Source organism: Drosophila rhopaloa, unplaced genomic scaffold (genome assembly GCF_018152115.1).
Source record: "Drosophila rhopaloa isolate 14029-0021.01 unplaced genomic scaffold, ASM1815211v1 contig_190, whole genome shotgun sequence".
Classification (NCBI taxonomy): Eukaryota; Metazoa; Arthropoda; class Insecta; order Diptera; family Drosophilidae; genus Drosophila; species Drosophila rhopaloa.
The window spans coordinates 1,440,493-1,512,581 of record NW_025335073.1 but is presented as its reverse complement, the minus strand read 5'-3'; the positions used below and the strand labels follow the sequence as shown (position 1 = coordinate 1,512,581).

General features: G+C 39.6%; 1 protein-coding gene across 1 annotated transcript; it reads right to left on the bottom strand.

Annotated features, from left to right (window-relative positions):
• Positions 1-17,013: 17,013 nt before the first annotated feature.
• Positions 17,014-55,837, bottom strand: LOC108043618 (eukaryotic translation initiation factor 4B). The gene is made up of 5 exons (XM_044459283.1): positions 55,727-55,837; positions 54,095-55,243; positions 31,833-31,893; positions 27,255-27,378; positions 17,014-17,124 (listed from the first exon to the last, which is right to left on the bottom strand). The coding sequence occupies exons 1-5, from the start codon at positions 55,737-55,739 to the stop codon at positions 17,071-17,073; spliced, it is 1,401 nt and encodes a 466-aa protein (XP_044315218.1). The 5' UTR covers positions 55,740-55,837; the 3' UTR covers positions 17,014-17,070.
• Between the last annotated feature and the right edge of the window lie 16,252 nt (positions 55,838-72,089).

The following is a 72,089-nucleotide window of genomic DNA, read 5'->3' as shown; positions in this document are numbered from 1 at the left end:
ATCCATATAGGTTTTAGTACCGAGTTATACAGCAGGACTTTATATTCAAGACTAAGGGGAGACCGAGCGTTGATAAGCCAATGAAGGCTACTGGCTTTTAGCTTTAGGTGTGTTCTTTTGGCTTCAATGTGCCGGCGCCATGTGAGTCTTCTGTCGAGGTGTACTCCTAGATATGTCACTTCGTTTGCTTGCGGGAGTAGAGTATGGTTTAACATGAGCGGCGGGCAGTTTTGCCTGTTCAGGGTGAACGTAACGTGCTTGCATTTTTGTTCGTTCACTTTAATTCGCCAATCTGATAGCCACTTTTCTACATCGACCAGATGAAGAGCGAGCTGCGCAGTTGCTTGCATCGGGCATTTTGAGCGGCTGAGAATGGCTGTATCATCAGCAAACGTAGATGTTGTTAGTCGTGTGCTTGTTGGGATGTCTGCTGTGTAGAGGACATATAATGTTGGCCCAAGCACGCTTCCTTGAGGAACTCCAGCTCCAATAGTGAAATCGTCAGTTATAGCAGTGTTGCATCGAACAGCAAATTTTCTGTCGTAGAGGTAAGACTCTAGAAGCTTATGGGTGTTGTAGGGGAGCATTGTCTTGATCTTGAACATTAGACCTTCTAGCCAAACTCTATCAAATGCTTGAGAGACGTCTAAAAATATGGCAGTACAGTACTCTCGTTTTTCGAACGCGTTCCGAATTTCTGATGTTATCCGGTTGACCTGCTCAATTGTTCCGTGCTTTTCACGAAACCCAAATTGATGTGACGGAATTCCTTCCTGGATTCTTAGGTATGTGTTTATCCGAATCAATACGCACTTTTCAAAGAGTTTAGATAAGCATGAGAGTAGGCTTATAGGTCTATACTACGTGGGAATTGTGTGGTCTTTTCCTGGCTTTGCTATCATTATTATAATCGACTTTTTCCATCTCACTGGAAAGTGGCCAAGTTTTGCGATGGCATTAAAAAGCTGGGTGATAGTGCAAACGGCGCAATATGGGAGCTCAATGATCATTTTGGGAGTTATGAGGTCGCAGCCCGGGGATTTTTTCGGATTCAGCTGATTTTTGATGATGTTAACGATTTCGTTTGGGCGAAACTCAATTGGTTCATGTTGAAGCTGAGGCTCATGTGGTAAAGTCGGCAAGGTGAACGCACTAGTGGCAGGATTTGGTTGGAAGACATTTTTAAGGTGGTTGGCAAACGTGGTGGATCTGTCTGCATCGCTGCGCGCCCAGCCGCCTGTGGGGTTTCTAATAGGCATCACGGTTATTTTCGGTGAGCTTAGAGTAGGGTGAGCTCTCCATAGTGAGTGTTTTGTGCTAGATGTTGACAATTGCTCTATGTAGCGTCGGTGGACATGTGCTTCTTCTTGCTGTAAAGCTTTTGTGAGTTGACGTGAGGCATATTTGAAGCTTTGCCTAGCAGATGGTGATCTGTGGAGTTGCCACTCTCGACGTAAGCGTCGCTTTTCGAGGACGAGCTGTTCTATTTGTAGATTTGTCTTCTTTTGGTTGCTTTGTGTACTTGTAGTTTGGGGTGTTGAAACTCGAGCTGCAGAGACGAGTACAGACTCCAGTGTATTAACAAATCTGTCTACGTTGGATTCATCGTTGAGATGAGGACTTAGCTCAATGTGTGAGCTAATGTATTTCTTGTACTTAACCCAATTGGTTTTCTGAGATGTCAATTTAAACGATTGCTCCAATGAGCCTGGATGTCGGAGAAGAATAAACAGGACGAGGCGAGTGATCCGATGAAAGATCCGAGAGGCATTCGGCGCTTATCAGATTTTTAGAAATGTTTTTGGTAATTGCAAAGTCAATTAAATCGGGTAGTTTCCTTGGGTCTGCCGGCCAGTATGTTGGTCTGCCAGGTGAAACATAGTCCAGCTTGTTCTTGGCTTTTATAACTGCATTATAGAGCTGTTTTCCTTTTGGAGTCACGAGACGTGATCCCCAGTGTGTGTGCTTGGCGTTGTAGTCCCCTGCTGCTATGAAGTGGTCTCCTAGTGAGTTAAAAAACTGCATAAACTCATCTTCAGCTATGGTGAAGCGAGGGGGGCAGTATACGGCGGCTAGTGTAAGTTGGTTGCCAGTATTTGTTTGTATATTTATAGATGTGGCCTGTAGATAATTTTTAGCAAATTTGTTATGATAGTGGTGCTTAATACGGCTTCTGATTAGAATTCCAGTCCCACCATGTGCTTTACCATCTGGATGATTTGTTCCGTAAAATGAGTAACCTCGTAGTTGAAAATTGTATTTATTTGTAAGGTGTGTTTCTGAAAGCAGCATTACGTCGATATGGTTGTCGAGTAGGAATTGAGCTAACTCAAGTTTATGCTGTGAGACGCCGTTAGCGTTCCACGTAGATATCCTTAGGGAAGTCATTATTTGGATTGTTGTGAAACCAGCATTTGAATGAATAGATTTTGGTTTCGCATTAAATCTTGCATAGTTGTGCGCATAAACGACATAAACTCCGTAAGGCTTTGCTGCAGGCTGTATATCATATCTTCGAAGTTGCTTTTTGACTGCTCCGGGAATTGTTGCTGCTGAGCCGTGTTCGGTTCTTGGTATGCTGATTGCAGAAATGAACTTTTTGAGACAGGGTTAGCCAGTCCTGATTTTAAAGCGCTTGCGTAAGTCTCATTTTTATCAGAGTTTAAGGGTCCTAGTGAGGATCTGGCTGCAGTCGAGAAGAAGACTTCAGGGTTTGTTCTGGAAGCTGTCATCTGTTTATTTTGGGCGCGGGCGGCAGTTCCTCTCTGGTAGATGCGACTTTTCAGCTCCTTGTAAACAGGCAGCCTCTGTAGTTAGCAGTGTGATTGCCACCGCAGTTGCCGCACTTTTTCGAGTTGCAGTCATCTTTGCTCGTTGGGCAGTGTGCGGAGTCATGAAGATCTCCACAAGCTACACACACCGGGCGCAGTTTACAGTATGACCTTGTATGGCCATATTCTTGGCAGTTCGCACATTGTACCGGGCCAATGCGTTTGTGCGGTTCCTCAACTGTAATTCTGCGGTGCAGCAGGAACTGAAGATTGTAAATGGGGTGCACTTCGTATTTCTTTAGGGGCTTACTTTCTGGTTCGAGCTCAACCTTAAAGAGTGGCTGCGGCTTTCTATCCCTGTTAAGGATGTTGAAGACTGTCTTAGCGTTAAATCCCTTCTCTTGAAGCGCCTTTGTTATCTCTGCAGGCGTTACGTCGGACTCTATGCCCTTGAGTACGACTTGCAGGCCCTTGCTACTTTTTAGCTGATACGTGTAAAAGTTCTTTTTATTTTCGGAAAGATATTTCGATAATACTCTGTAATTATCTTCAGACTTCATTTGAACCTTTGTTTCCTGGATGTTGCCCTTTACTAGAGGTATTATGTGGAAGTTATCCTTTCCAATAAGCTCGATAATTTTGTTGACAAGAACATTGGAACTTTTTTCTCGAATATAAATAGGCGGAGGTTTTGGCTTCCTTTTCTCGACTTCAGTGGATTCGGCCGCCTCAACGTCATAGGCGTCTTCCAAGATTTTAAATCGGTTTGAGTTCGTGGGCGTTTCTATTCCAGCTAGGCTAGCATTGTTACGGGTTATTTTGCGTTGAGAATTTAGAGGGCTCAGCTTCCTTTTGATTTGGATGTAGCGATCCATGCCAGTCTGCACAGCCGGCTTAGCACATTCATTGGTTTTGTTCTGTTTTTCGGGCAGCGCAGCGGCAGACGTATTAATATTTGCGCTGCTAGCTGATGATGTCATTAAACGCGCAGTCGATACGGTTGCAGTTGTTGTTGTAGTTACAGTTGACGTTGTTAAAGAAATTGCGGTGCTAGTTACTGCTGATGAGCTTAGGTTATTGCATACCTGCATTGGAGCACTTTCAGCGCTCTTTGGCCGCAGAGACGTCGATGGTAGCGAGGGGAAGCAAGAACGCGCTCTCTCGCTCGCTACGTTTAAGAACTCGGTCAAGTTGGGGGTAATTGCCCGCGCTTGATCAGAGCTTGCATTATTTTCGGTTGCTTTAAAAGAGAAGTACGCGTTATTTCTTTGCACTGAGAGCCGTCTATCGTCTTGCTCACGTTGACGTTGTGTGCGAACGTCGTTCAGACTCATTGTATTTGTGGTAAAGTTAATTAGAGTTTTAAGTGTTAAGTTTTATATTAATTAAATGACAAATCAATATAAACATTCGCGATTTCATCGCTGAAAGCGTCTTTTCGCGTTATAGTAGATTTATTAAAACGGTCACTGCACTTTTGTGATTTTATTGAATATTTTTTCCCGGAGCACAATAAATACACGTCTGCATGCGACGACGGTTTAACAAAAAAACAAAAAAAAAAAAAAACGACTTTTTAGTTGGTAAGTGTAGTAATTTATAAGCTCATTGTCGAGATATCTTGTTACAGAACGGAAGTTGTCTTCGTTGTTAACCTGGAGTTTTGCTTCTAATATGTTTCCTCTTCTTAGGGTGTTGATATAGAAGTGATTAGGCCCGATTACTTGTTTAAGCTTATTGATCAGATCGACACTGTTGTGTTTCCTAATATATATTGGCGGTGGCTTTACAGCTTTCATGACTTGAGGCGCTTGACCCTTGTCTTCTTCGGTCTCGCCAAGTATGGCAAATCTGTTTTCGGATGTTCGTGTGTTGCCTAAAGTTTTCGGTACTCTTGGCAAATTTGAGTTTACGTTTTTTTGTGGACTAAGCTTTCTTTTTATTTGAACATACCGATCGATCCCCGTCTGTACGAGAGTATTATTCGTAAGAGGGTCAGTAGAGCTGAGTTTTGCTTGTTGTGTTGAGATAGGCCACTGGGTAGCCGTAGACGTTAAAGTTGTTGTTGTCGTTGACGTTGCTGTAGTAAGAGAGGGTACAGTGCTGGTGGGCGCACAAGCCGATGTAGTCGGTGCATCGATGAGAGAGAGAGGTGACGGGCATTGTGAACTCCACGACTGAGTAACGGCTCCGTGGCTTTACCGGTTGCACTTGTTGATATTTTATTTGCGTTCGACATTTTTAATTGTTTTTGATTAACTAGATCTGTTTTAAATTTAGTTTTAATCACAAGGAGGTGTTGACCTTGGGATATGGCATTGCTGCCAGCGTCTTTTCGCTATTTTTCTTATTTTTGGTGGTCACTTTGTAGATTTTTGAAAGTCTTTCGGCAGGGCGAGCAAAAAGACCCGTCTACGCGGTTCGGTGTATTTCGGAGAATTTCATTTAATTTTTTTTTTAACGATCACTTTGGGTTTGTGTCGTTTGTGGATGTTTTGTTTTGTGGATGTTGTGTTTCGTTGTTGATGCGTATTTAATTTTTTTTTTTAAACTTGTTTTCATTAAAAAATTTTAAGAACTTTTGCTGACGCGGCCAGCATTGGGGTCAATTAAATTTATTAGTTCGTTGATTTAAAAATTTTGATGTTCATCTTTTATTTCTTAATACACTTTCACAAGTTACTTATGTTTTATCTTAGATTATCGCGACGGATCGTGTCGTCTGCAAAAGAGAACTGCCCTCCGTTTGATAAGTTTGCAGCGCTTGCTAAGATTTCTTACTGTCTGGCAAAACAGCTTTGTCAGTACAATTGTGTCAAAGGAAGGTCACTTCGCGTCTGAAAAATGTGCACTTTTCAGTTTAAGGTTGTGTTTCCTACATAAATCAAAAACGTTTGTAAGATTTTTAATCATATGCTTTTCTGAACAACCGATGAGAAGAATATAAAAGAATGCCTGGGAAGGTTCGATACCTGAATCGTCTATTCTTGGTAATTTATCTGATAAAATGTTAATTTGGCGGTAATCAATTACTAAACGCCATTTTTTAATATCGCAATCTGGTTATGATTTTTTCGGGAAGATTATGTGACGACCCAGCGTCACAAACAATAAAAGAACATTCCAAAAACAACACACAATGATCTTTTATTCTCCCTACGCTACACCACATTCAAAACACGCGCCAAAATCGCGCACTTTCAAAACGCGCGCCCAAAAACAATAAACTGCTCACACTAATATATCGATAGTCGACTACCATCGCTATATTCGTGACCCGATAACGAGTTATGGAGATCGGGATTCTCGTCATCGAGCACTCTGGGCACACTCAACGGGGCCTATATAAGCAGAGGCAAGACCCCAGATGAGTCACTTGCGTTCCGACGATCTTCGAGGAAACATCAGCAACAAGGTAAGTGTGCTGGTAGATAGTCTTGGTAGTAGTAGTGGATCCGTAAGAACTCGGTTTTTAAATCGGTTCTACGACCTGGTGAGGATCACTGGCGTCCCGGTGTGGTTTCCTAGAAATCAGCCCAGACCCAGTCGTGATCACTGAGGCGGCCCGGTTTTCGTAATACAGGCCCACCTCAGTGAGTTCCCCCAGACGTCACGTTTCTGGCTCCCGACCCGGAAACGAAACGGATGTAGAAACGGCAGTTCGGACCTAACGATGCCCGGCAGACCGAAACTAACGATGCCCTACATTCCGGAATCCCACTAGAAATCCAAGTAAATCTCTCCCAACGACCCAGAACAATACGAACCCGACGTACGCTCGACGAAGCGACTTCTCGGCCCATCCGCAGCGCCGAAGCTCGCAGCAAGCAGTTCATCACTCGGCCCTAGCACCCTAGCACCACTCACGCAACCTGAAGATCCATATCACCCAACAATCGAACTTTCAGTTGATACGGGTAGAGTTATAGAAGAAAAATCAGAAAAATCCAAACGAATGCATTGTTTTCGCAAGGCAGACTTTCTGAGGCTAAATAATTTTATTTCTGGCTTTACTTGGTCTGATCTTTACTTATGCATTAATATGTCCGATGCAGTTAATGTTTTTTACACTGCAATAAACTAATTTTTTAATTCCTGTGATCCGTGGTACTATCCGTCAACTTCCAATAAATCACCTTGGTTTAGCAAAGAGTTGACACACTTAAGAAATGTAAAGTCCAGACTTTTTAGGAAATATAAAAATACCAGTTCTCAATCTGTTTTTACTAGATATTTAAGTGCTCGGTCAAGATTTACCGTGCTTAATGCTCAGTGTTATAATAGTTACATAAACCGTTGTAAGGTCCAGTTCTCTCAGGACCCGAAACAGTTTTATAATTTTGTTAACACCAAGCGTAAATGTAATTCTTTTCCTTCCTCGCTGTCGTTTATTTGCCCAATTTTTTCAAAGGACTTACTCTACTTTAGATTAATCATCACAGCCTTATTCTTACACCTTGTCCAAGTCAAACCTCATATTCTGTCCCACTTTAACAGAAGGCTCTCTTCTTTTGGATCTTCTTCGTATTAAGCCTATTTATTCGGCTGGGCCCGATGGTATTCCTGGGTGCGTGCTTAGGTATTGCCCTGTGGCCCTGTGCAAACCTCTTCACAAGTTGTTTACCTTATCTCTAGAAACCTCCCAATTCCCAAATATTTGGAAGGAATAATTTGTTATTCCTCTTTTCAAAAAAGGTAACAAGTTAGAAGCCAGTAACTACAGAGGTATTTCTAAGTTGTCAGCTATTCCTAAGCTTTTTGAAGCACCTTTGCAGATCAATCATTTCTCCGTGTCAACACGGATTTATAAAACGTAGATCCACAATCACAAACCTTCTAGAGCTCACTTCATTTGTGATAAAAGGCTTCAATAGTACTTTTCAAACAGACGTCATTTACACTGACTTTAGTAAAGTATTTGACTCTGTAAATCACTTACTTCTCATTCAAAAACTTGACCTTTTAGGTTTTCCAGTTGATCTGCTTAAATGGATTTCAAGTTATCTAAATGGCAGGTCACATAGGGTCCTTTTTAAAAATTCAATTTCTGAAATTCTCCGTTTTACCTCCGTTGTCCCACAAGGGAGCCATCTGGGTCAGTTACTTTTTACATTATTTATTAACGATCTTCCATCAATTATAAGTCATTCTCGCGTACTTATGTACGCAGATGATGTTAAGTTGTGCCTGCAGTATAAGGACATTTCCTGCCATTTAAACTTGCAATCCGATCTAGATAATTTTCAAAACTGGTGCCGATATAATTTACTAAATTTAAACGGTTCCAAGTGCAAGCTGATGACTTTTTATCGGGCCAATCCGATATACGCGACTTACACGTTAAGTGGCAGCTCTTTGGATAGAATAACTCTTGAAAACGATCTTGGCGTTTTCTTGGACCCTAAACTAAAATTTTCTAATCACATTTCGTCCATGGTTAATAAAGCCAGAGGAGTGCTTGGATTTATTAAAAGGTGGTCAAAAGAATTCGATGATCCTTATTTGACTAAAACTTTATTTATTTCGCTAGTCCGTCCGATTCTGGAGTATGGGTCTCCCGTCTGGAGTCCACAATACGGAATACATATTGGTCGTATTGAAACTTCCGTCTTTTTGCTTTACGGCGCCTAAACTGGGATGCAAATCTTATATTACCTTCTTATTCTAGTAGACTTCTTTTGATTGATTTACCATCCCTATACATGGTGATATTGACTGCCCCGACTTGTTAAGTCGGCTAAACTTTTCTGTGCCAATTAGAAATTATTTTCCCCTAATTTTAAATCATTGTAGATCTAACTATGCCTTGCATGACCCTTTCAGAGTATTATGTTCTGACTATAATAGACTTTTTCCTGTAATATCAAAACTTGACTCTCTGCCGCTCCTAAACCGATTGATACTTGCTTCATTGGCACAAGATTGATCTATAGAGGAATAAATCTACGGACCTCAATCCCATCCAGAATCTTTGGGGTGAACTCACTGAGACGTCGAAAACACTTTTTGTCAAAAAACAAATCAACTTTGGGATAATATCCAAAAAGCACATTCCAATTAGAACATGTCGTAAGTTAATGTCCTCCATGCCAAGACGAATAGAAAAAGTCTTGCAAAATAACGACGAATATACCGGTTATTAGCTGCCAGATACTTAGTTTAAAAAAAGACCAAACATATTAATTTTATTTAAACATTTATCTTTGTACACCTATTATTGTGTCCAGCCAAAAATGGCGGATTTAAGAAAATATTTAATTTAGTGTTATATTAAAGGATTTGTGAATATGTTTTTGCTTTTTTTTAAAGACAATTAATAGAAGTATGGAAAAAAATTTATTTTTTGAGCTTAGAGAAGATATGAATTAGAAACAGAAAGTTAAAAAAGAAAAAAAAAACACACCTAATATTTTGTCCATGAGTGTACATTTGTATTTGTTTGAAAACTTTGAATTTTTAACGAAAACGTTGCGTTTTTTCTTTTGTTTTAGAGAGATAAAAGTGTATATTTAAAATAAAAAAAATGTATTGTAAAAAATTAATTAAGCCCATTTAGTATACTTTTAGCGCACATTTATCATTTTGGACGTTGATGCACTATGATCAGCGCAAACAAGTGGCCCTTACAACTCCAAGCAGTGCTTGTTACGTCGGAGCCTAAAAGGCGTAAAATCGAGATCGCGAGAAGTTAAAAAGCACAATGTAGAAGCGGCCAGACTAAGATTAGAAATACGTACGAGACTAATACTAATACTAATTTTGTGCTAAGTAAGATAAAATTAATGCTTTTAGGCTTGGCAAAGAGTCGGTAGTAGAAATAATATGATATAGTCTATTATAGTCGTTACACAGTACTCTAAACGGTTCATGCATATCAAAGTTAGATCTACAAATATAATATTTAAAGTAATTCCTGGTAATTCTATTAAAAACGGAGAAGCTTATGCGACCCAGTAACTCGGGACTCTCCACATCCCCGTGAATAAGTTTATAGATATAAGTTGTGCCAAGCATCGTTCTACGGATTACTAAGGATGGTAGATTAATTAGGAGAAGTCTACTAGAGTAGGATGGTAAAATAAAACTTGCATTCCAGTTAAGGCCCGGTAGAGCAAACAATAAAAGGTTCTTTTGCACAGACTCTATCCGGTCTATATGTACATCATACTGAGGACTCCAAACTGCTGAACAGAACTCCAGGATTGGACGGACTAGTGAAATTAACAGAGTCTTTGTAACATAAGGATCATCGAATTCCTTTGACCACCTTTTAATAAATACAAGTACTCCCCTGGCTTTATTCACCATAGAAGTAATATGTTCACAAAACTTAAGTTTTGGGTCAAGAAGGACGCCAAGGTCATCAACATGCGTAATTCTAGACAACGCGCAAACACCCAGCGTATAAGTTGCATATTGTGGGTTCACCCGAAAAAATGTCATTACTTTGCACTTAGCGCTATTTAAATCCAAAAGATTTTCACAACACCATTTTTGAAAACCATTTAGGTCAGATTGTAAGTAAGAACTGCTAAAAATTTCGTTATATTGCAGGCATAACTTAACATCATCTGCGTACATAAGGACACGCGACTTTGTCAAGACTAGAGGGAGATCATTTATAAATAAAGTAAAAAGAAGTGGGCCAAGGTGGCTTCCTTGTGGGACGCCTGAAGTACTCGGAGCAAATCAGAGATCGAGTTTTTAAAGAGGACTCGTTGAGTCCTACCACTCAGATAACTTGAGATCCATGTTAGAAGATCACATGGAAACCCTCATAAGTCTAGCTTTAATACAAGAAGCGAGTGATTTACTGAATCAAACGCTTTACTTTAATCAGTGTGAACTACGTCAGTCTGCATGTTCTTTCTAAAGCCCTTTATTACAAAAGACGTTAGCTCCAAGAGGTTTGTCGTCGTAGATCTTCGCCTTATAAATCCATGTTGACATGGAGATACATTCGATCTACAAAGATGTTGCAAATGGGGTGTAATAGTGTTTTCGAAAAGCTTTGGGATGGCGGATAATTTGGATATGCCTCTGTAATTCTTGTATTGCATTTATTTCCTTTCTTATGAAGGGGAATGACAAATAACTCCTTCCAAATAAGTGGGAAATGAGATGTTTTTTGAAGACAAGTCGTCTTTGACTTTCAAAGTGAGCGGTCGTGTTTTTTTCTGCGCTTCGAATTTTGCATTTTGTTTTCGTTTATTCCCATCGGTGGGTTTTATCAAAACAATTCTAATTCGCTTCCGGTTTATTTAAACATAAATTTAAACTCTGTTCGCTTCGCGAGTGCACTTTGTATTTAATACTAATAAATTTTAGTTTTTCGTAATTCTTATCCGTGTTTTCTTTTCTTATATCCCCTCCGTTTCTCTTTTGTGCATGCACTTTAACTTATTTACGCTCCCGCTCTCTTGCTCTCTTTGCTTTTGAAAGTTCTAAGCGTGCAGTTTCTGCGCTCTTGCGGTACTTATAACTGCTCGCTTATAAATTTCAATTTCGCTTTCTTGGTACAGTGGTAAATAAATAAAATGAATAATAAAAATTTAGTCTGCTTCTGCAAAAAATGCAGCCTCGTAATCAGGGCTGACCAGTCTAATATGACTTGCTGGCTGTGTGAAAATATGGTGCACACCAAGTGCGCCGGTTTTACTGGCCGGACAAGTGGTGACCTTTCTAAGGGGCCCAATTTGCAGTTTTGTTGTGACGCTTGTGTCGAGGTTGCGAACGAGATGAAATCGTTCATGCGCCAAACTAAAGGCGGCCTGATGGGACTGATTAGCTGTTTCGGAGTGGCTAGAGATAGTTTTCGCCGAGCTGATGATCTCCTATCTGCGCTGGAATCGCAGTTTAATAGTCGTAAGCTATTAGAAGAGTCCCCTAAGCACAAAAAGGCCGCTGGTGGTAAGGAGCAAAAGGGGAACACCCCGCAACCGAAATCAAAAGAACAACAGAGCATTCCGGCGGATCAGCAGCTGATTTCAGCAAACCCTCAAATGTTGCTAAGATCAGCAGCTAAAAAAGATTCGGTATCCGAACAATCCGTTACAGAATGCATGCAACCAGGGACTTCTAAGAATTCCGATTTGTCCGTAGTGGATTCACAATTAGTGGATCCACCTATCTCTCAGAATGTAGCATCACCACCACAAGGGACTACTGAGTCCGGACAACCGGCTCAAGTTGGTTTTGCAGAAACAATGTCTGCTCCACAAAAATCCCTTACAGTGGTTCCACTAAAGAAACTAATTTTCGTTTCTCGGCTTTCCCCTGATCAAACATCTTCTGATGTGTTGTCTTATATACAAGACAAAACTAAAGCCGATTGTAATAGTGTAAAGGTGGAAAAGTTTAAGTTTTTTTATGCTAGAGACATTTCATCTTTCAAGATAACTGTCCCTAACGAGCTTTTTGAAGCCATATGCTCGGGCGACTTTTGGCCGGATAATATGGTTGTAAAAGAGTTCGAGGCAAGCTCACTAAATTGTATTCCGATAGCCTTTCCTTTGCATTTCATATTATTGTGTTTACAGAAACCTGGTTAAAGCCGGAGATCTTTAGCTCCGAGTTGATTCAAACCTCCCGTCTGAGGAGTTATTTTTTGATGAATTCAATACCATTGAATTTATTTGTGTAAAGTTATCGCTTCCTGATAACTTTACATACATAACTTGCTCATATATTCCGCCGTTGTCTGAACTTCCTGATTATTTAAATCACCTTTCCGTTATTAAGTCTGTTGCAAATAAGCTTTCCACTAAGGATGGATCGAATGTCTTACTACCTATAGGACAGCATGATTTTATTGACGGCCTGCTTGACATATCTCTATCTCAAGTAAACCATGTTCGAAATTCATTAGGTCGCCTACTTGATTTGTGTTTTGTATCAAATCCTGAAGGTGTGTTTGCGTCCAGTGTAGCACCACTCACGCAACCTGAAGATCCTTATCACCCTACAATCGAACATTCATTTGATACGGGTAGAGTTATAGAAGAAAAATCAGAAAAATCCAAACGAATACATTGTTTTCGCAAGGCAGACTTTCTGAGGCTAAATAATTTTATTTCTGGCCTTAATTGGTCTGATCTTTACTTATGCAATAATATGTCCGATGCAGTTAATGTTTTTTACACTGCAATAAATTCATTTTTTAATTCCTGTGTTCCGTGGTACTATCCGTCAACTTCCAATAAATCACCTTGGTTTAGCAAAGAGTTGACACAGTTAAGAAATTTAAAGTCCAGACTTTTTAGGAAATATAAAAATACCGGTTCTCAATCTGTTTTTACTAGATATTTAAGTGCTCGGTCACGATTTACCGTGCTTAATGCTCAGTGTTATAATAGTTACTTAAGCCGTTGTAAGGTCCAGTTCTCTCAGGACCCGAAACAGTTTTATAATTTTGTTAACACCAAGCGTAAATCTAATTCTTTTCCTTCCTCGCTGTCGTTCGAAAACATGACGGGAACCACAGATCAGGCAATAGCCGATATATTTGCCCAATTTTTTCAAACGACTTACTCTACTTTAGATTATTCATCACAGCCTTATTCTTACACCATGTCCAAGTCAAACCTCATATTCTGTCCCACTTTAACAGAAAGCTCTCTTCTTTTGGATCTTCTTCGTATTAAGCCTGTTTATTCGCCAGGGCCCGATGGTATTCCTGGGTGCGTGCTTATGTATTGCGCTAAGGCCCTGTGCAAACCTCTTCACAAGTTGTTTACCTTATCTCTAGAAACCTCCCAATTCCCAAATATTTGGAAGGAATCATTTGTTATTCCTCTTCTCAAAAAAGGTAACAAGTTAGAAGCCAGTAACTACAGAGGTATTTCTAAGTTGTCAGCTATTCCTAAGCTTTTTGAAAAAATTATTACTCCTCATTTGCAGCACCTTTGCAGATCAATCATTTCTCCGTGTCAACACGGATTTATAAAACGTAGATCCACAATCACAAACCTTCTAGAGCTCACTTCATTTGTGATAAAAGGCTTCAATAGTAGTTTTCTAACAGACGTCATTTACACTGACTTTAGTAAAGCATTTGACTCTGTAAATCACTTACTTCTCATTCAAAAACTTGACCTTTTAGGTTTTCCAGTTGATCTGCTTAAATGGATTTCAAGTTATCTAAATGGCAGGTCACAAAGGGTCCTTTTTAAAAATTCAATTTCTGAAATTCTCCGTGTTACCTCCGGTGTCCCACAAGGGAGCCATCTGGGTCCGTTACTTTTTACATTATTAACGATCTTCCATCAATTATAAGTCATACTCGCGTACTTATGTACGCAGATGATGTTAAGTTGTGCCTGCAGTATAAGGACATTTCCTGCCATTTAGACTTGCAATCCGATCTAGATAATTTTCAAAACTGGTGCCGAGTTAATTTACTAAATTTAAACGGTTCCAAGTGCAAGCTGATGACTTTTTATCGGGCCAATCCGATATACGCGACTTACACGTTAAGTGGCAGCTCTTTGGATAGAATAACTCTTGAAAACGATCTTGGCGTCCTCTTGGACCCTCTTGGACCCTAATCACATTTCGTCCATGGTTAATAAAGCCAGAGGAGTGCTTGGATTTATTAAAAGGTGGTCAAAGAATTCGATGATCCTTATTTGACTAAAACTTTATTTATTTCGCTAGTCCGTCCGATTCTGGAGTATGGGTCTCCGGTCTGGAGTCCACAATACGGAATACATATTGGTCGTATTGAATCTGTACAAAAAAACTTCCTTCTTTTTGCTTTACGGCGCCTAAACTGGGATGCAAACCTTATCTTACCTTCTTATTCTAGTAGACTTCTTTTGATTAATTTACCATCCCTAGCCAACCGTAGAACGATGCTTGGTACTATCTTTATTTATAACCTTATACATGGTGATATTGACTGCCCCGACTTGTTAAGTCGGCTAAACTTTTCTGTTCCAAGTAGATTAACTAGAAATTATTTTCCCTTAATTGTAAATCATTGTAGATCTAACTATGCCTTGCATGAGCCTTTCAGAGTATTATGTTCTGACTATAATAGACTTTTTCCTGTAATATCAAATCTTGACTCTCTGCCGCTCCTAAAACGATTGATACTTGCTTCATTGGCACAAGATTGATCTAACTATTACTTTTTTCCCCGGACCTTTACCTTTATTTTCCTATCTCGCGTCTATCTTATCGCGAATCGTGCCGTACGATACACGGCTGCGCCCCTCGGTCGGTTGGGCGGGTAAGTGGGCCGGGGGACTCCGCGCGAGGTCTACACAGATTTTTAGCAGAGTATTTAAGCACGCATCCTGGAACTCCGTCCGGACCCGGTGAATAGACTGGCTTAACTTTATGGAGATCCAAAAGAAGGGAGCTTTCGCTTAACCTCGGACAAAAAATCAAGTTCGACTTGGATATGGCATTTGAATATGACGGATTTGGATGGGATGAAACAGAATATGTTGTCTGGAAAAACTGGGCAAATAGATCAGCAATTGCATGATCAGAATTTGCCGTAGTTTTCGAATGATAGCGATGCAGGGTAACAGGCTGATTTACGCTTAGTGCTAACAAAATTATAAAACTGTTTTGGATTTTGTGAAAATAGCTTTTATAACACCGGGCGTTAAGCACGATAAAATTTGACCGAGCCCTTAGGTACCGAGAAAAGGCAGATTGTGAACCGACAATTTTAAATTTATTGAAAAGTCTGGATTTAATATTTTTTAGGTGTGACAACTCTTTATTAAACCACGGAGGTTTATTTGAAATTGACGGATAGTATAACGGAACACACAGATAAAAGAAGTGCATGAATAAAATTCGGACCAGTCATAGCCGGATATAGAAGTATTTAAAAGATGAATGTTTGCCTTACGAAAGCAGCGGATTCGTTTAACCGACTTTTCGGATTTTTTATTCAGCTCTGTTCTTGCGTCTACAATCAGCTCTAGAGTTGGATGATAAGGATCTTCCGGTTGTGTAAGTGATGTTCTTGATAGGCAAACGCCTTCTGAATTTGAAACAAAACACAAGTCCAGTAAACGTCCTAAGGAGTTTTTAACATGGTTCACTTGGGATAGCGCAATGTCAAGCAAGCCGTCAATAAAGTCATGCTGCGCTAAAGGAATATTAAAATTACCCAATAGTATTAACTGATCTCGATCTGACAGTTTTTTGAAAATGGACTGAATAACGGAAAGTCCGATTAACCGAAGGAGTCACAGTATATGTTGTATGGTTAGTGATGATACCAAGGTGGTCCCGCGCAGCAATCACAGGTCAGTTGCTTGATATATAGATGGCTGCGTATCGCCTATTTATGAATTAGAAAGAATACGATGGAAGGGAAACTGACCTTCTTAATATGCTGGCCTAAAGATTCAGTCAAAAAGAAATAAAAAATCGGTAAACGGCGATGGCCGGAGTTGTTTTCCAAATGAGCTTGTGCTCTTGGCTTTGGGTATTCAAAATTAACTGAATTAACAAATAAAACTTAAAGCTAACAGCGGCCACGCAAATATTCAGTGTTTGCGTGCACAAGCGTCCGGTCAAAACGCTACATCAGCAGTTTTGGCCGGAGTTAAGAAAAAGTCGCAAGTCAACGGCTAGTCCATTTTCTTTTGTTTACTTATGTGAACTTATACATTTGAGAGCTAGCATTAACAGAACTCTGTATGTAATGCATAATGTATGAAATTGCAGACCTCGAGAAAACAGATTTGCTTTTACGACAAGATCATCTGCTTTTCTAAGAATTTATAAATAGGAAGAGTAATAATATAGTTAACATATGAATAATTTTAAGTAAACATTTTTTGGTATTAAGTCGTAGTAAACTATTAGAATATTAAATCTGCCCTTGGACCTTAAGCCTACACGCTATTTTATTACTATTTTATTTTAATCAGCCGAAGGATTTATTAAACGACCCCAGCGTGGAAGAATTCAACGTGTACCGCAGCGCAAGAAAGCTCTTGATTTCGGAAACCAGAGTCGGACCAGCAGTTTCTCCATTGGTCTCTTCGCTCTCCCGTTCAACTCTCCCCGATCATTCTAATTAACAATTAAGTAGTTTTTATTACCGATTTATAAGCCGCCAAGTTAGGTAACCTGACTTAAATGGCATTAAGCCTCATCATGATAAGTGCTAGAGCTGGATCAGAATAAAGGGGTTACCCACGTTGTGGCTGGAACTAATAAATTTATTTTTTTCCAAAGCAAAAAAAATTCCATAAAATGTGTGTGTGAATTATGCTATTATATGTTTTGTTTATTTTTATTTATTTATAAGAAACATACAAATATTTTATTCCGATCCTTCATCGTCAAGTCCAGAATATTTATTAGAAGATTGCAAGACCTATAATAAAGATACAATAATGAGTTATTAAAAAGGTTAATATTACAAATTTATATTTTATTTAAAGGAAACGAGTTTCAAGTCATTTCTCAAGTTAGAATTGCTTTTGATTAACGATATTTCGTAGAAGAAAAATTTAAATTTGATAGAAAATGATAAAAACAAAAAAATTGAGCCAAACTTAGAATCAGTCAAGATATATTTTTTATAGTCAGCTTCCAATTCCACCCGCTTAACATTGACTGAAATTATAATACCCTCTGCAAGGGTATAATTAGGTTTAAAGTTAAGTCTGAATAACACAACAAAGTTATCGCGTTTCTGATCGTTCATGTATATAGCAGCTATATGTTATAGCCAGTCCTATCTTTCACCAAAGCTATGGCATTTCTGATCAATTAGTTATATGCCAGCTATAAACAAATTTTTAACATATAGTTAGCTGATCCTTATGAAATTTGTTAGGTCGGAATGATTGGCCAAAAATAAAACCCATAGAAAATCTTAACTTTCTAACTTTACAAACATCAAAGTTCTGGCATTTCCGATCAATCAGTTATATGGCGGCTATATGATATAGTCGGCCGATCCCGGCCGTTCCGACATATATAGTGCGTGCAAAGGAACGAAGGGTGTGTGCAAAGTTTCAATTCGATATCTTTAAAACTGAGAGATTTGATCGCGTAGAAACAGTCAGACGGTCACACGGACATGCTTATATCAACTCAGGACGCGATCCTGATCTAGAATATATTGGGTTGTCAAATAAGTCCCTTCCGTTTTTTTGTTCTTTATTCAATGCTTTATAAAAATTGATACAGTGAACGGATTTAGCTAAAATATGCGCCGTTTTGTTCGATAATGTTTTCCCACTTAGACGGCATAATACCCCCCTCGTAGAAACTTCCCTCCTTATTTGCGAAAAACTCTGACAGCCACTTTTCACAACCCTCTTTTGAGCCCAACTTTACACCAGTAAGGGCATTCGCAATGGACAGGAACAGGTGGTGGATGCGATAAAATCTCCCATTCGAGCTTCCGTAGCTTCTGACGAGTCATCAAATAAGTGTGTGGTCTGGCGTTCTCCTGGTGAAACACTACACCCTTCCTGTTGGCCAATTCTGGTCACTTCTGGTCGATCGCCAGTTTCAAGCGGTCCAGTTGTTCGCAGGTAGAATTAAGCGTCTGGCCATATGGAAGCAGCTCATGATTCTCTTCCAGTCCCACCGGCTTGGCCACTGTTTTGGACGATTCACCGGCCTTCAACCACGACCGTTTTCGCTTGATATTGTCGTATGTGATCCATTTTTCGTCGCCAGTTACCATCCGCTTAAAAAGTGGGTCGAGTTCATTCCGTTTCAGCAGCAAATCGCAGGCGTTGATTCTGTCCAACAGGTTTTTTGCTTCAAATCGTGCGGCACCCAAACATCCAGCTTTTTTTTTGTATCCAGCCTTCTCCAGATGGTTAAAAACGGCTTGGTGACTAACTCCTATCTCCTCGGCGATGTCACGAGATGTCACATGCCGGTTTTAGCTCGATGTTTTCCATGATTTGATTGGTATTCGTCGGTGTCGTTTTCACCGGCTCTGAATCGTCGAAACCATTCCTCACGGAATGTTTCTCTAGCGGATTTACCTTTTACGAAGGAAAACTTTGTCAAGACCTTTCAATCGATATTTAGCATTGCCCGATAACGATATGTAGCGCTTTGCACAAAGCCGCCAAATTCAAAAACCAAAAAAAGCGGAACGAAGATACTTTACAACCTGATATTTGTATGATGCATTCACGTAGGCGTCCCATTTATAAGCAGAAACCACAATATATGAGTAACCTACTGAGAGGTTAAGATACGATGTTGTGATAAAATTGAAAGTTGAAATCCCGAAAATGAGCAAAATTTTGCTTTCTAACCTATTTGTTCTTAACATTCCAGTAATAATGCACTTTATTTACATATACCAAATTTATAAGCAAACCTTAATTTAAAAACAAAATTTCAACAGCAAGATCCCATCATCCCTCCTGCCGTGGTTCTAACCACGACTTGGAGCAATAGCTGAAGGCAATCTGGGGATTTATTCTGTATATGGCAGAGTTAAAGAAAAATATCGGGTCGAAATATGCAAATACCTCGACAGCCGATGAAACGCTGAAGAAGCAATAAAAAATGCGGAGTGGATAGTCGAGCTTTGGTGGCTTGACAAGTTAAAACCAAGATTGGACTCGAGAAAATTAAATGACAAAGCTTTCGATGTAGCCTCTCATGGGCCAGCAAAAATGTTTTTTAGAAGTGCAGAAAGTGCCGAAGTCAAGGGGGGGCTCTGGTTAATTTCATCAAATTCGGTGTAAACACTAAAAAATTAATTCTTAAAAGTATTTCATTAAAGTTCTTATGGACTATATTAAGAATGGTATATTTATTGTCAAAATACAAAATAAATTCATATACAACATTTTTGCAGTCCAAACGCACCACTGCACTATGGTTTTTTTCGCGTTATTTTTGGTATATTTTTAGAACGAGCTTAACAAGTGTAGTTGTGTTTCGTGGATCAGTACTTTTGCAGTTGTAAAAGTTGTAAACGACAAACTATTAACCAAAGTGTGCAGATTAATGGGAAACTAACCCTTTTTGTCCCAATCCACACGTTTTCGAAAAAAATCCAAATTTTCTAGTACAATATGTGTTCAGTCGTGCTGAGCTGGTTGACATTTCGAGCAACAACAATCGCTCAGGAGACGCCGTACAACAGCACATATTGAGAGTGATTGCACAAAAACATTTAGATAACGAAACCATAAAGTCGATTAAGGAAAAAGTGAAAGGCTTTGTCAGTTATTTAAATAAACACTTGCCTAAATGTAATTCAACTCTAGAAAGATTTAAGGGAAAGCACGCAAAATGGCTTGGGAAAAGCTTGTTCATAGAAATGACTGGTCATTATGCATTGGCAAATAAATAACTGAAGAGCAATTCTTGGATTTCTACAATTCACTTGGAGGAGGAGACTACAACGCTAAGCGCACGCACTGGGGATCAAGACCCGTGACGCCCAAAGGAAGACAACTATATAAAGCAATCATAAATTTGAGCAACAAACTCGACTATGTCTCACCTGGCAGCCCCAGATATTGGCCAGCTGACCCCAGAAAACTCCCGGACTTAATTGACTTCGCTGTGACCAAGAACATCCCAAGAAATTTAGTAAGCGCCAAATCGCTATCGGACTTATCATCGGACCACTCGCCTGTTTTAATAACTCTCCTTCAAAGCCCGAAAGTAATCGAGCACCCCTTCAGGCTGACCTCGACTAGAACTAACTGGCTAAAGTACAAAAAGTACGTAAGTTCCCACATTGAACTAACACCACAGTTAAATATAGAGAACGGCATCGACTCCTGTGCTGATGCCCTGGAGTCAGTACTCGTGGCAGCAGCCAAAATCTCAACTCAAGACAATCGTGCGTAGCAACCAATACAAAACTAATCTGCAAATCGAAGAACTGGTTCGGGAAAAAACGACGTCTACGACGCGCTTGGCAATCCTGCAGATCGCCCCATTCGAAGCAACTCTATAATGATGCCACCCGCAGACTCACCAAAATAATCTCGCAAGAACCTAAGACGGGTTCTGAACAGAACTCGTCTGCATCGTAACGATCTACCAGCCCAGCAATAAATATTAGGGCCCGTTAGTCTAAATTCAGTCTACATGACTGTAAGTTATGTTATATTCTTAAGATTTCATATATTTATACCCTTGCAGAGGGTATTATAATTTTGGTTAAAAGTGTGCAACGCAGTGAAGGAGGCATCTCCGACCCTATAAAGTATATATATTCTTGATCAGGATCACCTCCTGAGTTGATATAGCCATGTCCGTCTGTCCGTCTGTCTGTCCGTCTGTCTGTCCGTCTGTCTGTTTCTACGCAAACTAGTCTCTCAGTTTTAAAGCTATCGAATTGAAACTTTGCACACACCCTTCTTTCCTTTGCACGCAGTATATAAGTCGGAACGGCCGGGATCGGCCGACTATATCCTATAGCTGAAATATAACTGATTGATCGGAAATGCCATAACTTTCGTTTTTGTAAAGTTAGGAAGTTGGGATTTTCTATGGGTTTTATATTTGGCCAATTAATCCGACCTACCAAATTTCATAAGGATCGGCCGACTATATCCTATAGCTGCCATATAACTGATTGATCGGAAATGCCATAACTTTGGTGTTTGTAAAGTTAGAAAGTTGGGATTTTCTATGGGTTTTATATTTGGCCAATTAATCCGACCTACCAAATTTCATAAGGATCGGCCGACTATATCCTATAGCTGCCATATAACTGATTGATCGGAAATGCCATAACTTTGGTGTTTTTAAAGATAGGAAGTTTGGATTTTTTATGAGTATTAAGAATGCATCATAGGAATAATTTTGGAGAATATAATTATAGAGTATTCTGCAAGGGTATATCAACTTCGGCTCCGTCCGAAGTTAGCTTTCCTTTCTTGTTATTGTTAGTCTCATATAGAGAAGATTCAATCAATAAAGCATACACTACTGGCCAAAATAATAAGTACATAGGTAAATGTATCATTTCTTGAGACATAGCTCGAAAGCTATCGAATGCAGGGCTGCTAGTTGATTATATTTTGAAAGGTTATTGTGTTGTAAAACATTTAAATCAAAAATGAAAATGGGGAACCCCATTTATCCAGTGCTAAGCCTAAATTTGTTCTGGATGGTCGTTTTTGGTCTGGTCAAAATAATAAGTACACTTCCATTATTCACAAATTTGAAAGGATTAAATTTAGAATTGGACTACGGTATGTTGATTTTTAATGATTTCTTGCATTTTAAGTATATTTGGGTTACAAAAAATTTTAGATGGGCCGAAAAAAGCATTGTACCCTGGAAGAAAAGAAGATTGCCTTGAATCTTCAACAAGAAGGAAAAAGTCTACGAGAAATTGCGACAAGCCCTGGACGCTCGGTGTGTTTTATTCAGAATGCCTTAAAATCGAAAGATCCTACCGAAAAACGAGGAAGGAAGAAGAAATCTTCCCAAACTACGGACACCCGCATCGTCAGTCTGGCAAAAAAGGATCCCATTATGTCTTCCAAGTCCACTTCCGCTGAAATCGGCAATGAAATATCATCTCCAACGGTTCGGTGCAGACTTAAAAGTGCCGGCCTAACAGGACATTTACCCAGAAAAGTTCCTTTACTTCGGAAAAAAAATTTACAGATGAGGCGCTAGTTTGCACAAAATCATTTGGCATGGTCTGGACCAGAAGGTTCTAAAAAATGGAACGTACGTATGTACGACGCCCAAAAGGTAAAGAATTCGACCCCCGGTACACAAAGAAGACCGTTAAGCACGGAGGCGGATGCATAATGGTTTGGGGCTGTTTTTATTGGCATGGCGTTGGTCCGATACATCGCATAACTGATATTATGACCCGATTTGGGTATAAAAGTATACTCGCTAACGTTATGCTACCATATTCTGAGGAAAACATGCCTTTGAGATGGGTCTTTCAACAAGACAACGACCCAAAACACACCTCAAAGCTGGTAAGGGCTTGGTTTACCGAAAACGAAGTAAATCTTATGAGTTGGCCAAGCCAGTCTCCGGACTTAAATCCGATTGAGAACCTACGGGAACACTTAAAACGTCGTATCGGCACAAATACTTTTCGAAATGCCGCAGAATTCTGGACATTTGTCCAAAAAACCTGGTATAACATTCCAATATATACTAGTAGCAAGCTTATTGCTAGTATGCCAAAACGAATCGCCAAAGTTGTACAAAATATGGGTGGCTATACTGGATATAAGTTACAGATTAAGGAAATCAAGGAAATGTTGAAAAATTGTTGTTAAGTTTTGAGTTTTTGAATTTGTAGAATTGGTGTACTTATTATTTTGACCAACCCATTTTTATGTTTTTTAGATATAATCAACCACAAACTTTATAAATGAATTGAAAAATGCCTATGTTAACTATTTTTATAATCTAATATATATCAAAAAGCTATAAGTAAATTTGAGCTTTTCTTTATATCATTAAAGAAGTTTTACGAGAAGTTAAAGAAACCGTACACGGGTGTACTTATTATTTTGGCCAGTAGTGTATATTTAAAAACAAAAAAAAAATCGATCGGAACGAAATCGTCTGTTGTTACATAATGGGTAAGCAGAAACACAAACATTAAAACGCTCCCCTAAACAGTGGTGCAATAAATTCTCTGGTAACGCTGTCGTCTTTTTTAATACCATTGCAGAGGGTATTTTTATATCTAACCATACATACTATTTACGCAAACTAGTCGTTTAGATTGAAACTTTTTAAACATCTTCTTTCTTGCATAAATATAGTTTATAAGTTCCCAATGGAATAATTTTTTTTAAAACAAACCATCGATAATTTAACTTAATTTCTATTTTTTAACACGTACGCACGCAATAAAATTTTAATTTATTTATATTACTGAATCACGTAAACTTTAGCTTTTATATGTGATTTTACAAGTTCACTTAAAATACCAGTCCCTTGTCGCCACAAAGTGGCGTAATTTGGTTTTGATTTATAAAAAAAAAAAAGTCTTTTATTAATTCTTTCAACAAGTTTTCAAAGGTTTTAAGTCGGCAAATTGTTTAAGCCACTTTAAAACGCCTTTTTTTGGCATACATTTTCTTATAATCGAACTTAATTTCGTAGCTCCATGTCCATCCGTCCGTCCGTCTGTCCGTCCGTTTCTGCGCCTAGTCCCTCAGTTTTAAAGCTATCTGCTTAAAACTTTCCAAAGCCAGATTGGGAGACTATATCATAGAGGAATAATTTTTTTTAGGATCTTTGGGATTTTATACGGAATTACGGTTTTAATAAACTGAATATCTGAACAAGAAAGGAAAGCTAACTTCGGGCGGAGCCGCTATGGCAGCTATAGGATATAGTCCGACTTATATACTGCGTGCAAAGGAAAGAAGGGTGTGTGCAAAGTTTCAATTCGATATCTTTAAAACTGAGAGACTTGTTTTCGTAGAAACAGACAGACGGACAGACGGACATGGCTATATCAAGTCAGGAGGTGATCCTGATCAAGAATATATATACTTTATAGGGTCGAAGATGTCTCCTTCACTGCGTTGCACACTTTTGACCAAAATTACCCTCTGCAAGGGTATAACAAGAATAAAGGAAAACTTCGTCAAGCTGAAGTGTTGAATTCCCTTTCCGCTATTACATAAAATTTGACATTTAGTACATCAAGTGGGAAAAAATTGACTTATAGACCGTCCCAACAAGCAGACCGCCAATATTTTTATACCCTTGCAGAGGGTATTATAATTTCAGTCAAAAGTTTGCAACGCAGTGAGGGAAACATTTCCGACCCTATAAAGTATATATATTCTTGATCAGCATCACCAGGAGAATCGATCTAGCCATGTCCGTCCGTTTCTACGCAAACTAGTCCCTCAGTTTTAAAGCTATCTGCTTGAAACTTTCCCAAAAGTTGTCTTTCTATTGCAGGTAGTATATAAGTCGCAACGAGCCTGATCGGACGACTATATCATATAGCTCCCATATAACTGAACGATCGGAAATGCCATAACTTTGGTGTTTTTTAAATTAGGATGTTGGGATTTTCGATGGGTTGTATTTTTGGCCAATCAATCCGACCTACCAATTTTCATAAGGATCAGCCCACTTAATCCTATAGCCACCATATAACTGAATGATCGGAAATGCCATAACTTTGGTGTTTGTAAAGTTAGAAAGTTGGGATTTTCTATTGCAGGTAGTATATAAGTCGGAACGAGACGGATCGAGCGACTATATCATATAGTATATATATATATATAATCGGTCGGAAATGCCATAACTTTGGTGTTTTTAAAATTAGGATGTTGGGATTTTCTATGGATTTTGTTTTTGGCCAATCAATCCGACCTACCAAATTTGATCAGGATCGGCCGACAATATCCTATAGCTGCCATATAACTGAACGATTGAAAATGCCATAACTTTGGTGTTTTTAAAGTTAGGTAGTTGAGATTTTTTATTGGTTTTATTTTCGGCCAACCAATATAATTCACAGAATATTCTGCAAGGGTATATTAACTTCGGTTCCGCCCGAAGTTAGCTTTCCTTTCTTGTTTTTTATTATAAAACAACTGAAAAAAAAAAAACGCAGGGAAACAGATTTTTTTTGCAGCCCTACCACATGACACAAATTAAACATTCGTCTCTTCAAAAAAATTAATAATATTTTGGTAAAGGTGCCAAAAGCTACATTTTTTATATACATTTTCTAAAATTTTAGCATTCAATGTTTGAATTACTTAAAAACAAGAAAGGAAAGCTAACTTCGGGCGGAGCCGAAGTTTAAATACCCTTGCAGAATATTCTGCAAATTATATTCTCCAAAATTATTCATATGATGCATTCTTAATACTCATAAAAAATCCCAACTTCCTAACTTTAAAAACACCAAAGTTATGGATCCTTATGAAATTTGGTACGTCGGGTTGATTGGCCAAATATAATACCCATAGAGAGTCCCAACTTCCTAACTTAACAAACAGCAGAGTTATGGCATTTCCGATCAATCAGTTATATGGCAGCTATAGGATATAGTCGGCTGATCCCGGCCGTTCCGACTTATATACTGCGTGCAAAGGAAAGAAGGGTGTGTGCAAAGTTTCAATTCGATATCTTTAAAACTGAGAGACTAGTTCGCGTAGAAACAGACAGACGGACAGACGGACAGACGGACATGGCTATATCAACTCAGGAGGTGATCCTGATCAAGAATATATACTTTATAGGGTCGGAGATGTCTCCTTCACTGCGTTGCACACTTTTGACCAAAATTATAATACCCTCTGCAAGGGTATAAAAATTAATTGAGAAGTGTAATTAAGATTTGAGCATTATTACTTGGCGATTTGAAATGACAATGTCCGTTTGTTTCTATACGAGCTTAGTTTAAATGCAAGACTTCAAATGTGTGCATATGTCCTAGCTGGCATCTTAAAAAGATTAATTTGTATGGATAAAAAAAATTAACTTATTCCCGTTATTTTAGTTTAATGTTTATACCCGTTACTCGTAGAGTGAAAGGGTATATTGTATTCGTGCAAAAGTATGTAACAGGTAGAAGGAAGCGTTTCCGACCCTATAAAGTATATATATTCTTGATCAGGGTCACTAGCCGAGTCGATATAGCCATGTCCGTCTGTCCGTCCGTATGAACGCTGAGATCTCGGAAACTATAAAAGCTAGAAGATCCTACGCAGCGCAAGTTTGTTTCAAAAAGGTGCCACGCCCCCTTTAACGCCCACAATCGCTTATATACGATTTTAAAAATTTAAATATTTCGGAAAAGTAAAAATGCAGTTTTATTGTGTTTGTCAATACCTATCGAAATGTAGAAGAAATTTTTCAAATCGGACCATTCGTTAAAAAGTTATGCGTGATCAAAGTTTCTATCTCCATCTCCCTCGCACTCCCTTTACCTGAGTAACGGGTATCTGATAGTCGGGGCACCCGACTATAGCGTTCTCTCTTGTTTTATTTTATTTTTCGTCAGCTTGTGCTGTTGGAACTGCCGTTCGACAGATGGCTCTACCAAAAATTGTCGAAATGCGCCATCTGCTGCGAGGATACTTATTTTTCAATTGGTTAGCGAAGTATCGGGTATTTTATAGTCGAGGCAATGAGTTTCTCAGTTTTTTCATGTATTTTGTTGTTTTAAAAAGTACAATTCTTAATTGTGGTTACATATTTTAATAGAGAATGGCTCAATAATTAGTGTCAGACTAGTTCAAGTGGAAAGATTTTTCTTATTATATTTTTAATATTTATTGAATGGTGATCTTAAATCCATTAATATTCAAAAAATCATTCAATTATATTGTTTAATTTACATTTGTTTTTTTTTTGTAGCTTAACAAACTTATTTTCTTAAAACAAGTTTTGAGAACTCGCTATTTTTTTAGAACATAATAAAGTTTAAAAAAAGTACCGAACAAAAATTTGGAAATATTTGCACAGCCTGTACATAAGCCTTTGCGAATATTCAAATAAATAAAAAGAATATAAATAAAATATTTTACTTACTGGTTCATTTGATGGAATATTCTTGGGCAGTGAACGGTCATTACGAGAATCTCGTTTATGTTTGTAATCCTCTTGAACTTTGCTCTCCCCGTTTGTATTAACTTTTTCTTTCAAATGTTCAAGCCTAAAAACAAATATAACGACGATTATGTTATGATTTTAAAAATATTAATAACTGATATTAGTTATGACACTACATTGACGTTTCTACATTGAATTTTTCTCAGACCATAGTGTTTACCGTTAGTGCAATTGGAGATGCAAACAAAATTAACTCAAAGCCAAAAAAAAAAATCTATTAATTGTGGAGTTTTTAAATTTTTCCCGACTTTTACGGATGAAAGGTTTTATATGAGGAAACTTTTTGGAGTCGACGTCACTTCCTTTTAGTGTAGCAGAAAAAACGTGCGAATTAGGCGCAGCTTAAACTGCTGCGGACGTAATCGTGCTCGTAAGAAAGAGATATATTTTCATATTGTTCTGAAGTTAGGCGTTGGCATACACGCATAATAATTCTTCCATTCTCTCTGCTTTTCGATCCTTTATGATCTGCAAGAGCCAAACGCAGTTGTAGCGAAAAGTGTTTGGTATTTAATCATGTTTATAAAATTACTCGTTTCCTAAAATTCTGAAAATCATCAAATTTGGACCGATTTCACCTTATTGTTCCTATGGGAGCTATAGGATATAGGCGTCCGATCGTCACGCGCTTTTACCCTAATGAAGTATGCATACAAAAATACGATTTGGAAAGATTCATGTCAATTGCTTATATACTGTAAGAAATATCCTAAAAATCATTAAATTTTAACCGACTTCACCCTATTGTTCCTATGGGAGCTATAGGATATAGACGTCCGATCGCCAAGCGTTTTACCCTGATCAAGGTATGCATAAAATAATTCGATTTGGAAAAATTTATGTTAATAGCTTTTACACTGCGCGAAATATCTTCCATTCTTGCAAGTTATATCCGATTATTCCTATGGGAGCTATAGGATATAGACATCCGATCGGGGTTTTTAAACTTGGTCTGCGTACACATGTTTTATGACGACTGTGAAAGTTTCAGATCACTAGCTTTTAAACTGAGCTCGCAAACGGTATTGAAACAGACGGACAGACGGACGGACGGACATGGCTATGTCGAATCCTCTATTGATCCTGATCAAGAATATATATACTTTAGGGGTCGGAAACGTCTCCTTCACTACGTTACAAGCTTCTGACCAAAATTAGAAAACCCTCTGCAAGGGTATAAAAAAATTAAAAACAATTTTTATTAATTTTATTTTAATTTTATTTTTTAAATATTCCCTTGAGATATAGTAATTATTTACTATATCAGAAGACCGAAGTAGTCGTTTTGTTATAACTGCAAGGGCATATATACTTCGGCTTGCCGAAGTTTGTTTCCTTTCTTGTTTTAAATCCAAATAGCTTTAAACTAAGGGACTAGTTTGCGTCAAAACAGACAGACAGACGGACGGGCAGAAGGACGAACAGACGCACGAATAGACGGACGGATAGACGGCCGGAAATATGCCTTTCATTGCGTTTAAATTGTTGACTGAAATTGTATCACAATTGTATTATAATTTCAGTCAAAAGTTTGCAACGCAGTGACGGAGACATTTCCGACCCTATAAACTTTATATATTTTTGATCAGCATCACCAGGAGAGTCGATATAGCCATGAATATATTTTCCGATTGTTCCTATGGGAGCTATATGATATAGTCGCCCGATATGGCTCGTTCCGACTTATATAAGCAGATCCTTATATCAACTCAGGAGGTGATCCTGATCACGAATATATACACATGCCAGAAAAAGTATGCGTACAAACATGTCCCGCAAATTTAGAGTTAAAAAAACGTGTTGAAAAAATCTTACAAATTAAGTTTTTATTTTTACAGGTAGTACACTTATTCACCTTTCGTTAAATGTAACTTAACCCTTCTAACACTTATACTTTTTCTAATATTAACAAAAATGTACAAAATGTCCTGATTTCGCATCAGAAAAAGTATGCGTACAAAGACAAAAATCAAAAGGAAACTCTATATTTTTGGCAAAAGGTCTTGAATTTTAGACGGAGTGAGGTACCCCTTTCGTTTTTGGAATTCACCCAACCGATTTCGATTTGACTGGACCAATTTCGTTGTGTCCTCCACCGATATTTTATCCCTTTTTTTAGCATGTCCTTTGATGTAATAGTGTGCTGACGGATCCCGCGCTCCTGGAGCTCCCACAAATGCTCAATGGGATTGAGATCTGGAAACTGCGGGGGCGAATTTAACTGGTTTTTCACATTACAGAGCACTCAAGGCTTCGTATTCATGGCACAATGTTTTGGGTCTTTGTCCTCTTGGAACCAAAAGTCATCGTTTAGACCCAGTTTCTTGACGCTTTGATGTCAATTTTCTTTTATACATCTTGTGATCCATTGTGGATTCAATGAAAACAAGATTTTCAACTCCACTAGCCGCCATACATCCCCAAACCATAACGCCACCACCACCGTGCTCAACGGTTGGGGCACGGTTTTGGATGTCGAGGGCTGTACCATTCTTTCGCCACACAAGCTTACGGCCCTTAGTCCCGAATATGCAAAAATTGCATTCGTCGCAAAAAATCACTTTTTTGCAGAACTCCTGGGGCTTATTATTGAATTTTCTGGAGAACTCCATTCGTTTGATTTTGTTGACTTGTGGTATGAGTGGTTTCTTCCGGGCAGTACGGCTGTTATAGTCTTCATTCTTCAAAATTTGGGCAAGAGTGTCATAATGATGATCCTTATTATACTTTTTCTTAATATCCTTTGCCATTTGGGAAGCTGTTGTACTTTGATTTATTTTATTGTCTTCAAATTTTTAAGGACTCTTTGTACAGAGCAGTGTGCTCTGCCAACTATTCCACCGATTTCCCGAATAGTTTTCCCTTCATCACTTAGTTTTACTATGACTTTCCTCAAATCATGGTCAATTTCTTTTATATTTTTCCCCATCATAAAAATAACGTCTGGTTACAAAATAAATATGTCAGATTTGATCACAAACAAGTAAACAAACTTTGACTTTTAGTTATCAATGCCGAAACTGCAGTTTAAAAGCTTTTAATACCGTCCTTTTTGATTTATTTTTTTTTGTACGCATACTTTTTCTAATGGGAAATCGGGCCATTTTGTAAATTTTTCTTAATATCAGGAAAAGTATAAGTGTTAGAAATTTAAGAGTTACAACAAACGAGAGGTGAATAAATGTGCTAAAATAAAAATGAAATGTTTAAGATTTTTTTCAACATGTTTTTTAAACTCCAAAGTTGCGGGACATGTTTGTACGCATACTTTTTCTTGCATGTGTATACTTTATGGGGTCGGAGATGTCTCCTTCAGTGCGTTGCACACTTTTAACCAAAATTATAATACCCTCTGCAAGGGTATAAAAACGTTAACTTCAATAGGTTTGTCGTCGTTGACCTTCGCCTTATAAATCCAACTTGACATGGTGTGTAATAACGTTTTCGGAAAGCTTTGGGATGGCTTACAACTTGGTTATACCTCTGTAATTGCTTGTATTCTATTTATTTCCTTTTTTCCTGGAATTCCGTCGGGACTTCTTAAAGATCCAAGAGGAAGGATCTTTTGCTTATACTCGGACAAAAATTAAGTTTGACTTAGACGTGTCATAGGAATTAATTTGGACGGGAGCTAAGAATAACCGGCTTTAAGCAGGTTTCTGTACACATAATAACAATGAAAAAGAAAACTATCCGAGCACAATTTATTTTGCTTTATTATTAAGCCTCTTGAATCAATTCGACACTATATTAAAGATTGAAACTATATAATTTAAATACCAGTCTTTTCCAGTTGGAAACGCATTACTCCATAATATAAACAACTAAACAACTTAATATAAATATGCCTTCTTGTGTTTTTTTTTGTTTCAAAAAAAAGTTAAAAAGTTAAAGGAAATGTAGGCGCTAGCCAGGCTTAAGCGTTTAATGGGTTTTTGGGCGTTAGAGTGGGCGTGGCAACTTTTATTAGGCCAATCGATATTTATTGACGAAACAAATACATATCAATAAAAATTTTCATAATATCATCAAAACTGTGGCCACAGCTTGTGGGCGTCAGAGGGGGCGTGGCACCATTTGGAAACAAACTTGCGCTGCGTAGGAACTCCTAAAATCTACATGCAAAATGCCAATCTTCTAGCTTTTATAGTTTCCGAGATCTCAGCGTTCATACGGACAGACAGACGGACATGGCTAGATCGACTCGGCTAGTGATCCTGAACAAGAATATATGTACTTTATAGGGTCGGAAACGATTCCTTCAACCTGTTGAATACTTTTGCACGAATACAATATACAATTACTCTACGAGTAACGGGTATAATTATGGATGCTACAGTCAAAACATCAAATCTTATGTAAATTAAAAATACGTTTGGTCATACGCCGCAAAGGAAACACATGGGTTAGTAATGTAACAAGCCGAATGAGAATATTAAAAAAAAAATGTGTCATAAATTTTATTAACATTTTTCCAAATTTAAAATTAATATGTACCTGTCGAATCGCTCACGGGGCTGATTTAATTTATAATTCCCTTCTTCATGGTGCTTTTCATCTGAAATAAAAATATATTTATACTGTTATTATATGTATGTAATTGCAATTTACTAGCAATTAAACCGTAGATCTGTGATGTGATTATTTAAGAAAAAGTTTCGAAATTACGCATAAACAAGAAAGGAAGCCAACTTTGGCAAGTCGAAGTTTATATACCCATGCATTTATTGCAAAACGATTACATTTCGATTTCTATGCCTATATTACTAAAAGTAATGAAGCTAGGTCGATTTCGCGCTGCATTTTGCCATCGTTTTCATGGCAGCTATATGATATTGTTGTCCTGAGATCCTTCAAACTTATCTTCGTATATCATAACAAACATATAAAAAACAAAGAAGTTTTAAATTTTGTTTTCGTTTATTTTCCTGATGATTTTAATGTGAGCTTATGATATAGTCGAAAGATCCAAAAAGAAGGCTTTTAACAAACATATAAAAAACAAAGAAGTTTTAAATTTTGTTTTCGTTTATTTTCCTGAAAGTTTTTAATGTGAGCTTATGATATAGTCGAAAGATCCGAAAAGAAGGCTTTTAAAAAATGAAATGTCTCCTTCACAGCGTTCTTCTAACATATTCTTCTAAAATATACTTCTAACATGTACTATAATACCGCCTGCAATGGAATAATTAAGATTAAGAATCGTGATAACCAAATAATTTGTGTATCGAATTCAAATTTTATACTTTAAGCATAAGTAAGAAACTTAAATTAAGTGAAATTAAAGCATTACATCAAAAATATTAAGATCCCGTTTTTCGTATCGCTGAAGCGATGGAAGCGACCACTTTCCCTTATTTGTTTGTTTTGGAATACATCCCCATCCTTTACTTTATAGCGACAAAATCTTAAATTATAACTCAGATACTCGACCTTTTAACAATGTAAACAAAAAAGATAATTAAAAAAGTTTTATTTCAAAGTGTCAATCTCTATACCCCAAAACTCAATCCTTACCCTCAAACGTACTGCTCCCTGGAGAATCCAAACTCCCATCACTGATCTGCCAGTGATCTGCCATCACCAATCTGCCCCTCCAGGAACGGATTGTATCTTAAGGTTTCTTCACCTACCCCTTTTACACACAAAATTCTAAAACACTTCAATAATATCCTCAACTCCCACACTTTAATCTTACAAACTTTAATCTTACAAACTTTAATCTTACAAACTCACAAACTCTCCCCATTATGAAACATCAAAAATCTCAAATCGAACCCATGCCTAGTAACAGTTCTAGACAGTTCAGTCATTGGTAAAAAGGTTTTGGTGGTTTGTTTTAACTATTGACTTTCCGCATACGCGGAAGAAACTCAAGATTATGAAAACGCGGCCGCAGCCGCAATAAACGCAGTTGATGATGACAGTGACTCATTTGACTGTAACGACCTCGTCAATTTTTTAGAGGAAGGTCCCGCTTGCCCTTTATTGAGCGAGGGCTGGCGGGGAGAACTATAAAAATTCTCTTAGACACTGGAGCGGCAAAGACTTATGTAAAGCCCCTAAAGGAGCTGAGGAACATAATGCTTGTCGACTCCCCATTCATGGCTCCAGTAATATAAAAGAAAAGTGCTTTATGCACATATTCACATAAAGGCTCAATTTTTTTTACTTGATACTATCAACACTTTTGATGCCATATTAGGTTTCGACTTGCTAACGCAGGCCGGAGCGGCATTAGATTTACGTAACAGCGTTATCAGGTATGGAAACATATCTGAACATCTCAAATACCACGAATGCGATAACGTGAACTTCACTAATATCGATGACTTAATAGTCCCAGATTCAGTGAAAGCTGCATTTAAAAAAATGATCCTTAAGAGAAAACAAGTGTTTTCGCACTCTAACGAGGCGCTACCTTTTAACACCTCGATCATTGCCACAATTCGTACGGAGACTAACGAACCCGTATATTCTAAGCTATATCCTTACCTTACGGGAGCAGCAGATTTTGTTAACACAGAAATCAAACAGCTGTTAAAGGATGGCATTATTCGGCCCTCTAGGTCACCATTTAACAGCCCAACATGGGTTGTTGACAAAAAGGGAATTGATGCAGATGGCAACAAGAAAAAACGGCTGGTGATCGATTTCAGGAAACTGAATGAACGAACCATCGCCGACCGTTACCCTATGCCAAGTATTCCTATGATTCTAGCGAACTTAGGAAAGGCAACATTTTTTACTACCCTAGACTTAAAATCGGGGTACCTGAGAAAGACCGTGAAAAAACTGCTTTCTCCATAAACGGAGGAAAGTATGAGTTTTGCCGTCTACCCTTTGGACTGAAAAATGCGGGAAGCATCTTTCAAAGGGCGATTGACGACGTACTACGTGAACAGATCGGGAAAATTTGTTACGTCTATGTAGACGAATTTTTAGGTTTCATTGTTACATCAAACGGAGCCAAAACAGACCCCGAAAAGGTAAAAACCATTCAGGAGTACACCGAACCAAAAAATTTGTTCAGTCTCAGGTCTTTTCTAGGATTGGCCAGCTACTACAGAAGTTTTGTAAAGGTCTTCGCTACCATAACTAGACCACTTACCTCCATACTTAAGGGAGAGAATGGCACTGTTAACAAACACATGTCAAAAAAGGTTGCTATCGAATTTGATGAGACCCAACGCAGAGCGTTCGAGCGCCTGCGAGACATTTTGTCATTAGATGATGTGATACTAACATATCCAGACTTCAAACTTCCTTTCGATTTGACAACCGATGCCTCAGCAAGCGGTATCGGTGCGCTACTATCCCAAAAAGGCACGTTGAAAGACTGCGAGCTCAATTACGCAACGAACGAAAGAGAATTATTGGCAATTGTTTGGGCCATAGAAAAATTACCAAATTACCTATACGGCACAAAAGAGATCCGGATTTTTACGGACCATCAACCTCTTACCTTCGCTGTATCCGAGCGAAGTACAAATGCCAAAATTAAACGATGGAAATCATTCATCGAAGAACATAACGCCAAGGTATTCTACAAACCCGGAAAGGAAAATTTTGTGGCCGACGCTTTGTCACGACAAAACATAAACGCTATACTAAACGAACCCCCAAGGACTCGCTGTTCGAATTAGTCAAAGAGGTAGTAAACGTAGATGTTGTTAACGCCATTTACTGCGACCTCCCCGCACTAGCTTGCATCCAACATGCCTTGGTGACCGAAATCCCAGCAACCAAGTTCTGGCATTGTAAAAAATTCGTGAATGACATCACGGATGCAAATGAACAGAAAGAAATAATTATCTGCGAGCACAACCGCGCTCACAGGGCAGCCCAGGAAAATGTTAAACAAGTCCTTCAGGATTACTACTTTCCAAATATGTCCAAACTTGCTAACGAAGTGGTTGTAAACTGCAAGACATGCACCAAGGATAAGTACAACAGACACGCCAAGAAGCAGGAGTTGGGTATCACACCAACCCCCTCATATGCTGGCGAAATACTGCATATAGACATATACTCTACGGATAAGAGGTTTTTTTTAACCTGCGTAGATAAATTTTCCAAATTCGCTGTATTACAGCCATTACTTTTTAGGGCCATAGTCGAAGTGCGCAGCCCCATATTACAACTAATAAATTTCTTCCCAAACATTAAAACAATATATTGTGATAATGAGGCATGTGGGAGCCAGTGAAAATTTAAAACTCATTTTGGTACTTTAAGGGGGTCTTCTAGTCTAGAAATTTGAGAAAATCGAAAAAATTTTTTTTTCTTAATTCGATAGTTTGGATGATCAAAAATATCTCCCTAAAAGGATTTTTCAAAACTCAAATTATTTTGAAAGCTATAGCCGTTTTAGTGACGTGGCAACTAGACCAGTTGAGGGAACGACTGGAACTTTAAACGCGTTTTTCTCGAAACTACTTTTTTTGATGCGGTCGCCACTCTAACTCAAGTTCTAATCAGTCGATTTACTTGAAATTTGGCATGAATATTCTTTTAATATATCGCTATCGCATGAACCAACAAAAAATAAAAATTTTAAATTTATAATATTTTTAAAAATTTGACAAGGTGGAAAAATTAGTGAAAAAATCGACTTTTTTCTTTGACTAGCCGCCATTTCATGAAAAAAAAAAGATATTTTCTTTTTGGTGGTTCATGCCATAGCGACATTCGTACTCATTAAGAATCTATCATTGTTTTATTTTTCAGATAACTACAAGCATAGATATCATGGCGACGCGGACACGGCTTCTTTTTTTTCCCCTCTTCTTTAAGAAGGAATAACTCAATGAAAACTAATTTTTTTTTTTTGCAAATTTATTTTATGTACTCCTTTAAGTTTAATAAACAAATGATAAAAAAACGGATACTAAAAATATCTATTGCTTTTTTTTATTAATTGTTAAAAAAAGGTCGATATTCGAGCCTCTAGACTAGAAGACCCCCTTAAGCAAATATCACCAGTCTGGCAACGTGAAGATCAGATCTTGACAAAAATACCAGATTAACAACAGAAATACCAGAACGAAAATCCCGCCTATGGATTTTGGACGTACTAAGTCCACATCGAATTTCTTGGAACCGCGTGTCGCACACGCATTCCTTGGAACCGCGTGTCGCATTTCCTATTGCCACGTTGCGGATCGCTTCGTCTAATATTTTGCTGCACATCGCTTCGCCAATTGCCTTGCTGCGGATCGCTTCGCCTCTTTGCCTCGCTGCTGGCACAGACAGGAGTTTACCTGAGATCAGAAGAAAACAGTCGCCGTCCACTGCAGAACGTGAATTGTCTACCTTCGGAAATCTTTTGGAAACTTTCTCGTGGTACATTCTTCCCCGGATTTATCAAGAAGCTGCAGGCCACATTTCATCCCTACCAAGAGTAGTGGTGGTGTGCCCAAGCGTGCTTGAGCGTTGCGACACGTTCAATCCTGTCCAGCTGCGCACCTCAATTGGATTTCTGCGAATCAACTCGCTAAGGAGAGCATTACAACAAGCTCGTTTGCGAGAATAGTTCTGAGTATCGTAGATTTAGTTGCCTTTTCTTTTGTATTTATTTAAGAATATTTTACTGATTAACTTTACGACTCCTATTATAGTGTAAAACTTTGTGTGCAGTTTTGACATAACATTTATCCACATTTATAAAGTCTACAGCAACGCTTCAACAGTCATCAGGCCTGAGGACAACGTTGGACTCTGCGTAAGTACGGCATAGCCGTCAACATTCCTAGTCTCTTGTGAGTCTGCACACTTCTTTTTATACTTTATTTTATACAAATAAATTTAACTCGTAAATTTAACGTAATCACAACCTAAGAGCTGTTGCTTTTTGAACAAGAAAATCTTATTGAATAGAGAAACCATATAAATATCTACGTAATTTAAATATATTCATATTAGCAAGAAATAAGGACCTGATGTAGTCCCATAAAACATACATTGACGTAAAACTAAATTTACTTCTTAATTCCTTTATAACCTTAGTAAAATATAATTACACACATATAGACACAAACAAAACGAATACCGATTTCTAGATTTTAGGACATAGTGTTAGGAACTTTAGTATATAAGAAACATGAACCTAAATTTGATTTTGTTGAAGTAAATAATGTTTACGATGGTAATGTAATTGGTTACTTTTTGGAGGGCACTTATGGGTATGTAGAGCAATAGTTATTCATGTGTGGAATCTAATTAGATTTCACATGGTAGGATGGGTATAGAACGAGGCCAATAACATCTGGTCCTCAATCTTCGATAGGTGCACTGTCTTTGTCCGAGTTTAGCTATAGAGCTGGTTATCTTTTGCTATCGTATCTCTGTCTACTACTGTTAGTTCTGTAACACATCTTGTTCTCTCTTAACACAAACCCACCCCACTCTCCCTGAGCAAGCTGGTCGAAAATGTAGACAGAGCGTGTTAGGAGGGACAACGCTCGATGAGTGTGTTCGTTACAGAATTAAATGGCGCCCAACAATGAAGGCAATCCCAATGCCTGATCAGACATTTGTCGTTTGACATCCGAGCTTCCCGAAAAATATATATTCCATCCATTTTATTTTGTAGATTCAGTCGGTATTTCATTTTTGACTCGGATTTGATGGTACTCTGAATAGGTTCGGAGCCATACCAGTAGAAATGTTATACTTTGAAAACATGTTTTTGTTATCAGTTCGGTCATAGTCGAACATTATAGTCAAAAACATTCCAATTCAAATTTTTGATGCGATGGAATTATAGTCCTGATATTAGGTCGGTTCTATACCAAGCTTTCAGTTTTTGAACAAATCCTTCTTTCCATTTCGGAATGAGACTTGCTCTAGATGGACAGGTCCGTTTAGTTCCTCATTCATTTGGAAAGACCTCAAAACCACAATTTTATAATTAGATCCGTATTCATTATCAGTTTTATTGCACCTATCGAACAAAATAAACTATTGCTGCTTTACTGCCCAGGATAAGCCCCTCATATTGTTATAATTATATCGATTTCTCTTTTTATATCGCTTTCTCTTATATCGCATTATCTTATATCGCATTCCCTTATATCGCATTCTCTTATATCGCATTCTCTTATATCGCATTCCCGTATATCGCATTCTCGTATTCTCTAGTGTAAGATATCAAAAGCTTAAAATGTCGGTTAGGCACAGTAACGAAAACCTAGTTTCATTAGGGACTGAGGATTCGGTGATATGCACCATCTGCAACGCAGTAGTATTCGATTTGGAACTAATCGAAACTGCTTGTCAGCACAGTTTTCACAAGGCCTGTCTACAAGGTTGGCTACAGGAGCACAACACTTGTCCAACATGTTCTAAACCATGTTCTCAAACCCTGATGAGACCCAACATAACTGGAGAAAATCGAGTTATAACCAGATCAATGCATCGAAACGCAGCTAATCAGAACGATAACTTTTCCGTTCAGAATGCAGAGCAGGATTCCCAACAGGAAAATCATAATGGAGGTAACCCTGTTGGAAACGAAGTTCCTAATCAGCATTTTCTGATTAATCAAATGCGAGCTCTCCAATCAAGAATGGAAGAAAACCAAATCACACAGATGCAAGCATTCCAAGCTAGAATGACAGAAACAGTGACAAACCAAATGACACAGATGTTCAGTCAGTTGAATAGGTCAACATTTCCTGGAAATAACTTAGCTCAGTCGCAACGGGAAAATCGAAATAATTTGGGACGAGCAGATTTTCACAACAGCACAGTTCGAAACAGTAAACGGACTAGAAATTCTCCAGATGCTAACACAGAGCGCAGCGATCTTTCTATGGATCGACCCGATAGGATTTCAAATGTGATTTCAAACTGGCGAATCAAGTTCAGTGGTTCGGCTAACGATATTGCAGTCGAGGATTTTATATACCGTGTAAATTGTCTCACTTCACAATGCATAAACTTTGACATGCTTTCCCAGTACGCCAATTTGTTATTCGAGGGACCGGCTTTGGCTTTTTATTGGCGCGTTCATAGGTCAGTGGACAACTTAAATTGGAACGAATTATGTAGACGGTTGAAGGAAAGATACCAGGACCAGAAATCAGACCGCGAGATTAAAAGCGTCATGCGTCGTCGCAAACAAGGTTCTAATGAAAGTTTTGATGAGTTCTTGGACGCAATGCTTTCAATTGCTGATTCCCTTCGAGAACCTATGCATGATTGTGATATAGCGACCGAAGTGCGTCATAATCTCAAGCCAGATCTTAAACTCGAACTACTGCATGTCGACACACCAAATTTAGCAACTTTGCGTAAGGAGTGTCATCGTCACGAAGAATTTTATCGTAGCACTCGGCCTAGACCAGTTCAACGCCCTAATGCAAACAAGCGTTTCGTTAACACAATTCTTCACGAGGACGGTTCTGAAGATCAACCGGAAGAAGAACCAACTGTGGATGACGAAGTCTATGCTATTAAGTCGGTAGAAAAACTAACTTGCTGGAATTGTAACGAAATTGGTCACAAATACCATGATTGCCTTAAGTCTCGTCGTATTTTTTGTTATGGTTGTGGTGCGACAGATGTGTATAAGCCCAATTGCGCAAAATGTAATTCGGTTCCGGAAAACTCCAAGCCGGACATTCGCCGATTCCAAAAAGCGAGTGTCCGCCAATAGCTTCGCACAACCCAAACAATTTGGCTGCTCCGGCAGTGGAACATTTACCAAAAATGTCTTGTCAAAACCCTGATTCTTCAAAAACTTCAACTTTCAATCCATATCACCTACGACTTCAAGACTATTTAAAACGAAAGTCCAAAATATATCGTGTTAAGGGGTTATCCGGGTCTTGACACTTCAAAAAATTCTTTTTTTCAAACTTTTTTATATAATAGTACAAAGTTTCAGGAATGTTGTCTGAAAATTTCAAATCGATCGAAGCAAAACTGTAGGAATGGGAGAAATTTAAAGCCCAGCGCGTCGAACGTCACAACGGGCCATTCGGGCTCTGGCGTCGGACAGATGCGGCACTTTAAACGCGTTTTTCTCAAAACCACTTTTTTTAAGTCGGTAGTCACGATTTCTCAAAAACTATTGCACCGATCAACTTCTGCTTTTGCACACTTCTTTTAGACATAATTCTCTTGTCCTTAACGGAGGGATTTTTAATTACAACTCATTTTATAAGCTAAAATATGGCCAAAATTTACGTAAAAAATTACACTTTTTATGAAAAGCGCAACAAAAAATTCAATTTTTAATTTTTTAAAAAAATGGCTCGTAGAGGACAAGCGAGACACATACACTATCAGAATAGTTTTGGTTTTTTGATTGCAGATAAAAATTGACGGAGATATTTTGCCTACCGCAAGGACACAATTTTTTATAAGGTCAAGTTCAAGCCTGCCTCAACGGCTCAATTTTAAAAATATTTGGTTCAAATTTTTACATAATGTTGTTCTAACCATAAACATTAATGTACAATAAATGAAATTTGTAAAATTGTCATAAGATCTTTAAAAAAAATTCACGAAAATAGGCTTTTTTTCGTGCTCCAAGACCCGGATAACCCCTTAATGCTATTGTTGCTTCAAAACGCCGTTCTACCCTGCGCATGCGAAAATTCTGGAAGCGTAAAAGAGCATTTAATCGTTGTATAATTTCTTCTATTACTTACAAAAAGAATGACATTCGGCCTTTCACACTTGTTAAAATATTTGGCCTCGAATATTCAGCTCTTTTAGACAGTGGGGCCAACAAAAGTGTAATTGGTGGACAGCTTGCTCAGCAAATTATAAACGAACGACCATTTAGTAAATTCAAAAGCATAGTTCGTACCGCTGACGGCCAAATACAATCAGTAGCTGGAACAATTTCTATTCCCTTGACATACAACTCCACCGATTCAAATTTCGAATTCTTAATTGTACCTTCCATACAACAAAGCGTGATATGCGGTATGGATTTCTGGGTAACATTTAATATTTCCATCACACAATCCTTTTCGATTAATGAAATCAGTTGCGAATCGGAAGACGACTCTACTCGTTTCTGTTTATCCAACATACAGAAATCCAAACTGCAAAAAGTCGTCGACTTTTTCCCATCATTCGAAAGTGAAGGCTTAGGTTTGACTAAACTGATTGAGCACAACATTGACACATCTACTGCGAAACCCATAAAGCAAAGGTTCTATCCCTTATCGCCAGCAAAGGAAAAGCTGTTGTGTTTGGAAATTGACCGCATGATTCAAATGGATGTTATAGAAGAAGCTCCTTCATCGCCTTGGTCTTCTCCAGTTACCTTAAACATAAAGCCTGGTAAGGTACGATTTTGTCTTGACGCAAGAAAACTTAATGCAGTCACTGTTGAGGACGCTTATCCGATTCCCATAATGGATGGCCTCCTCAGTCGCCTTCCTCCCGTGCACTGCATTTCCAAAATTGACCTCAAGGATGCCTTTTGGCAGATCTGTTTAGATCAAGAATCCCGTGCCAAAACTACTTTTATTTAAGAGGATGCCATTTGGATTGACCAACGCTCCACAAACTATGTGTCGTCTAATGGACTTAGTAATTCCTTATCAGCTGAAGACTCATGTCCTAGTTTATCTGGATGACCTATTGGTGTTGTCAAATAATTTCGAAGACCATCTTTTGCATCTGTCTGAAGTAGCCACCCAATTGCGTAAAGCCGGATTGACAATAAATGTCCAGAAAAGTCAGTTTTGTCTAAAAAGTGTTGACTATCTAGGTTATTTAGTAGGTGAAGGCACACTTCAAGTGAATCCCAACAAGATCAGCGCAGTTAGTGAATTCCCGGTTCCCAAAACTCAAAAACAGTTAAGAAGATTTCTTAAAATGACTGGTTGGTACCAGCGATTCATTTCGAATTATTCTTCCGTAATTTTCCACCTAACAGAGTTATTGCGTGGCCAGTCCTTTCAGTGGAACGATCAGGCTCAAGAGGCGTTTGAGAATATCAAATCAAAGTTATGTTCGGCACCTTGTCTTGTTCATCCCAACTATGAAAAACCGTTTATCCTACAGTGCGATGCCTCATTACATGGTGTTGGTGCTGTCCTAGCCCAATGTGACGACTCTGGATGTGAACGACCAATAGCTTTCATGTCTAAAAAACTTAATAAAGCACAGCGTAACTACACAGTTACAGAACATGAATGCATGGCTGTAGTTTTGGCAATTAAAAAGTTCAGGATGTATATTGATGGACATTCTTTCAAAGTAATAACGGATCACTCAAGTTTGCGTTGGCTTATGAACCAATCCGACCTTAGTGGCAGATTGGCCAGATGGGCAATTAAGCTTCAAGGATACTGCTTTGAAATCGAGCATCGTAAAGGAAGTGAAAATGTCGTAGCGGATGCCTTGTCTCGATCGTTTGAAGATGCTGACGAAGTTGCGGCGATAGATATCGAAGTTCATCCTGAAATTGATCTTGCTTCAGATGCATTCCAGTCAGAGGAATATTCTGCCCTCAAGAATAAATTCTCCTCTTCAAATTTACCTGACTTTCAAGTGGTCGATGATTTTATTTATTACCGCGCCACATTTCCCAATACTTTTGACACTTCACCAGATGAATGCTGGAAATTGCTTGTACCAGAAACGTTGCGCCAAAACGTAATCAGTGCTGCCCATGATCAACCCTCATCGGCTCACTGTGGAATGGCTAAATGCCTTGAGCGCATTCGTCGTCGATTTTACTGGCCAAACATGGTAGTAAACGTGCGTGACTACATACGCAACTGCGAAACCTGCCAAACAACAAAGTATCCAACGCGTTCTTTGAAACCTCCCATGGGCGCACAAGTGCAAAGCGAAAGGGTATTTCAAAGGCTATACCTTGACTTTATTGGTCCATTTCCACGTTCAAAATCTGGCAACATAGGCATACTGATTATCCTGGATCACTTTTCGAAATTCACCTTTTTGAAACCAGTGAAAAAGTTCACCACGAAAGTGATTGTCAATATACTGCGAGATGAAATATTTCCTTGCTTTGGTGTGCCTGAAACAGTCGTGAGTGACAACGGCACTCAGTTTAAAAAGCGTGACTTCTCCGATTTTCTTTTAAAATATGGCGTTCGTCATATGTTTACTGCTGCTTATGCTCCGCAATCAAAAGCCGCGGAGAGAGTTAACCGATCAATCAATGCTGCTTTGAGAGCGTACATTCGCACAGACCAGCGTGAGTGGGACCTATTTCTCAGTAGCATCAACTGTTCACTTCGAAATGCAGTTCATCAGTCTATCGGTATTTCCCCATATCAAGTTGTTTTTGGTCAACATATGATTTCTCACGGACAGGATTACAAGTTATTGCATAAGCTTGGTTTACTTACCGAAGGGAATGTCAGCCTCAAAAGAACTGATGAGTTTGAGAGAATCCGTTCAAACATTAACAAGCATTTGAGCAAAGCCTACGCGGCAAACCAAAGGACGTATAATCTGCGATCAAGACTCCGAACATTTGAAGTAGGACAGGAGGTGATCAAAAAGAACTTCGCTTTAAGCAATGCAGGAAACAATTTTAACGCTAAACTAGCTCCTGTAGGAACCAAAGCTCGAGTAAAGAAAAAACTTGGCCAATCTATATATGTCCTAGAAGATATGAACGGTAAAGAGCTTGGTAATTTCCATGCCAAGGATATTTGGTAATTTCCACTGACACCTTTTTCAGTTTTGATTGTTGGTCGCAGGGACCAAAAATCAAAACAGTGGCTGTGGGAGCCAGTGAAAATTTAAAACTCATTTTGGTACTTTAAGCAAATATCACCAGTCTGGCAACGTGAAGATCAGATCTTGACAAAAATACCAGATTAACAACAGAAATACCAGAACGAAAATCCCGCCTATGGATTTTGGACGTACTAAGTCCACATCGAATTTCTTGGAACCGCGTGTCGCACACGCATTCCTTGGAACCGCGTGTCGCATTTCCTATTGCCACGTTGCGGATCGCTTCGTCTAATATTTTGCTGCACATCGCTTCGCCAATTGCCTTGCTGCGGATCGCTTCGCCTCTTTGCCTCGCTGCTGGCACAGACAGGAGTTTACCTGAGATCAGAAGAAAACAGTCGCCGTCCACTGCAGAACGTGAATTGTCTACCTTCGGAAATCTTTTGGAAACTTTCTCGTGGTACATTCTTCCCCGGATTTATCAAGAAGCTGCAGGCCACATTTCATCCCTACCAAGAGTAGTGGTGGTGTGCCCAAGCGTGCTTGAGCGTTGCGACACGTTCAATCCTGTCCAGCTGCGCACCTCAATTGGATTTCTGCGAATCAACTCGCTAAGGAGAGCATTACAACAAGCTCGTTTGCGAGAATAGTTCTGAGTATCGTAGATTTAGTTGCCTTTTCTTTTGTATTTATTTAAGAATATTTTACTGATTAACTTTACGACTCCTATTATAGTGTAAAACTTTGTGTGCAGTTTTGACATAACATTTATCCACATTTATAAAGTCTACAGCAACGCTTCAACAGTCATCAGGCCTGAGGACAACGTTGGACTCTGCGTAAGTACGGCATAGCCGTCAACATTCCTAGTCTCTTGTGAGTCTGCACACTTCTTTTTATACTTTATTTTATACAAATAAATTTAACTCGTAAATTTAACGTAATCACAGCCTAAGAGCTGTTGCTTTTTGAACAAGAAAATCTTATTGAATAGAGAAACCATATAAATATCTACATAATTTAAATATATTCATATTAGCAAGAAATAAGGACCTGATGCAGTCCCATAAAACATACATTGACGTAAAACTAAATTTACTTCTTAATTCCTTTATAACCTTAGTAAAATATAATTACACACATATAGACACAAACAAAACGAATACCGATTTCTAGATTTTAGGACATAGTGTTAGGAACTTTAGTATATAAGAAACATGAACCTAAATTTGATTTTGTTGAAGTAAATAATGTTTAAGATGAACTAATTGGTTACTTTTTGGAGGGCACTTATGGGTATGTAGAGCAATAGTTATTCATGGGTGGAATCTAATTAGATTTCACATGGTGGGTGGGTATAGAACGAGGCCAATAACATCTGGTCCTCAATCTTCGATAGGTGCACTGTCTTTGTCCGAGTTTAGCTATAGAGCTGGTTATCTTTTGCTATCGTTTCTCTGTCTACTACTGTTAGTTCTGTAACACATCTTGTTCTCTCTTAACACAAACCCACCCCACTCTCCCTGAGCAAGCTGGTCGAAAATGTAGACAGAGCGTGTTAGGAGGGACAACGCTCGATGAGTGTGTTCGTTACAGGCATCTTTCAACTCGGAGACTATAACCTCATTATTGAAAAATCAATATAACATTGACATTGTTAACGCACCCCCTCTACAAAGGAGCTCAAACGGGCAAGTAGAGCGTGGAATCGCTAATATACCCTAACTGAGATAGCTAGGTGCATGAAAATCGTCCAAAAAATTGACGATACGGTTGAGCTTATTATGAGAGCCACGGTAGAGTATAACAAGACAATACACAACAGGCCAATCTAAATAGGTGCAACCCTACTAGACAAAACAGAATTTTTGAGGTAGGAGAAAAAGTATACATCAAAAATAACAAAAGGTTAGGAAATAAACTATCCCCACTGTACACAGAAGAGCGTGTACAAGCAGGCATGGGAACGTCTGTCCTTATTAGAGGGAGGGTGGTCCACAAGGACAACCTTAGATAAAAATACCCCTCAACTTTTTTACCTTTTTTACTTTATTTTCTTACATACTATACCTTAGCATACTTACACAGTAGTTTTAACCATTCGCGTTCTTACAGGAACGCGGGAATTTTATTGATAAAGTTAACCATAGTTAACGCAAGAGTAACGGATTATTCGCATGCTCAGTACATCCCAATTACGGACGGAATTGCGTTAGTATGGGAACAGAGAAACTTACTTCGACATTCAAGTAATTTGTCCGAATTTTCAATTATAGTAGAAGAAACTACTAGGTTGTCCGATTTATTCCCACAGTCTCATATGAGAAACGTCGATACCGAACACGTTAGAAGTTTATTGTCTGTGTTAAAGGTACACCATAGGATGGCCAGGAGCCTAGACTTCCTAGGCACCGCACTCAAAGTAATTGCGGGCACACCTGATGCGGCCGATTTCGATATGCTAAAAATGTCCGAGGCACGTTTAATTGAATCAAATAAGGTTATAATAAATACGCAGACGCAGAATAAAATTAATGAATTAACAGAGACCGTTAATAAAATTATCAACGCAAAACAAAATAATGTAGTTGACACTTCTCACCTGTACGAGGTACTTTTGGCCAGGAATAGAATACTAATAACGGAGATTCAAAACGTAATGCTTACAGTCACGCTTGCAAAAGCCAACATCATAAGCCCAGCAATTTGAAGTCTGTATTTGTTGATCACCCCACAGAAGTCCCCATCACTAGAGGCGTCGAACATTAGAGTCCTTCAGTCCGCTAGTATAATCCATGTGCTAATTGCATACCCTAAGATTAAAATAATTTGTAAAAAGGTCACAATTTTCCCTGTATCACACCAACACACCATCCTGCAGTTGAAGGAAACCACAGTAGGCGAATGCAATAGCGACGTCCTAGCAGTCACCGATTGCGTACAAACAACTTACGCGTCGTTTTGCAAACTGGCGGATCACAATGCTTGTGCTCGAGGCCTACACGCGGGGAGTACCGCACTATGCGAGACGCAAGCCAGTCACCTAAGCCCCATCACGTTAATAGATGACGGAGTAATAATAATCAACGAGAGCCCAGCTAAAGTCAGCACTGACGATGGCCCTGAAATAACCACCAACGGCTCGCACCTCGTCAGGTTCGAGCAAGTGGCTCTCATCAATGGCACCAAATACTCCAACCAACGTGAAGCCATAAGGAAAACTCCGGGCATGGCGGCATCACCGTTACTCAACATCATCGGCCACGATCCCACGCTAAGCATGCCACTCCTCCAAAGAATTAACAGCCAAAACTTGGAGGTCATCCAAGGACTTAAGGAGGAAGTGAAAACGGCTGGAACTACCGACACCTGGTTCGCGGTCGGCGTGGGAGCCAGTCTTCTCATCAGCTGCTCCTTCCTACTCATCATGATGCTGAGGAGGAGACGAGACGCACGGGAGATCAAACAAGCTGTTGAAAAATTCCAGATGACCGAGGACGGTCATATTCCTAAGGGGAGAGTTGTTAACACTGTTAAGGAGTAGTCATAAGTTGACACAGATCTTGGGTCATAAGTTGACACAGATATTGGGTGATCATTAGGACCACCCTAGCGTTTAGTTGCAAAATCAGCATGAACGCCTTTAGGGGCCGAACCTGGTTCCTATTGGTGCACGGTATGGTGAGTCATGTTGATTTTGCTAGTGTCAGCACTTCGCTGCACGAGCGGTCGGCTTGCCGGCCGCGCATAGCTTACGTAAAGTAATATATGTTTTCAGTTTTTATCTTGATATTCAATAAAGAACTTGAATATAAAACTCCGACATTGGCCGTTAACACTTATCTTATTAATTGAAATTGGTTATCGTGCCTTAAGGGCCGTTAGCAACGGAGTCAGTTACTCCAAACGTAGTCCTCCTAAAAAGGAGAGAAGAGAGCCAGTGGCAACCGCCCGGCTCACCCATAAGAACAACCAACCACGGTGGCGATTGCGTCATCACCCCCTCCCCCGGAACCAGCCACGGTGGCAACTGGAGTGTGACCCCCTACCCTCACGGACAGCGGCGAGGGACAACGTGTGGACACATTTAAAATATAATTTCTATACATATTATATAGCTTCCATAGGAAAATCACAAATAAACAAGAAAGGAAAGCTAACTTCGGGCGGAGCCTAAGTTGATATACCCTTGTAGAACACTCTGTAAATTATATTCTCCAAAATTATTCATATGATGCATTCTTAAGGGGGTATATACCTTTTTCATTTTCAAAAAATCGAAGTTTTTTTTGCTTTATCTTAAAGAACAACTTCTTGAGAATATTTCCCAAAATTTTCATAGAGATTTGAGCTCTAGAAAACAAGTTACAGCGCTCCTAGCCGCGCGCCTCGTCCCCGCCCAAACCCAAACTTGAAACTTTAAACGCGAATATCTCGAAATGGTTTTTTTTTAAAATGACTTTGCGGTGATATGGATTGGCGAAAAACTACTGAACCGATTTTCTTTAAATTTTTTTTTAAATGTTCGTAATGAATTTTATTAGTAATTGAACGATCGTTTTTTCATGTAAAAATTTTTATTTCGCCGAAATAAATAGTTTTGTAAGAATTTTTGCGTCCAAAAACGTCATTTTTTGCATTAAACGTTCCCGTATGCACAAAAAAAAAATTTTTTTAAAACGTTCGTTCAAGTACAGGATACTACTTTAAACTAATGAAATATTTTTATTTTTTCGGTATCAGTTGACCCATTTGTCCTGGGGAATTATCACCGCAAGGCTCTTTAAAAAAAAGGCGTTTAGGGGAAACAGCCACACCTTAAAAACTATTAAATATTTTTTCAAAAATTTTTGCATAAACATTGTCACCAATCTAAACTTTCAGAAAATATAATCATTCATTTAATAAAAACAATTAATACATACATAAAAAAATCCAAACTTTCCTATTTTTTCGACAAAAAAGGTATATACCCCCTCAATACTCATAAAAAATCCCAACTTCCTAACTTTAAAAACACCAAAGTTATGGCATTTCCAATTGTTCAGTTATATGGCAGCTATAGGATATAGTCGGCCGATCCTTATGACATTTGGTAGGTCGGATTGATTGGCCAAATACAAAACCCATAGAAAATCCTAGCTTCCTAACAAACACCAAAGTTATGGCATTTCCGATCAATCAGTTATATGGCAGCTACAGGATATAGTCGGCCTATCCCGGCCGTTCCAACATATATACTGCGTGCAAAGGAAAGAAGGGTGTCTGCAAAGTTTCAATTCGATATCTTTAAAACTGAGAGACTAGTTTGCGTAGAAACAGACAGACGGACATGGCTATATCAACTCAGGAGGTGATCCTGATCAAGAATATATATACTTTATAGGGTCGGAGATGTCTCCTTCACTGCGTTGCACACTTTTGACCAAAATTATAATACCCTCTGCAAGGGTATAAAAAAATAACAAGAAAGGAAAGCTAACTTCGGGCGGAGCCGAAGTTGAAATACCCTTCAAGAATACTCTGTAAATTATATTCTCAAAAATTATTCATATGATGCATTCTGATCAAGAATATATATACTTTATAGGGTCGGAGATGTCTCCTTCACTGCGTTGCACACTTTTGACCAAAATTATAATACCCTCTGCAAGGGTATAAAAAAAATAACAAGAAAGGAAAGCTAACTTCGGGCGGAGCCGAAGTTGAAATACCCTTCCAGAATGCTCTGTAAATTATATTCTCCAAAATTATTCATATGATGCATTCTTAACACTCATAAAAATCACAACTTCCTAACATTAAAAACACCTTTGGAAATTTGGTATGTCAGATTAATTGGCCAAATATAAAACCTATAGAAAATCTCACCTTCCTAACTTTACAAACACCAAAGTTATGGCATTTCAAATCAATCAGTTATTTGGCGGCTATAGGATATAGTCGGCCGACCCTTATGAAATTTGGTAGGTCAGATTAATTGGCCAAATATAAAACCTATAGAAAATCCCAGCTTCCTAACTTTACAAACACCAAAGTTATGTTCCGACTTATATACTGCGTGCAAAGGAAAGAAGGGTTGTGTGCAAAGTTTCAATTCGATATCTTTAAAACTGAGAGACTAGTTTGCGTAGAAACAGAAGGCGATCCTGATTAAGAATATATATACTCTATAGGGTCGAAGATGTCTCCTTCACTGCGTTCCACACATTTGACCAAAATAATAATACCCTCTGCAAGGGTATAATAAAAATAACAATAAAAAAATAAAATAAAACAAGAGACAACGCTATAGTCGAGTGCTTCGACTATTACTCAGCTAAACAACTTAATATAAATATGCCTTCTTGTGTTTTTTTTTTTTTTTTACATAATGTGAATTATAGTGACTACAGGAAAAAAGGACAAAAAGTTCAAATTATCAATTTGAATTCGGCGATCTCTTAGTGCTGGCAGCTTAACAGCACGAGCATCAGCACCAGCGCTGCTTTAGCGCAGGCAGCTTGTGTCCTGCACCAGCAGCTGTGTTTATGTTTATGTTTTTGAGTGCAATAAATTGACTAGAAATATTAAACATACATACTTATATTGGCTAAACACATACATTCTTAAATAGTATTATGTATATTAAAGTCTAAGTTTGCACAACACGAGTAACGGGTATAGCGAATAGCTTTCATTGAAAGGAGTTATCTTTGCCGGGCAATTGTAAATACATACATATGTATATGTACACACATACGCCATTGTTTGACTCAGACCTCCAATTTGGCTACCTAGATTTGATTTGCATAGTTCTTGGGATATATTTCGGTATTGACAAATGAAAACCATCGCAATTTCCTTTAATAGAAATCCTTATCGAGAATTAACGTTGACTCTGTTGAGCACCTTGGCCAGCTGTTCCAAAGTCATCCGTTAGATGGCGCCATGAAAGGCGGAAATTTAGGCGCTAGCCAGGCTTAAGCGTTTAATGGGTTTTTGGGCGTTAGAGTGGGCGTGGAAAACTGTTATTAGGCCAATCGATATTTATTGACGAAACAAATACATATCAATAAAAATGTTCATAATATCATCAAAACTGTGGCCACAGCTTGTGGCTTGTGGGCGTCAGAGGGGGCGTGGCACCATTTTGAAACAAACTTGCGCTGCGTAGGAACTCCTAAAATCTACATGCAAAATGTCAATCTTCTAGCTTTTATAGTTTCCGAGATCTCAGCTTTCATACGGACAGACAGACGGACAGACAGACGGACAGACAGACTGACAGACAGACGGACATACGGACATGGCTAGATCGACTCGGCTAGTGATCCTGAACAAGAATGTATATATTTTATAGGGTCGGAAACGCTTCCTTCTACCTGTTACATACTTTTGCACGAATAAAATATACCCTTTTACTCTACGAGTAACGGGTATAACGAGGACGGAAGCTAACTTCGGCAAGCCGAAGTTTTAATACCCTTGCAGACTTTGCCGAAATTGCTAAAACTGAAAAACTAGCGAAAGGAATAATATATTCATAAATAATCTGGATTTGCATCGTTTGATTTCAATTGCTTTTATACTGCAAAAATGTCATATAAAAATAGAAAAAAAGGGATACTTTCGCCGCCTTTAACAATTTTTCCTACGGAAGCTATAAGATATAGACGTCCGAACGGCAAGCGCTTTTACCCTAATCAAGATATGCGTAAATAAATAAGAATTGGGAAAATATATGTCATAGCTTACACACTGCGCAAAAAATCTGAAAATCATCAAATTTGTACCGATTTCACCCTATTGTTCCTATGGGAGCTATAGGATATAGACGTCCGATTGTCACACGCTTTTACCCTAATCAAGGTATGCATAAAAAAACAAGAGAGAACGCTATAATCGGGTGGCCCGACTATCAGATACCCGTTACTCAGGTAAAGGGAGTGCGAGGGAGATGGAGATAGAAACTTTGATCACGCATAACTTTCTTCTACATTTCGATAGGTATTTTTAACACAATAAAACTGCATTTTTACTTTTCCGAAATATTTAAATTTTAAATTCGTATATAAGCGATTGTGGGCGTTAAAGGGGGCGTGGCACCTTTTTGAAACAAACTTGCGCTGCGTTGGAACTCCTAGAATCTGCATGCAAAATGCCAATCCTCTAGCTTTTATAATTTCCGAGATCTCAGCGTTCATACGGACAGACAGACAGACGGACAGACAGACATGGCTAGATCGACTCGGCTAGTGATCCTGAACAAGAATATATATACTTTATCGGGTCGGAAACGCTTCCTTCTACCTGTTACATACTTTTGCACGAATACAATATACCCTTTTACTCTACGAGTAACGGGTATAAGATTTGAAAAGATTTATGTTAATAGCTTTTACACTGCGCGAAATATCTTACATTCTTGCAAGTTATATCCGATTGTTCCTTTGGGAGCTATAGGATATAGACATCAAATCGGGGCGGTTTTCAAACTTGATCTGCGTACACATGTTTTAGGACGACTGTGAAAGTTTCAGATCGCTAGCTTTTAAACTGAGCTCGCAAACGGTATTGAAACAGAGGGACAGACGGACGGACGGACAGACGGACATGGCTATATCGAATCCTCTATTGATCCTGATCATGAATATATATACTTTATGGGGTCGGAAACGTCTCCTTCACTGCGTTACAAACTTCTGACCAAAATTATAATACCCTCTGCAAGGGTATACAAAATATTTTATTTTCCTGAATTACGCTTTTAGTTTTGTCAAAATTAGTAGTATAGGCATAGAAATCGAAAAGTAGTCGTTTTGTAATAACTGCAAAGGAATATAAACTTCGGCTTGCCGAAGCTTGCTTCCTTTCTTGTTCTTACTTTACTTATGTTTATAATTTGGCTTTTTAAACCCATTTTCCAATAGTCTTTTTATACCCTTGCAGAGGGTATTATAATTTTGGTCAAAAGTTTGTATCGCAGTGAAGGACACGTTTTCGACCCCATGAAGTATATATATTCTTGATCAGGATCAATAGGGGAGTCGATATAGCCAGGTCCGTCTGTTTCAATACCGTTTGCGAGCTCAGTTTAAAAGCTAGTGATCTAAATTTTCCAGTCGTCCTAAAACATGTGTACGCAGATCAAGTTTGACCGTCCTTTCGGACGTCTATATCCTATAGCTCCCGTAGGAACAATCAGAAATACCTTGCAAGAATTTAAGATATTTCGCGCAGTGTAAAAGCTATTGACATGAATCTTCCCAAATCGTATTTTTTTATGCATACCTTGATCGGGGTAAAAGCGCGTGCCGATCGGACGTCTATATCCTAAAGCTCCCATAGGAACAATAGGGTGAAATTATTTAAAATTTAATGTTTTTAGAATTTTTCACGCAGAATATAAGCTATTGACATGAATCTTTCCAAATCGGGTATAGAATTTAAATTTTTTTTCTTGCATTTTTTTTTTAGAGAATATTGTGTTAAAATTTTGATCCGAGTAAAACTTCCGAACTTGTGGGCAGTTGAACGTAGGTATGTAAGCGCGTTTTATATTCAATTTTTGGGTGGACCAAACTTTAAAACGCTCTCCTGAAAAGTTGCCATATCAAAGTCGGTGGACACGATCCTGCAAAAAATATCGAACGGATCGTTTCGAGATTTTGCACAGTATTTCTCTACCACATTCCTAAGGTAACGCTGTCGAGTTTTTTTTTTAATTTATTATTTTTAGAGCAACAAATAACTCGACGTTTTTGAGCGAAAATCGGGGTTTTTGACTTTCAAGTGCCTTAAAAAATCGTAAAAAAAAAATATAAAGAAATAAAAACTTGACAGCGTTACCTGAGGAATCTTGTCCTTTAACTAATGCAATTTGATTTTTTCAATTCAGATAATTCTGTGACCAGTTACCGTGTACACTGCAAAACGTGATTTCTTCTTTGGATAAAAAAATTCACACATGTTGTTTAAGTGTCATCGGTCATTAAATAAAAATTCTTTAAAAATGACCCCCTTAACTTTCAACTAGAACAATTACTCTCTACTTCCCATACGGATTAATTATAAATAAAGATGGTAATTACCTTGACACATATTAATTTTTTCGTCCTCCCTATTGTCTTGATTCCGACGCCAGCTCACTGTTGCATTTATACTTTCGTTATCATTTTTATCCATTTGGACTTCGGAAAGCTTGTCACTCAAAAAATCGTCTTCTTTGCGAGTCTGATCTTGTTTTCGAGCCAGAGCTAACCGTTCCTCTATCTCCAATTCCCTAGCTGCTGTATCTACCGGTTTTGCGGAGCCGAACACATTTACCGACAATGATCCACTTTGTTTAGCTGAATTTGTTTCAACGACGTCAGTTTTTTCGAAATCCAATTTATTCATATCTGGTAATGGTAGAGTTCGTGGTTTTAAATTTAACTTTGGTCTTTCTTCAAATTTGGATGTATCATCCCGTGAATATCGTTCTGGAATTCTGCCACGACCGTCGCGATATTTTTCAGATACTTGGTCCACATCTCTTCGAGTCGGCGAAGAATCTATAGATTGCGGTCTAGCGCTTGTTCGCCAGGATCCAGGGGTGTTAGTTTCTTCTCTTTCTGGTAAAGGTTTTCTTTCTCTATTAAAACTTCTGTCAAAATTGGAAGAATATCCAAAACTACTGCCATTATTTTGACTATCTCGCCTCCAATTGCCAGAGTCTCTATTATCTCCACTATTACCAAAGCCATCGAACCGGCGGTTTTTTTGTCGGTTTTGCTGATCGTTTTCATTGGATAGCTCAATTCTAATGCGACGACCTTTAATAGATGGATCTGGCAAACTAAGTACATGAATTAAATCATCTCGATTTTCTAACTCAACATAGCCAAAGCCTCTTGAACGTCCGTTTTCGCCATCTTCCCGAGGTAGCCTCAGAGAAATTAAATTAATACCTCCGAAAAACTCGTAAAGATCATCTTCATTGGCATCAAATGGCAAGTTATTGATATACGCAATAAACGGAGCTTTATGAGGAATAGAATTATCATCAAATATCCGATTCGCCCGGGGAGCTGTTGGAAGCTGATAAACTAAAGGCAATGAACTACTACCGTCATCACTGTCTTCGCCGTCTAAGTTTCGTATTTTTTTAGAGACTTGTGTAGTTCCGACTGGTGTATCAGCATCTGATAGGAACGATTGCAAAGATATAACGGTTCCTTTATTCTTTTTACCCTTTTTTCCTAAAAAAAAAATAATTTATTTAAATTTTTAAGTGGATATGTTTAAAGTAAAGTCTAAAAAAAATTAACGAACATTTTATATGGTTTAAGAGGAAAGCTAAATTACAATTCGCTTCTTATGTACAATTTAAAATAGGAATGTGAATTAGTAGACAACCAAAACATTCGTTAATAGTTAATAATTAGCTTTTCTAAATATGTAACTTCGTTTTGTGATTATTATAACATTGATTTAAAATTAATTTTCTTAAGCAAAGTAGCAACCAAATCCAAATATGTACATATGTTGGTATTCATGAAAAAAAATATAAGCACCCATCTTAGGCACATATGTACACATGTACGCTTACATTACGTGTCAAATATAAAACCATGTGGAGCGCCAAAATTTTATTTTCAATTGGCACACCCATGATATTTTTCTTACAGCTATACAGAAAACAAAATAAAATAATATTCAATATAATTAAATTTATTTCCAACCTGCAGAAGCCATTTCAACAAATATTTCCAAACAAACTTAAATTTCGACAATTTTACGAATGCACATACATAGAGGTCAATTTCCTTATATCGTTATCGAGATGTTCTTCCTCTTGGATGATTTAACTCAAACGATATTCAAATATCTTAACGCCACTTTTTATACCAGACTTGCACTGTTAGTACATCAATGAATTAAAGAACATGTTTTCGAGGTATGTTTGGCTGACATCATATATCAAGAAAGATCTATATATATTACATTGTTTTTAGATTTCTTTAGAATTATTTATTAGACTTATTATAATTATTCATATTTATTAACGTGGCTTAATGAAGGACCATGGACATACAAAATAATCTCATGAAGGTGTAAGGCTCCACACTTCGTCGCGATATTGTGTTATGAGTTAAGCCTAGTATTCAGATCGACGAAAATCGTACGCCAGTCATGAGAGAGAGCGAGAGGCAAACAGCTGGCGTTCACTTTTCGTCGGGCCTTTTTTTCACGTCGGTCCACAGATTGACGAAAAAAATACCAGAAAAATCCATAGCATTGCCACTCTGCAGATATGAACTTTGGGTGAACCCTAGCGAAAAGAATAAAAAATTTAATCTTTTGGCGTTAAACTGTATTTTTTTTTTAATTTCAATGTACAGCGGCAGACTGGTGTTGCCAAGGTAGTTTATAATATCTTTTAAAGGCTCTTTCCCGCAAATACGATAAATGAATTCTAACTGCTTGTCAACAAACCCAGCTGATTGACAGTACGACCGTAGCACGCTTAAATCTGATGAACTCTCAAAATTTTGGTCACACTGAAAATATTAAAGTTTTTACGCTAGCGTAATCGTTTGTCGATCTGGATACTAGGCTTTAAGACCCAAGCTCAGTTATTTGAACAGGCTTAGCATGGGATATGATTATCATTGTATGTAATTTGTTTATATTGGTTGGTAAAAACAATAACACAACCAACCTAACTATTTTGTGCGTACCTTTAAATGACGTGCAAGATATGGCTGACGGGAAACAGTAATTCTTTATCCATCGAAGAAAAATCAAAACAGAGAACAGCTGATTGCAACTTAAGTTATGTTGTCAGTTCAATGTACAACAGCTGACAGTTCAGCAAACAGCTGACGAACACTTTTCGTTTAAATTGTTCGTTTTTAATTTATTTGTATAGCGGCAGACTTGTCTTGCCAAGGTAGTTGAGAATATCTTTAAAATTCTCTTTCCCGCAAATACGATATTTGAATTTGACCTGCTTGACAACAAGCCCAGCTGTTTGACAGTACGACCGTAGCGCGATATATTCTAATGAACTCTCAAAAATTCAGTCACACTGGAAAGATTAAAGTTTTTCTGCTGGCGAAGTCGCTTTTCGATCTGAGTACTAGACTTATGTAATAAAATTGTGTTTAACGCTAGTACTCAGATCGACGAAAACTGAACGCCAGTCACGAGAGAGAGCGAGAGGCAAACAGCTGGCGTTCACTTTTCGTCAACTTTTTTTTTCACCTCGGTCCTGAGATCGACGAAAAAATACCAGAAAATTGCATAGCGCTGCCAGTCTGCGGAAATGAACTTTAGTTTACACGTGTGGACAAAATAACATTAATACCATCTGGGGTGCCTCTTGTCAGAGCAAAATCTTTCTTAGGTCAAAAATGTACGAAAAAACACAATAAAAGAGCAGCTATGAACTTTAAATTAGCAAATAATTATCAGTAAATTAAAAAACAACTGTTAAATTTAAATGGTATTGTTTTTTTTTAATTTCTTTGTACAGCGGCAGACTTGTATTGCCAACAGAGCTCGCAAATAACTGTCGACCGTTTCTTGTTGTCTGCAAATAAGTTTTTTTTCCTGACTCTTTACGAAAAGACTCAAAGAGCAACCGATTTATGGGTTCTTCAATGAGCTCGCTCGCGCTCAGAGCGAAACCGGTTTTTTTCTATTATGTTTGGTTCTGGTTGTTCCAAGACCGTTTTGTCGTATTCAGTTAAGCAAAAGGTCTATTGCGTTTTTTTCGTTAAGCGTCTCAAGATCTCAACAGAAAACATAAATGAATACAGCAAGAGTCTCTTGCTCAGAGCGAGAGCGAGAGAGTATGAACTTTTTCGGTTGTGATCGCAACGAGAGCGAAAGAAGAAAAATGGTCAACAGTTATGTGCGAGCTATGATTGCCAAGGTGGTTTATAAAATCTTTTAAAGGCTCTTTTCCGCAAATACGATATTTGAATTTTAATTGCTTGTCAACAAACCCAGCTGATTGACAGTACGACCGTAGCACGCTTAAATCTGACGAACTCTCGAAACCTTGGTCACACTGGAGAGATTAAAGTTTTTACGCTAGCGTACTCGTTTGTCGATCTGAGTACTAGGCTTTACTTACTGTGCTTTGCACCAAAAAGTATATTCACACTTTCGCGAGTTTCCTATCGATATCGAAGTTACAACAACTACAAAAAATGACTGCTTACACTAAGCAAACTCAAGTTTATGTATTGTTCTTTAAGCCTAGTACTCAGATCGACAAAAACTGGCTGCCAGTCATGAGAGAGAGCGAGAGGCAAACAGTTGGCGTTCACTTTTCGTCAACGTTTTTTTTTCACCTCGGTCCTCAGATCGACGAAAAAATAACAGAAAATTGCATAGCGTTGCCAGTCTGCGGAAATGAACTTTGGGTGAACCCTAGCGAAAAGATTAAAAAATTTAATCTTTTGGCGTGCGCTTCTCACTGAACATTATAAGAAATAGAGGGAAAAACTCAAAAAACTCGCAAAAGTCGATTGCAGGAGTTTACATGTGAGGACAAAATAACATTAATACTATCTAGGGTGCCTCTTGTCAGAGCAAAATTTTTTTAGGACAAGAATGTACGAAAAAACACAATAATAGTGCAGCTATGAACTTTAAATTAGCAAATAATGATCAGTAAATTAAAAAAAAACAACTGTTAAATTTTAACTGTATTGTTTTTGAAATGGTTGCTTTCAGCGAATAATGTTATAAATAACTTAAATTTTTCTTCTCAAGGCCCTTGTGCATCATTGAAATATTGCAGTGTAATACCCTCTTCCCATAGAGTCCATCCGTTCGAAACGGTTGGGATTTTTGACAAATTTGTAACTCCGATTCCCACAGAGTACATCCACCATTCATTCATTCTAGCCTGTTGCATTTGGCACAACAGACTGCAAGTGACCTACGCGAATAAGCAAATCGGACTAATATGTCTATTGCTATTGCTTAATATTGTCTAAGTGGGAACAAATCAAGTTCATTAAATATAAATATTTTTGTTTTTTGTTTTATTTTAATTTCATAGTGCATTTTATTATTATTGTCAAGGATGGCAGACAGCCAAGCTCAATTCAATGACATGATCTCGGTCTGCGCTCGCTGCTCCTCCAGCCTTTCATTATAATTATTATAATTTCATAGTTCATTTTATTATTAATGTCAAGGATGGCCGACAGCCAAACTCAATTCAATGTCATGATCGCAGTCTGCGCTCGCTGCTCCTCCAGCCTTTCTCGAGGCAGAGGGCCCAGGCAGAGGGCGCAGAGCTGCCTGATCGTTGACCTCCGCTGCAGAGGCTTCCAGATCAGCCAGGTCCACATCAAAGAACTTCACAAAGTATTCTTTAGTACCTGTAATTGTAAACCACAAATATAAGTCTGGGGGCATATTCTCATTCTCCAAGGTGTTCTTCTCCATGTTGTGAGTACGGTATACGCCTAACAAAAAGTGGAGCCACTCTTAATGCTGCCACACGGATGGAGCAGTAATTAATTAATTAATACAAGTATAAACAGCATTTATTGATTTGGCGCCTTCAATTTTCAAAAGTTTCCCGTCATATTATTCACTGTCAAGATGAATAACAAAGAGTTGCAAAGAAAAAACATCGCCCATCTATCGCAAAAAAAAGGCCGTCAAACTTAAATGGGGAACTAACCTGGAATTTTCGGAACGGCAAAACCTTATAGACCATCCGTTCAAAGGATGGTGGATGGATCTCTGTGGGAAAAGCCTAGTACTCAGATCGAAAAACGAGTATGCTAGCGTAAAAACTTTAATCTTTCCAGTGTGACCAAAATTTCGAGAGTTCAGCGTGCTACGGTCGTACTGTCAATCAGCTGGGTTTGTTGACAACCAGTTAAAAATCAAATATCGTATTCGCGAGAAAGAGCCTTTAAAAAGATATTATTAAATACCTTGGCAAGACAAGTCTGCCGCTGTACAAAGAAATTAAAAAACAATACAATTTAAATTTAACAGTTTATGTTTTTAATTTACTGGTCATTATTTGCTAATTTAAAGTTCATAGCTGCACTTTTATTGTGTTTTTTCGTACATTCTTGACCTTAAAATCATTTTGCTCTGACAAGAGGCAACCCAGATAGTATTAATGTTATTTTGTCCTCACATGTAAACTCCTGCAATCGACTTTTGCGAGTTTTTTGAGTTCTTCCCTCTATTTCTTATAATGTTCAGTGAGAAGCGCACGCCAAAAGATTAAGTTTTTTAATCTTTTCGCTAGGGTTCACCCAAAGTTCATTTCCGCAGACTGGCAACGCTATGCAATTTTCTGTTATTTTTTCGTCGATCTGAGGACCGAGGTGAAAAAAAAGTTGACGAAAAGTGAACGCCAGCTGTTTGCCTCTCGCTCTCTCTCATGGCGGACAGTTTTTTCGATCTGAGTACTAACACTAACCATACAACATATAGACTGGTCATTTCATACAACGAATTTGGTCACAAAATTTTTCAATCGGGAGGCCCCAGTGCTAGAATCAGCAGGCCCCGGACACTTCGTGTGCCTTCGGGTTTTTTTCGCTCTCGTTCTAATTCTTATTTTGACGCTCGCGCTCGAGTTCGGTCGTTCAGTCGCAGAGACGCGCATTTTAAAGAAGGTTGGCCTGCGCTTGAATTGGGCTTTGTATGTATGCGTGTTCATGCATTCTCATACAGGGGTGCATGTGTGCGATCATTTCATTTCGATGCAGCAAGAATATTTTGTCTTTTGCTACTTGGTACCCTAAGAATATGGGCGTATTCACTATTGGGTTAATGATAAAAATAAGAATATTATATGTTACAGTATATTTTTTAATATTTAAGCATATATTTCATCTTAGTTTACAAATTCATATCAGTGGTAGCAGAAGAATGTTTTGCATATATGTATGTATTCCAAATAATATAAATCAATCTAATGAGATAGGAACAGGGCACATCGCAGTCGGTGTCTGCGCTTAGTGGTTCAGAAAACTTCAAACCAAATCAGCTTTGGTTGTTGTTCTGCGAGCGGATGGTGCCTGCATACCCTACAAACGTAGTGAATGAACATACTTACAAAACAATGCTAAGCTTTTAAGCGTGCATAATTTAGAACAGAAGATACAGACCTTTGAAGTTAGAGTATTGAACTCGTGTTACAGTTTTGTTCGTCAGTGTACGAAAGTGTGATATTAGCTAATTTCAATGTGTCAGCAGATTGTTGACGGTTTATCTTGACAGCAAGTGTCGTCATATTTAATTCTTTTTTTAATCTTGTAAGCGGAGCTCTAATATCTAAGGCATTATTTGCAGGATGATCCAATTAGTCCGAGATAGTGGATTAACGAACCTAACCGCAATAATCGATCCTCTGGCTGCAATTGTTTTACAGAATAGCACTGTTCAAAGCTATGATTTTAAAATTAAGATATTCTTTAAATCATAGTGGATTAACGAACCTAGCCGCAATAAACACTCCTTTGGCAGCTATAGTTTTACAGAATAGGACTATTCAAAGCTATGATTTCAAAGCTATGACAATCCTTAAATTATTATTTTATTGCATTTCAAATAATAATAACAAGGAAATTTATGTATTTAACAGTTTAGTATAGATTACAAATAAAAGTACGATTTTAATCGTGGCTCGGTGTAACAATCTGTTGAAACTCAAATGTACTCTGTGGGAGTTGGATATATTGGGAGCTTATTATATTTTATCTGAGCAACCTCGAGTTTTATGTCTAGTACTCAGAACGACAAACTTTAATCTTTCCAGTGTGACCAAAATTTCGAGAGTTTTTCCGAACTGAGCGTACTACGGCCTTACTGACAATCAGCTGGGTTTTTTGACAAGCAGTTCAAATTCAAATATCGTATTTGCGGGAAAGAGCCTTTAAAAGATATTAATTTAATTTAAAAAAAAATAAAAAAACAATACAATTTAAATTTTACAGTTGTTTTTTTTAATTTACTGATAATTACTTGCTAATGTAAAGTTCATAGCTGCACTTTTCTTGTGTTTTTTCGTACATTTTTGACCTAAGAAACATTTTGCCCAGACAAGAGGCACCCCAGATAATATTAATGTTATTTTGTCCTTACATGTTAACTCCTGCAATCGACGTTTGCCGGTTTTTTGATTTTTTCCCTCCATTTGTTTAAATGTACAGTGAGAAGCGGACGCCAAAAGATTAAATTTTTTAATCTCTGCGCTCGGGTTCATAAAAAATTTATTTTAAGTGATTGGCAATGCGAAGTAATTTTCTGGTATTTGAATAGTGCTATTCTGTAAAACAATTGCTGCCAAAGAAGTGTTTATTGCGGTTAGGTTCGTTAATCCACTATGGTTTAAAGAATATCTTAACTTTAAAACCATAGCTTTGAACAGTGCTATTCTGTAAAACAATTGCTGCCAGAGGAGTGTGCAGTTAGGTTCGTTAATCCACTATCTCGGACTAATTGGATCATCCTGCAAATAATGCCTTAGATATTAGGGCTCCGCTTACAAGAGTAAATAAAGAATTAAATATGACTACTATCTGCTGACACATTGAAATTAGCTAATATCACACTTTCGAACTGTTTAATTTAAATTGTTTTTTAATTTCTTTTCGTAGAGGCAGACTTGTCTTGCCAAAGTAGTTGATAATATCGTTTATGCCGTCTTTCCACAGAGATCCATCCACCATCAGTTGAACAAATGGTCCATAAGGTTTTGCCGCTTTGAAAACTCCCAGTTCCCCAGCCAAATTTGACGGACTTTTTTTTGCGATAGTTAGGCGATGTTTTTTCGGTGCAACTCTGCGTTCTTCTTTTTGACAGCGAAAATTGAAACATTCATTACGAAATCGTAAACCATAATGACGGGGAACTTTTGAAAATGGAAGGCGCCAAATCAATAAATGCTGTTTATACTTCTAAAAATTATTTAATAACTTCTCCATCCGTGGAGCTGAACACCTTGGAGAACGAGAGTATGTGCCCAGACTTATTGTGGCTTACAAATAACTAATAAACTATATTTATTGCAGATACTAGGGAATATTTTGTGAAGTTCTTAGATGTGGACCTTGCTGATCTGAAAGCCTCTGCAGCGGAAGTCAACGCTCAGGTAGCTCTGCGCCCTCTGCAAAGCGCGCAAAGGTGAACCAAAAGGCGGAGCCTGTGGAGATAGCTCTCGAGAAAGGCTGGAGGAGCAGCGAGCGCAGGCTGCGATCATGACATTGAATTGAGTTTGGCTGTCTGCCATCCTTGACATTAATAATAAAATGAACTATGAAAGTATAATAATTATAATGAAAGGCTGGAGGAGTAGCGAGCGCAGACCGAGATCATGTCATTGAATTGAGCTTGGCTGTCTGCCATCCTTGACATTAACAATAAAATGAACTATGAAATTATAACAAAACAAAAAACAAAAATATTTATATTTAATGAACTTGATTTGTTCCCACTTAGACAATATTAAGCAATAGCTGTTCTAATTTTTTCTGCAGGCTGGCAAAAAAGTCTGCAGACATATTAGTCCGATTTGGTTGTCGCGTAGGTTACTTACAGTCTGCCCACGGGAGAAGACAAGAAACCGAGGTCGATTCCATCTATCCGTTTGGGCAGGTCCCAATCCGCGTCTCCGCGGCCGTCTCAATTAACACCAAAGGCTGCCATTGCCATTCCAAGGGCAAAAAGCGACGAGTCCGACGAGACTATCTCCGGTCCCCCGTCAAGGCTTTCTCGGTCGGTGTCCAAGATGGCACAAACTGCGATAGACATCGCCCTCAAAAAGTTTATTGCCACAACAGACCAAGTTAGCCAATTTCAAGCGGATATTCATACTCCGAGCGCCGCTGAACCAGAACGACTTTCCCCTGGCATGTGCCAAGTCCATCGGGACCAAATCCGGGCCTTGTGGGAACGACCAACGAAGGGTTTATCTCTGCGTGGCGAAGCCTCACGGACCGCTTCGAAAATCGGCGGTTATTAGTCAATAGCCAGTTGAAAATCCTCTTCAACATTCAGGCAGTACCCCCAGAGTCCGGAGCCGCTCTGAAAGAGCTGCAAGGCACAATCCAAAGTTGCCTGATAGCCTTAGAGATGTCCTCTATTCAATTCGAGACTTGGGATTGTCTCCTGGTGTACATGGTTTCTTTAAAGCTTCCCAAAATCACGCTTTCGATGTGGGAGCAATCCATTCACAACAAGGCTGAGATTCCAACAAGGAATGAGTTAGACTCGTTCTTGACAGAGCGTCATCGCACTCTGGAGGCTATCGATGACATCAGGCCTAGCAGTTGGGGTCAGTTTCCGCCAATGTCGATACCTGCGAGCGCCCCAGCGCGTAGGCATAATTTCTACCAGGCCAGAGTGACTCCAGCCCCAAGAGGGTGCGATCTCTGCTCCAGAGAGAATCATCCTGTTCGCTTATGACCGCGCTTCCTTGAGATGGGTGTAAATGGTCGCTCCGACTACATTAAGAAAAAGCAGCTTTGCCTGAACTGTTTTGCACGGGGGCACCTGCAACGGGATTGCACTAGCGCCCATAGCTGCTTCACGTGCCACAGCCGTCATCACACCCTCCTGCACCGCGGTAATCCATTCGCGGCCGCTCTAAGTCCGTCTGCGCCATCCAGGTCTCGACCCGCGCCTACTACAAGAGGCACGAGCGCCACAGAGGATCACTCTGATGTGCAAGTGTGCTTCGCTTCCGGCTCAAGAGCTGTCCTACTGGGCACAGCCCTCATTACCATTTGCCATTATTTAGGGTGCAATTTCCAGGCGCGAGCCCTGATCGACTCTGGTTCCGAGGCAACCTTTATTACGGAGAGACTTTTCAACCTCGTCAAACTTCCATTCAAGACTATCCAGGCCCAAATCTCTGGTCTTAATCAAACCGTTGCCGCTCAGTCCTCGAAACTTTGTCATTTTTCTATTCGATCCCCTTCCAGACCCGGGCTGCATTTAGAAACTTCAGCTTACGTTCTTCCGCAGCTGGCCGGGAATCTGCCTTCGTATCCAGTCCCTCGAGATCTTCTTAAGGGAATTCCTGATATCCCCCTTGCGGATCCCAAGTTCTTCGAGAGCTCCCAAATCGATGTCTTGCTAGGAGCCGGCATTCTTCCGTCTATTCTCGTCGGCAACGCCAGGGCTAACATTTGCGGTTCACTTCTCGGCCAGGAAACCATTTTTGGATGGGTGTAGACAGGCCCTATATCTCCAGCGGCCCCCCGCAATGTGTCCGCCTTCTCCACTGGAGTTACCTGCGGACTCGACGACTCGTTGGATAATCTCCTTACCAAATTCTGGGAGGTGGAGGAAGTGCCCACACAGATAGTCCCCGAGTCTGATTCCGTCTGTGAACACAATTTTGTCTAGACTACAAGAAGGGACAATCGCGGCAAATACGTTGTGATGCTCCCCTTGCGCGATCCCGAGCATAGTGGTTCCGAGCTCGCATCCTCACGATCCTTTGCTCTGGCTCATTTTCTGCGTAACGAACAGCGCCTAACCAACCACTAAAGTGCGGGTGGTTTTCAACGCCTCTAGCCCTTCCGCAAACGGGACCAGTCTGAATGACATACTTTACGCGGGCCCGGTCTTACAATCCGACCTCACGATTCAAATCCTGAAGTGGCGATACTTTAGGTTCGTTTTCAACGCCGAAAGGGGCAGACTCCAAAACCGAAGCGCAAGCGGCTATCCGCGAGCTGGATTCAGCAGGATTCCCCCTTAGAAAATGGACATCCAATAGCAAGGCGATTTTGGCCAACATCCAGAGTGACCATCTCCTTCGCGCGGACTTCCTTGAAATCGACGCAGAGAGCACGGCTAAAACACTCGGAGTGCGGTGGAAGGCGACGTCTGGCGAGTTTTTCTTCATTCCGCCCAAATTGACCTTGGGTTCAACATTCACAAAGCGTGAAGTCCTATCCCAATTCGCCAAACTATTTGATCCAGCGGGCTGGCTCGCCCCCTTCATAGTCTGGGCAAAGATGTTCATGCAGGACATTTGGCTCCAAAATCTATGATGGGACGATGCCCTCCCTCGAGATTTTTGCCAAAGATGGGTTGACTTCCTGGAAAATTACTCCGCTCTCGATCAGATCCACATTCCCCGATGGGTCGCTTTCCGACCACATTTGAAAATTGAGCATCATGGGTTCTGCGACGCCTCGCAGAAGGTGTACGGCGCAGCATCTACGTCCGAGTTGAGGCTGGGTCCGCGGTAATGGTGAACTTGATCACGGCAAAGACGCGGATGGCCAACGCCGTTCTTCCGAAGATGCCCGGGCAGGCGTCCGCCCTGCACTGTTGGACGGACTCTACGATTGTTCTCGCCTGGTTGCATAAGCCAGCGTGCCACTGGACAACGTTCGTGGCAAATCGTGTGACCAAGATCACACAGCTCACCGAGGTGGAGAAATGGGCACACGTCCGCTCCGAGCATAACCCGGCAGATCTCGCTAGCCGGGGGGTGGCGCTTCAAGACCTTGCGGACAGCCAGCTGCGGTGGCATCGTCCTGCCTGGCTGCAGTGTCCTCGCTGCGAGTGGCTATGAACCCCCTGTGACTGAACTCGAGAAGCGAGCAGTCAAAGTCCATGTTGCGAAGGACCCCCCTGAAGACATTCTTGAGCGTTTTTCCACACTCGACAAGGCGTTGCGAGTCCTCGCTTACGCTCATCAGTTCATCCAGCGCTCGCGAAAACTCATGTCTCCGTTTGAGGATCCGTTGGCAGCTCCTGAAATTGCGTCGGCCGAGCGTCTCCTGATTTCCGTCACGCAACGCAGGCACTTTGCCCTTGAGATTGGCTGCATAAGCCAAAAACGGTCAGTGCCAGCATCCAGCCTTGTCCAAAACCTGAACCCGTTCATTGATTTCCAAGGGCTCATGAGAGCATGCGGCCGAGTCACGGCCTCCGAACTTCTCCAGTATGATGAACGGCATCCTGTCATCCTTCCATACGACTGCCATCTGTCTCGACTCCTCGTCCATTTTACGCATCGCATAACGCTGCACGGTGGCAATCAGCTGATGATCCGTCTGATCCGTTCCAAGTTCTGGATCCCGAGGGTGAGGAATTTGGTCAAGTTCGTCATATATTCATGCAGGGTCTACATCATCCACAAAAAGGGGTTGCAAACGCAACTGATGGGAGACTTACCCAAAGAACGAACGTCCTTCTCGCGCCCTTTCACATATACCGGTGTGGACTATGCCGGTACCTTCGACATCAAAAACTACTTACTGTCTCATTACGAAAGGGTATGTGCTGGTGTTCGTGTGCTTCGCCAGTAAGGCCATCCATCCTTCGCAGTCGGACAATGGGAAGACCTTTGTGGGTGCGGCTGCCCTACTCTCCCACGAGTTTCACCAAGCTCTCAAAGAAGCTGTGACAGGTGCTATAGTCACCAGCAGCTGCTCTGGCAATTCATTCCTCCGGGACCACCCCACATGGGAGGCTTGTGGGAAGCAGGTGTTAAGAGCTTCAAGACCCTGTTTTACAAGTCTACGGCGACGCGAAAATATACGTTCGAAGAGCTGTCCACGCTTCTAGCTAGGATCGAAGCATGCCTGAATTCGCGTCCGCTCGCGCCGATGTCCGAAGACCCCATTGACCTGTTGGTACTTACGCCTGGGCACTTTCTTGTTGGAGGGCCCTTCCTCGCCATGGTCGAACCCGAGATAAAGGAAGCCGAGATAAAGGGACACCACATCTAATCTAAACCGCTGGCAACACCTGAAGGCTCTTCATCAACAATTTCGTCTGCCATGGAAGGAGGAGTACCTCAAGGAACTCCATAAGCGGAATAAGTGGCGAACCGCTACAAGAAATCTCCGTGCCGGGGACATGGTGGTAGTCACGAAGTCAACCTTCCGTCCAATGAGTGGCGATTAGGAGGAATCGACGCGGTGTTTCCAGGATCCGTTGGCCATGTTCGTGTGGTCGACATCCGCACTGCACGGGGACTCATTAAGCGTCCCATAGCGAAGGTCGTCCTTCTTCCAATGGAAAAGTCCGCCTACCCGCAATAACCAGTGGACTCTTCACTCCGGTGTTCCAATTCATCACTCCGATTCGTAGCGTCAATTAATAGTTCCAACCCGTAGTTCCAATTCGCAGTTCTTATCACTACTGATCCAAATTTTTTATTTGTCCTATTCCGCCAATCAGATCTCACACGATGTTTTCACGTCCGCGCAGCGCCATCGCATTGGAACACAGACGAACTCGAGGTATGCAATCCTACCTTTGCCGAGTCGTTAGCGGGATCCATCCACTTCGGAAGTGTCGTCGGTTCCTCCGTCTGAGTGCCGAGAAGAGGCTCTGGGCTGTCCTTGCCAACCGGTACTACCACCGCTGATTAGCCCACGAGCACTCCGACGGAGCGTGTCGGCGAGGTGATCGCTGCAAAACGTGCGGCCAGGATCACCACACTCTTCTTCATCTCTCGGAACCTGCGATGTCATCACGGCAGTCCCGCCCGGCAGCACGCCGGTTGCAGAGATCCATTGCCACTCCACAACACTCCTCAGCCGCTCCTCGGCCCTCGTCCGCCACCCCACGGTACTCATCTGACACTCCGCACCAATTTTCTGCAACTCGTCGGGGTGCCACGCAGCCCGCGGTCGCCGCTCCGTCCTTAACGTCCCTCCTACAGCGGCACTGCATCAACCTCCTCCCGACGGCTTTGGTGCGTTTAGAGACCGGGAGTCGAGTCTTCGACACTGCGGCGCTCATCGACCCGTGTACGCCTATGAGCTGCATCGACGCTTCGCTAGCGTCGAGTTTGCGCTTGCCAACCACCAACGTCGGCGCTGTTCACTGAGCTCTCCGAGCTTTCGCTCTCGCCCCTCTTGCACACCCTCTTGCACTCCGCGCTCCTGAGTGCGAGCTTCGGGTTTCGCATCCGAACTCCTCGGACGGCCGCTGCCCATCTCCCGCTCTCGCTTCAGCGGAGTAAAGCGGGCGGGAACGCGGTTTTTGGTTTAAGTTTAGTCTCATGTATGCGCCGAATAAAACAGACGGAATTACACCACGACGCCCCCGACTTCTTAATTTTCGTCTTCCTTTGCGTTTGCGCCGTGGGAATTTTTTGTGCCTTCAAATTTTTTTGTGGAAGGATCGCCCCTACAACACTTGCTTTTAAATTGCCAAATTCATTTTCTTGTAGTTCAAATTTCGCAGTTCTTCAGATGCAGTTCTGGAAAATGGGTACGGCTTCATCAGCGTTTCACAGAAAATAAGCAAAGCACAAGTTTATCTATGTTGTTTCCGTTAGGCCAGATAACGATAGGCAATAACCGGCTATCGACGAAACATGAGTCCAGGGAGTCGGCAAATTGTCCAATTAAGGAACTGGTGACCCCCAAATGAACCGAGGTTTAAGTCAGAAAATGCTGAGTGGTTTTTGGTCGAAGAGAGAAGTAGAAAATTTGAACAGTAAGGGGAATTAAAGGGTGAAAATCAGTGGTCGTAGACGGTTATGTTAAATTTTTATCCAGATATTCCATTCTTATTAGATAATTCAAGTTCCAACACAGTGAGTGGTAGAAGTAATAACCGAACTGTAAATACCCTTGCAGTTATTACAAAACAACAACATTTCGATTTCTATACATATATTACTAAAAACAATGAAGCTATGTCGATATTCCCCCCTATTCCGAATGAACTCTAAACTTCTCCTTAATTTTCTTCAGATTTAAATTATATCCTTAACACCATTTGGCATGCCCTACCTCCTTTTTTTTTATATTTATATTTTTGCTTTTTTCTTCGAATTTTTCTATTTAGAAAGTCTTTCTAAAGAAAGTCTTTCTACCAAGCGGACAGGAACCGAACATTGGGGACACGTAGCCCAGACGGGAACATTCATCCAAAAATGGCCAGAGCCCGTAGGATAAGTCAGCAGCGAAAGACGGAAGGAGGATGATTTGTTCGGCCATCAGAGCTGCTGTGGAAGGCGACAATAGACCATTCGCAAAGGTCAAGAAAGAAGATCTGGAGATCGTGGGTCTCTTGGATTCTGGGGCATCAGTCAGCTTGGTCGGGGAAGGTTGCCTAGAATTATTGAAAAGGTAAGGACTGAGATTAGAGAGGTCACAATCGATCATGAAATCAGCAAGAGGTACTCAGCACCGATTAGTGTGAAAGATTCAACTTATCATCTCGTACAATGGGTTAGCACATTGATAGCCGATATTCCGAAATTCAAATTGGCACCAGGTGGAATCCGAATTTATGGCGAAAGGAGAGGCGGTAGAAGGACATATCCTATCCCCTGGGGAGGTCGAGTAACTGACATACGAAAGTCAAGGTTTTAAACTTACCAAGGTGGAAGAACACTCGATCCAGTTTGTTGAAGGAGCCGTACCCGTCAAGGAGAGATTATTTTTAGTTTCTCAGGCAAAGAAATAACTACAGTTTGCAGAAATCGATGAAATGCTACGGTTAGGAGTCATTAAGTGAAGTGAAAGTCCCTGGAATAACCGAACGACGCTGGAACAGAAACCTGGAATGAATAGGCTGTGCTTGGACGCAAGGAAGCTGAATACACTTACAGTAAAGGTTGCTTACCCATTACAAAATATTCAGTCGATCTTAAGCCCGGTAGAGAAGACGATTTTCATTAGAAGTATCGATTTAAAGCACGCATTTTGGCAAGTGGAACTCGATAAAAAAAAGCCGGCCATTAACCGCTTTCACAATACCTGGAGACTGGCGCGGTGGTCATAAGCATTACATGCATTTGACTTCGATATTAAGCACCGTCGTGGCCGACATGCTATCCCGGCCGAATGAGTTCTTCGACTTTAACACAACGGAGCTTGAGAGTCCCGAATTCCTGGAAAGAATACAATTAGTCGAAGGGCATGGAAAGGATAAGTTTTCGGACTTACGTGTGGAAAAAGGACTTCTAATCAAGAAAACATACTTCAATAGAGAAAAAAGTGATTAATTTAAATATCAATTGGGTGATTCCTGAAGCACTTGTAACGAACTGTTACACCCGTGGTTCGGACGCGCGTCCTTCTTGGCTAGTCGCACCAGGGCCTGCACAATTCTCGCTTGCCGGTTCAGGCGTACGCCGGAATTCGACAAGGCAATTGTTTTCGCACGGCAGCTGGTTCTGGACTCTTTTTATTCACTTCTGTCGCATCCGCCGAGCAATACGCCAAGCTCAAATCGCGACCAGAATTAGAACAAAGCGCCTGGACATAGCCGCGTGATGCCTTAAGGACCTCAGCTACCTGTTTCTCAGCTCGGAGACTTCAACTCTAAGTCCCGAACGTCTTGATGTAGCGATCTTGCTCCTGTTGACTCGGCGCGGCTCTGCTTCCTCCTGATGTTGAGTTGACTTGTTTTATTCACTGATTTTCTGCTTGTCTACTGATCTTGCTGGATTGACTCCTTGCGATCGACTGATCCCGCTTCCTGCGCTTGGCCCGCTTTTATAGGCCGGCGTATCCCGTTAATTCTCGGCTTCTCCTTTTTTGGTTTTGCGCACGGCACCATACTCGGTCCAAAGTCCGCCGCCTTCTACCGTTACATGTTTTCTCCAAACTCTCTCCAGCTGTATTCTCCAAACTCTCACCAGCTGTATTCTCCAAACTCTCACCAGCTGTATTCTCCAAACTCTCACCAGCTGTATTCTCCAAACGCTCACCAGCTGTATTCCTCCAAACTCTCTCCAGCTGTATTCTCCAAACTCTCATTCATTTGTGAGGGGTTATTTAACTCCTCACACACTGACAACGACTCTAATCCTTCTTACACCATGTCCAAGTCAGACCTCATATTCTGTCCCACTTTAACAGAAAGCTCTCTTCTTTTGGATCTTCTTCGTATTAAGCCTATTTATTCGCCAGGGCTCGATGGTATTCCTGGGTGCGTGCTTAGGTATTGCGCTAAGGCCCTGTCCAAACCTCTTCACAAGTTGTTTACCTTATCTCTAGAAACCTCCCAATTCCCAAATATTTGGAAGGAATCATTTGTTATTCCTCTTCTCAAAAAAGGTAACAAGTTAGAAGCCAGTAACTACAGAGGTATTTCTAAGTTGTCAGCTAT

What these genes read in the sequence shown, in the direction of transcription:
- LOC108043618 (XM_044459283.1), bottom strand. An exon ending in AAAAATTAATATGTGTCAAG is followed by an intron (nt 31,894 to 54,094) that starts GTAATTACCATC and finishes TTTTTATTTCAG; the next exon opens with ATGAAAAGCACCATGAAGAA. An exon ending in CCCCGTGAGCGATTCGACAG is followed by an intron (nt 27,379 to 31,832) that starts GTACATATTAAT and finishes ATTTGTTTTTAG; the next exon opens with GCTTGAACATTTGAAAGAAA.